The 53,292-nt window shown below is 41.5% G+C and overlaps 3 protein-coding genes across 4 annotated transcripts; all 3 read left to right on the forward strand.

Annotated features, from left to right (window-relative positions):
* Window positions 1-12,335: 12,335 nt before the first annotated feature.
* On the forward strand, window positions 12,336-27,839 carry ercc6 (excision repair cross-complementation group 6; the record flags this gene model as incomplete). Its single annotated transcript, XM_020601867.1, has 21 exons — window positions 12,336-12,405; window positions 12,521-12,749; window positions 12,962-13,082; window positions 14,715-14,829; window positions 15,740-16,454; window positions 17,902-18,033; window positions 18,318-18,476; window positions 19,369-19,504; window positions 19,757-19,927; window positions 20,260-20,436; window positions 21,705-21,821; window positions 22,234-22,329; window positions 23,127-23,345; window positions 23,946-24,056; window positions 24,537-24,656; window positions 24,859-24,953; window positions 25,470-25,615; window positions 25,728-26,336; window positions 26,433-26,601; window positions 26,698-26,776; window positions 26,867-27,839. Coding segments are annotated over 21 exons (4,236 nt in total), but the record flags the coding sequence as incomplete, so codon positions are not given.
* Window positions 27,840-29,420: 1,581 nt separating this feature from the next.
* Window positions 29,421-34,830, forward strand: drgx (dorsal root ganglia homeobox). 2 transcript variants are annotated; one of them, XM_020601811.1, is made up of 7 exons: window positions 29,421-29,492; window positions 29,662-29,750; window positions 30,559-30,659; window positions 31,243-31,344; window positions 32,935-33,107; window positions 33,355-33,467; window positions 33,556-34,830. In XM_020601811.1, exons 2-7 carry the CDS (start codon window positions 29,693-29,695, stop codon window positions 33,933-33,935), a joined length of 927 nt encoding a protein of 308 aa, XP_020457467.1. In that variant the 5' UTR covers window positions 29,421-29,492; window positions 29,662-29,692; the 3' UTR covers window positions 33,936-34,830. The 2 variants fall into 2 exon arrangements, with proteins under 2 accessions (XP_020457467.1, XP_020457468.1); XM_020601812.1 differs by lacking the exons at window positions 29,421-29,492; window positions 29,662-29,750 and adding an exon at window positions 29,759-30,359.
* A 14,033-nt stretch (window positions 34,831-48,863) lies between these two features.
* cunh10orf71 (chromosome unknown C10orf71 homolog) lies at window positions 48,864-52,832 on the forward strand. The gene has a single exon (XM_020601868.1). It carries the CDS (start codon window positions 48,864-48,866, stop codon window positions 52,101-52,103), a length of 3,240 nt encoding a protein of 1,079 aa, XP_020457524.1. The 3' UTR covers window positions 52,104-52,832.
* Window positions 52,833-53,292: the final 460 nt, after the last annotated feature.

The raw sequence follows: 53,292 nt of genomic DNA on the forward strand, positions 1-53,292 counted from the left end.
TCCCTTAGTTATGCTGCTATAGGCCTAGGCTGCTGGGGGGGCCCATGATGCTCTGAGTTTCTTTCCCCTCACCTCTGCTCTGCTCTGCTCTCCTCTCCTCTCCCTATGCTTCTATATGCCACCACTACACATCACTAACTTTGTGTCTCCTCTCTCCCGTAGTGTGTCCTCCCTCTCTCCCTGTACCTTTCTGCAGGTTGCCCTGGCCCTGGAGCTCTATGTCTCTGACGAGCAGTCACCAGATCAGTGTTTCACATTGACCTGATCAGTGTTTGATTGTTGTGTCTTGTTGCTTTTCTTCTTTTGTCTCTTCTCTATCCACTCACCCAAACTGGTCGAGACAGAAGGCCGCCCACCAAGAGCTGGGGTCTGTCGGAGGTTTCTTCTGTTAAGGGGAGTTTTTCCTCCCCACTGTCGCCAAGTGCTTGCTCAAGGGGGATTTGTTGGGTTTTCCCTATGTAATAATATTGATAACAGTAAGGTCTAGACCTTACTTTGTAAAGTGTCCTGAGATGACTTTTGTTGTGATTTGGCGCTATACAAATAAAATTTGATTTTTAAACAAACTACACTGAACATGTTAGAACTGTTGCAGGCTTTCTGTTTCTTCCTGTTTTAACAGTTTATCCCAGACCTAAGTGCAGCCCAGCCCAAGTGGCACCTATCCAGTTCATTTGTGCTGTCAATGAATCTGCGTCAGTGCTTTTTCTTCATTGTTGTGGGTGTGGTTCTTCACTGGCATCAAGCCTTCAGAGCAGCATTGAGGGAGGGAAGTAATCAGCTAAAGATTACCCAGTTGGACAACATTATAAACAGTGTGCCAGCTCACTGAAGTAAGGAGAACATGCCTGCACAAACGTCAGCTTTCTGTTATTAACTAACAAACAGGATGAGAAGGATGTATTAGGTCATACTGACCAAGCACACAAAAAAAGACACGTCTGCTTTATATTTCTCTGGGAACCAAAAAGTTGCCAATTTTACTGAAAATATTTTTGCATCCAAACAATGGGTACTCACAGTGTTGAATCAGCTGCTTTCTACTGGTCAGTCACATTTCTATGTGAAGCTAAGCATTAGAGCTGATGAGCAGGTGAGACCTCACACAGTTATGTTGATGCAGCACAAATGAGTAAAACACATCAAGTAGTAATAATAAATAGAGTTATATTTTTTTCTGCAAGTGGGCTGTTGAAGCATAGACCTTCTGGAATAGTCTGCCCTCTATTTTTGTTTTTTTGTGAGTGTTATTATCATAGCATGGTCATGTCACTGAGCAATAAAGAAAAGCATGTTTTTGAATCATTTGTCATTTTACATCATTTGAAAGCTCTGGTATACATTGTCATATGCTCTATGTCATTCGTTCCAAACATTTATGAATGATGAAGGTTTCCTGGTTGCATTATTTAGTAGCATCAACTTTAGGCCCGGAAGATAAGGAAACATAAATAGACCCATATTTTTCTACAGGGCAACACAATTTCTTTTGACAGGTTTCTCTCCACATGGTTCATTTTTGTTGGCAGCACCTCTTACTGTCTGAGCACTGACCTTTTAGATGTTTTAACAGAAGGCAAAGATATGTTGAAAGCAGAACAGAGTTTTTAGACTGGCACAATCACTATTAATATTTTATAAATAATGTACATTAAAAGATTTGTATGCATAATTGTGAATTACCCACAGTTAATGGTACTATGTCATTTAAATTAAATTGCAAACACTGTGATGTTCCCATCAAATACTGACTAATAACTAATGACTATCAGATTACGATCATTAAGACTTTAATACTGATGGTCATTCTCTCGTTAGACAAAGGACTGTTGCGTATCTGCTCCTAGTCTTAATGTGCTTTCATAATTGCTTTATAATTTTGCATAAATATTTCTGGATATAAAAAAAAAAATCTTAAAGAACTTAAGAATGATTACAGCCCAAAGCCAATAGTCTCATCTAATTTGTCGTATTTAAGCTCTAAACTATTTTGGTTCTTGGCTCCACTCTGCTCTTTCTTCTGTGGAAGTCTCTGCACTCTCATTTCCAATCACTTGATTGTGCTGCAGTGCCAGGGGGACATTTGGTTGATGTTAGATCATTTATTTATAATGAAAAATGGCCTTGGTGAATAAAAATGCCCAAAACATTTCCTCTTCCCAGTGTCACCTTTACTGTTTTTTCAATCCACATTACCATCCACTACCATCTGAAAGAAAAGGTAGTAACGAAAAAAGGTGTTGCCTTATCTAAAGATCCAAAATGCAATACAAGGCAAAACAAACTTTAGTAATTAGTTCAGAATAAGAAATAGTAATGTAAACTGAGATATACTGTACAGTAATAGTAGTTCACAAATAAATATATAGTAGACATGGGCAGCTTCTTCCAAGAACCACTTTGTTTACAGTGCATGGAGAAGTGATGCATTCTTGTTCCCATTTTTCCTGTTTTCCCTCTACACCATGTATCTGTTCTCAGCTCGGAGTTCCCCCTCATGTTCATTCTGAACAGACCCCAGGTCATCCCAAACATTCAGCAAGATAAAAAAAGACCCCCATTAACCAAGATCATGGCTCCTCTTGGGATATTGCAGAGCATAGCAAAATGTGTTCTGGACAATAAAAAAATACCCAGACACAGGAAACACAATAGCCTGAGCTGAGAAGTGACAATAAAAATGTCACGACTTTAGGCACTTACTACTAAACTTAGACAGCAGGGAGGGTGCTGGAGTCATGAGGTCTGACCTAAGAAAGTTCAGTGCTCGCAAGACTGAGATTAAAGATAACAAAGATGGTAAAAAACAGCTAAAACACCATTAATCTCAACAGCATAAATAATAATGATTTCTTGTACAACAATAAAAATGTAGGCCTGTGATTCCTCTTTTGATCATGAAGCAGTTTTCATGTTACAGTAAGGCTCTTGTCAAATGTGCAATGTTATCAATTAAAGAAACATTTTAGCAATTTGAAGAAAATACACATTTGATTTCCTGGAGTGAGCTAGATGAGAAGATCAATACCACTCATGTTTGTACATTGTTAATACACAATTATCAGTTTTACATAGATTTATTTATGTGGATTAAAGATATTGCATGTTAATAAATATGCTTTAGAGGGGCTGTTTTTGAGCTTTGGGCAGCTAGCTATTTCCCCCCGCTTCCAGTCTTTATGCTCAGCTAAGTTAATAGACTTAATGGACAGACATGCCAGAGATATCAGCTTTCTTATCTAATCACTGGCAAGAATGGAAATAATATGCATTTTTCAAATGCTGAACTATTTGTTAAACACATGAATGAGTACTTAGAAATTAAAAACCTATAGCTCTAAACAGTTTCACTGCTTTTATCAAAACCTGGCTGCTTACTAGCGGTGTTCAGTACATGTACTGTAGGAACAAATCTTTAATGCCAAATCTTCAAACAAAGCTGACTATACTAAATCACTAGCTTTTGGTGGTGGAGTCTAACCCAACAGTGTCTGCCCAACTGTAATGCACATAACATTTCTTCTTAAAAGCCTATTAAAGCCACACTAGCAGCCATGATAGACTCTATTGCAACTAGGAAGCTGCTGAGATGTAAACCTTAAACAATGCTTGTACTGGCATTGCTGTGCTGAACTGAACATAACATACCATTACCTATTACTGAAGTGAAGACAGAATCAGCAACAGCTGTAAAGGCAATATGAATGATGACGCATTCACTTGCTGATACTGGGCTGAGAGCATTTGAACAGTGATGCTATTGCTTAACTTAGAAAAAAAGTGAACACACCACAAAGTCCGAAGATTTACTTTATGGATCTGCTTCATCATTTAATAGCCCCTGATACAGGAAGCCAACAGAGCAGAGTGAGGAGAAACAGGAGGGGAGGACAGTTGAGGATTAAAAAGAGGCAGGAGACATGGTTGGCAGCAGCAGGGAACTGTATTTTCTATGGTTGAATCCCGTTTTTATTAAAGTGTGAAATGGCTGTGAGGATGTGGTGGAGGAAAGAGAAGGTACAAAAACACAACAAGCTGGAGAAGAAAGGCAGGCATTTTATAGCTTCTATATTTGCTCATTCCTATTCTCTCTTCCCTGGTATGAATACTCCCTGCTGACTTGTAATACATACAAAGCATTTATTTTACCTCACTGACATACGCAAGTCCTTTGCTGATCCTTCGGCCCAGAACTGATTATTAGATTTGGTTGCACAGCGGCTAATAGACTCTTGGCTCCCAGGCACTTTGTCTATTTATTCCAGAGCTGGCCTTTCACTTTCCCAGCAACATGTCTCATTTATCTAGATGTGTTTTTGGCATATATACATAAATCTGCTGTGCTAGAGTCCTGTGCACTCCGATGTGCAGTTACTTCAGTCTCTACAATAAAGGGTCACATGATGGCCACAACCTAAATCCTCTTCACTCTTGACAGGAGACTTTGCTCTCACCTAGTTAATTCAATGTGCTTTTTATCCATTGGTGATACACATAAAGCATTTCTAATCAGAGCCTGAAGCTCAGTAGATTTGCCAAGTATGTTGAAAGTTAAAAAACCAGAACATATAAGCACAGAAAGCGCTTTATAAGAAAGTGATGGAGAATGCTCATTATCTTCCCAAGTAAGTCACTTCTGAAGCGAGACTTGATGCTCTGTAAAAAGCATTTGGCGTAGTTCATATATTACGCTAATGCACTGGGTTGTTTTAAGGGATTGGTCATTGCCTCCCATACATGATATCTTTGTGCAGCTGGAAATACTTAATTTGTGACTAAACTTGGGTCTCAAACCCTTCCAACACATTTTATGTGGTGCACTAAAGAGATCAAATGACTTTGTTCATGTAGTTTGTTTCCCGGTGATTTATTCTCATCAGATCAGTGTAAGAGCAAAGCAGATTAAAACAGGGATTATTCACAAGCATTACATATGTTAGAGATTTGATTAAATTAGAAGTATATGAAGTGTATTATTCTAAATGCTTATCTATTTGTCTATACCAGCAGCATGTCACAACAGCTGTGGTAGCATGTCATGAGTATGAAGAGTGATACAGTTCCTTACTCCAATAGGGGCGACCAGTTAAGCCTCCCTGTTATCGTCCTAAGTGCAGCCACTGCTACATACCCCGAGGCTCTGTTTGCTCCTGGCTGCACGGTGTGGAGTGTGCTTCTAATCATCCTAAGTGAGGACAGGGGCCAAGTTGGTGGGGACAAGGGGTAAGTGTGGCAGAAGGGCAGGAGCAGAGGAGTGAGCAGCTAACAAAGCTTTTGGCTAATTTATGACTCCCAGGGTCCCAGCTTGTTGGTCATGAGGGGCACCCTGCCTGGGCTCAACACCCTGTAGTCCTACCATGGAGTAAATCAACCACTTCAAACCCTGTCTGACTGAAAGCTTCCCAAGCAGCCCGTCATCTCTGCACAATGCTACATGGGCATGGTATAAATCAACTAAATGTCAGCGAGAGGGAGTGATGGACAAAAGGCTCTCTTGAGGTCAGGGTCCTCTTAGACAAAGCCGTCTGCCTCTTATCAGTATATGGCTTTAGTCGAGATTTGTTCAGCAGACGCACTGGTACACATAGAATCATACTGCATACCCACCGATCATAGACTGTGAATAAAATGACAGTTTCATTAACGCTTTATTTTAAAGGTCCACTATTTCCTATAAATGTTCCAACTGTTTCCAGGAAAGAAACATGTAGTTTAGTACTAATTATAGAAAAACAGACCATTTTGTTATTGCTCAATTTAAACCTCCGTTAATATTTACTATTCATTTATGCTGAAATGTGTGGTAGTTTGCAGACAAATTTTGAATTTTGCATGGGTATCTCACCTTCTGTACTCTGAATAAAAGCCTCAAGTGTGTGTTAGCATGTAGAAACAACTAGATGTTTACCTAGTGATCGCTATCTAATTTTACCTATAATTAGTACCTAATTATATGGTTCATTTGAGGAAATGCCTTAGTTGGAAACAAACTGGAATATAATACAAAATATTTTTGCAATGTGTTTCTTTAAATATATTATCTATCAAATGGCACAGTCGTGTGAACCAACCAAAAACAATTTTTGTTGTTGACTTTGGTTGCTTTTTTATTTTATTTATGACTTCGGGGAACTACATTTTTTTTTTTTACCACTATCACAAACACTCTAAAGATTCAAGCTACTGAATTTAATGCAAGTTCAGAGTTGGCAAGAAATGCTGAGTTGCTCCTTGTTCCCAGAACAACTCAAAGTGCTGACAGGAAGAGAGAGTTTTGAACTTGGAGCCTGACCTAACCTTTGTCACCCTGGTCACTGATCCTCTTGTCCTTGAACTTCTTTCCCAACATTGATTTAGTGTTTCTAAAGAATAAATCATAATCTTTTTCGTCCTTTTCCCCGAAGTAAGCTTAGACACACCAGATTTTGAATAACAAGTTTATCTTCCCACGTTATTGTTTGTCCCCTTATGAACCTAAATATGTTCACTTCAGCAGTGGGCAACTTGGTTCAGCACATTATCACCAGTAATTTCTCTTGTTGTTGTGCTCTGTCACTTGACTTTACTGCAAATCTGTTATAATGCCCGTGAAGCTAATTGCCCAGTGGGCAAGGTCCCTGCTGTGCAGTGGTGCCCCAGTTAACAGTCTGTGTGATCAGCACACATTTCCGATGGTGTTGCACATGTTTCTGGTTAAACAGAGAGAACAAACACACAATAAACAACAGAACTGTTCAAATGTTCTCTATAGATGTATCCCATGTGGGCAACATGGTAGCAAGCCTAGCGCTACAGGGAAGTTAGCACAGAAAATGGGAAGACTTTGACTGCTTGAGCTGAAAGGCATGGAAAATCACAGCTCTTAGAAAAATAAGTCACTGAAAACTAAACAGTATTGCATTTGACATTTGGAAACATTTTAGTTGTGAATGTGCATAAGTGAATATTATACTGCAGGTCCAAACACAGGTAATAGAATTTCTCAGTATTAATTTACCTTTGGTCTTGATACTTGTGTAGTCTGACAAACCACATACACACTTTTCCAAACTGTTGCAAGAATAAAAATATAAAGCCGTGTAATGATAGAAAAGGCCTAGAGAGGAGCGGGATGAGAGCTGAAGCGGTGAGGACGATAATGGTAACTTCAATATGTTTGTAGGCAAATGTCAGAGGGCAGCACAACATAAGTCATAAATACATGGTCATACATCACTTTGAGCGGGATCTGGGGTCTGTTTTAAATCCTGAGTACAAAACGTTAACTACTGATTCGAGCAGTTGTGTGTTACTCCTAAAAATGATATCCATAAAAATATACTCCAAAAGCAAATACATTTTGTAGGAAATATCAGAGCTGGCTGGATTAGATTCAAAGACCGAAGGGTTCTTTTGGATAAACGATGATGCACATTACTAATGGTAGCTGATTTCCACAGAGGTGGCTGGGATGGATAGTGGTTGTGTAAACCACACAACCGAAAACCTGCTTTGAGGGAACCGAGATCTTCTTAGTATACAACATGTTTATGTACATTTAACCAAAACCACAATCTTGCCCTAACCTTAACTAAAATGCTTTGACATAACCATAAAAGGTTTAATCTCTACAAGTGGATATTGGTAAATGGACTGTATTTATATAGTGCATTTCCACAGTGTGTTACACTGGCCAAAGCGCTTTACAGAGATGATACACCATTCACACAGAACATTCACACACCGATGACGACAGCTGCCACACAACGGCGCTAATCAAGCCACCGGGAGCAATTTGGGGTTCAGTGTCTTGCTCAGGGACACTTAGGCACTTAGGGAGACGAACCATCAACTTGCTGGTCAGGAGACGACTGCCCTACCTCGTGAGCCACAGCCACCACAAGTGGATATTGCGCTGTGTTGCTTTGTAAAAAAAAAATAAAAATACACTGACTACCAACAACGTACATGCAATGTGCCAAACACGTAGCCTAAATTAACAACACATTCTCATTATGTCAATAGTAAATATAATCCTGTCACAATTACATTTTCCTCCAAGCAGGTTTTCTGTTGCAGTTTAGTGGTATCTAAATGTAATTTATTGAACTGTAATATAAAAGTTAAAGCTAGTTTCTGTCCTGTCTGTGAGGTACCAGGTGAGGGAGACTCATAACTCAGTTTAAACTGCTGGGAGATATAACATTACTTAAAGAAATGTAAAGGTTTCCTGCTGTAGGAAGTTTGCATTTATGCTGATGTTCATTCATTTTCTCTCCCATGGAACCTCCCTATCTGCTCCGTGTCTTCAAGACTTCACAGATGAACTGCTGCTTTTACACGGGGGCACATATCCAGCGTGCCTCTATTATCAGCTTGGCATTTGTGAACCGGCACTGCAAAAATTCATAACAAATGAAATAAGTTTAGAATGTAGAGTCACCACTCTAGTGGGGTCTGTTCTGTGTGAACCCCTATTCATGCATCAACAGAACCCCACCTGGAAGAGGTAGACATATATGAGAACGTGTTCAGTCCTGGTTGGAACAAGTTTACACGCAGGTGCTTTCCTGTTCATTTTAGGAATCACTTTATAACCTTTTATAGGTAAATAAAGATTAAAACTAATTTCCTTAAGCTCAACATTTTGGACAGTGCAGCTAATGTCCTTCATGCTGTTTGTATAAGCACAGTAGCAGGCAGTTGGTTATGTGCGCACACACATACATAAACACACCTGCTGCTCAGTGAAATCACAAGCAGATGCATTTGGCATCTGCTTTAACATGGCAGTGGTCTCATGCACCCGGATGAGAACTCACCCCACCCCTCTAATTACTATCAGACATACACGCAAAGACCTGTACTAAGTGGGACAAAAGAGCGCATGGGAGACATTAGCACTGCCAAGATGGCCACACACATGTAGAAAACAATATGGTTGAATATACATTAATATAGACATAATGATGTGTTACTTGTGTGCATATTGTGACATATAGAAGATATATAGTATCTCTGTCAGTTCGCTCTTCAATTTTTATATATACACACTTATATTTACTTTATTAAGATTCAGCTGAGCCAAAAATTGCATGCATGTAATAGAATAACATATTAGGCCTGCACCTAATAATTCATCTACCAAGTGTTTTCATTTTCTGGAGTTTAAGTAAGTATAGTTGGATCAAGATAAGTCATAATTTGAATAAGAGCCTAGACCTACAGTAATGAATAAGTGGTTCATCTGAGGCAAAGAACATCCCTATAGTATATTATGAATTATTTGTAAAATGATCTCATCCTCGAGAGATTCATCATGTTCCAGACAATTGATGAAGGTCATGCAAACTAAAACATTCTTCAGTGAAGGAGAACAGTTTGCAGGAGATAATAGACAGAGAAGATCAAGTATAGCATGCATCACCAGTGTATTACAGTGTCTTGTGTTACGTCACTTACCTCTTTATGCACACATAAACACTCAGCATGTTGTGGAGCCATAACTCTCTGACCAAGTTTTCTGCATGTGAACTTCAACCTATAATGTTGTCTCTCTAAATCTTGGTCCACTTGTTATTCTACTGTCAGGATGCAAAGCAACACAGAGCACCAGTGTTAACATCACACCATGGCACCCTCTGGGATTTACACTGTACCCTCCTCCAGCCTATAAATCTTTAACCTCCTTAAATTTAAATAAACAGTATCATATATGCTCATGCACACACATGAAGTTGAGAAGAACAGCTTTGCCACCCACTAAGCTTGGAAAGATTGGTGAGGAACTAATTTTCTCTAAGATATGATATGCTGAAAAACACAGCCACATTTATTCATGTTATATTTTCCTACTCTCTAATAAAATGTGTTAAGTATGTTTTACACACATAAAGATGAAGGGCTGTGAAGGCCTCAGTCCTGGCCTTCACCATGTGAGGGCCTAAACCAACACCAGCAGTAGAATTAACTAGGTAATGTTCTTTTGTTTTCTTTGTTCATGTGTGTAGACTTAAGTTGGTTAGGCATTTGATTTGACATTGGATGTACACAATTAATCAATGAAGCATCCACATTTGGTTAATTTTGTATTGTTAATGTGTGTACACTTCTTTTTGAGTTACCATGTTTCCTGGTCCATGGATGGGGGTGGTTCTGACAAAAAGATTGGACTGAGGCAACAGCAGGTTTAAATACCTCCCACTAGGCCTGGACTGCACCAAGTGCCCAATACAAGAAAGGGGGGAGTTTGGGAGAAATGTATGTATTTATTTGTAGTTTATGTTAAAACTTTGTGTGTTATTGGTTTGGCCAGCCAGTATATACTGTATGTTTCCCTGTGTGTCATTTGTGAGGTTACTTGGTTTTTGTTTGAGGTACTGTGCAGTTCATTTGGTTGTATTTTGATTTTCCTTATCTTTTGTTGACCTCTTTTAGGGCCCAGTTGATTTGATATTGATGTTTGTATTTTTTCCTTATTTTTGGGTGAATAAAAAACCAATTTTTTGAACTTTAAAAGCTGCCTTACTGTTTGGTCCCTGACAAGGGTGAACACAGAAGGTTTACATTCTTCTGCAGCTCAACCTTGCAGTCATAACATTGTGTGAATGTATCAGTTTAGTTCCCAAGGTGATTCAATAGCAAATTTATAGTTTATTTGACTTATTCTAACTCTGATGTGTTTGCCTTTATATCAGTCACCCAGAAGTAAAAGCAACAAAGAAAACATTTTGGCTGCCTGACGGTCTTTTGTTAATCAAACCTCAAGACCTATTTCTTACTGTGACAAGCCTTCCTTGTGGTTCAGTACTTTTTGAATTCATATCCACTCTAGTGTCTCTGGAGAAGTTCCACTGAAAGTGACCCACATTTACTACTTAACCAACTAAAATATACCAGTGTCTTCATCTTTCTACACTTTCTGAGCCAATTGTGAGCCAACAATATCTATCCCTATATAAATGTGTCTGTTTATTCACATAACCCTCTTCTCGGGCACTGCTGTACAGGGTGGAGGAGTAATTTTAATTAAGTCCTTCATTTATTGTTGCATGACACTAAAAATAAACTTCTCTTGAGATGCAAGTAATTGGCACTGCTCATGTTTGTCACATCTATGAAGCGCAGAGATTCCAAACCTTTGAAAAAAAATTTCAGGGACCAAATTACAAGAGACTGACGTTTTGCAGAGGAATGTAAGCTTTAAGATTTGGAGTGGCTAACTGGATGTTGCCATTATAAAAGGTCTGGATGAACTACACCCTTACTGCAACACAAAAACTTCCAACATTTATTGCTTCTTATTCAGCACATACTAGTTCCCAAGATGATTATGCAAAACACAAATACAATGGATTACATGTCAGAATGTGATCTCTGGACTGAGACTGGTTCAGTGTGTTCCTCCGCATTTAATTCATCAATAAAGTTAGTGGTTTTGTGGCGCCATCTAGAGAGTAAATGCCCTCGAAGCTACCAACCAGCAGAGGGCGCTGTCCAACAAGTAACTGACTGAACAGAGAGCACAGTGGTTTCCTTGGCATCGGAAACCAGGAAGCAATATGACAACCAACCAGGCTAGTGATGTTGTGTAACTACACGTTTTGTAAGTAATTTCTTATATTCACACTTCGGCACTCGGTTGAACGTACTTAACTTCACCCAGCACTGTTTATCGATCTTACCTGTATGAGTAATCTGTAATTGTTGGTAGTTTAATTGAAGCCGACCGGCTGCTGTCCAGTCAAGCTGAACAAGCTGATGATACCCACGGTTAACTTAGCGGTTTAGCCTAGCCACGTAAACAATGGACGTATGAGAGAGAGAGTTTGATGCTTCCAAGGGAGCTGTAAGTTATATGAAAGTTATAACTGTGTATCTAACCACTTCGAGAAGAGCATTTTATGTATGTATGTATGTATGTATGTATGTATGTATGTAGATAGATAGATAGATAGATGATACATTATGTTCCAGTCAGAAATCACAAAGATCTGGGAACGTTACCCTTGATTGCTTAATAACTTAACCTTACAAGTCACCATTCCTTATCTAATGGTAACGATTTAGCTTCACACTTAACATAACCTATTTGAATAAACTGTAAGGTCACCCACAATAACCATGTTTAGTTCACGTTATACACTTAGTTAAAGTACTGCCAAGGAGTGTGACAAAACACCTCCTGATCATGTTAAGATCACGACTGACGGACTGCCTCTGCTTGTAGCCACATCACTATGCCTGTAGAAGCTACAGAGGACCAGGTGTCCTCCTCTCTCTCCAACCCGGCTAGTGCTGCCCTCACCTCAGGGGGGACAGAGGAGGATGCAGCTACAGGGGGCTCAGTGGTCTGCTCTAACGGTCAGGGCTCTGAGGCTGCTGCAGCCTATCCTGTCAACACTGGACCAGGCGAGGGCAACAGCGGTGAGCTATGCAACATCTTGGACAGATAAGAGAGAATGAAAATGGACTTACCAAGGGATTTATCTTGAGAAACACACAGTCACTGAATGTATTTTATTGTCTATGCGGTTTTTAGCCAGCAAGAGGTCTAGAGCCTTGCTGCAGATTGACCGACAGCGCATCCAAGCAGCATCTGCCAGTTCTGGAGCTGATGAGCTCCAGGGCCTTGGTGTGGCTGTGTATGACCAGGATGTCCTTGAGCAAGGTGTCTTGCAGCAAGTGGACCAGGCAATCCAGGAGGCCAGTCTTGCAGCTTCTAGAGCTGAAGCTGAGAAGGAGTACCACTCGGTGCTCGATGATGTCAGGTAATGGACAAGAGCATCATATAAATAATTTGTGTAGGTAATAATTCATGTAAATAAGCTCAAATGTAGAATATAAAAGATCATGTTTTTAAATTGTTTTGAGTAAATGCTGATGCATAACATCCAGTAACATTATTTTGAGCAGAAGTCAAAATGACAACTTCAAGGGGCTAATAAATCATCTTCTCTTTTTTTAATGGTGTGTGTTTCAGGTCTGTCACAGCATCTCTGAAACATATCAACAAGATTATTGAGCAGCTGTCTCCCTATGCTGCCTCCAGCAAAGATATCAGTAGGAAGATTGAATCTGTCAAACGTCAAAAGGAAAATAAGGTAAAATTCTACAGTGGCTTCAGAAAGTATTCAAACTCCTATACTTTTTGTACACAGTTCATTTTAATTGGATACAATTGCCATTTACACTAATTAACCCATAATGACAAAGTGAAAATGTTTTTAGAAAATTTTACAAAAGGATTCAGAGTCTTTGCTGTTGTCAGGTGTATCCTGTTCATTTGAATTTTCTTTGAGATGTGTCTAGGGGTGCTTTCACACCTTAATTCTTTTGCTTTGGTCTGAATCAGTTGACGAGTTTGTAAACATGTAGCAATGTCTCCTTGGTTCGGTTTTGTTTCACACGCAGAAAAATCCAAGCGCAGCAAAACACGTCATGTAAAACTACGCGAGAACGTTCTCTCTGCTTATTGGTCAGATGTGTCTGCCGCGAGAACAGAAAAAGTAAATAAAGGAAGAAAGTCCACGTTTCTGTGACGAGAGAGGATGGAGGTCAACATACGCGGGTTGGGCCTCGCCCTAGTTATTTTGTATTACGTTACTTGCATTTACCACTTAAACCAAGTCGTACAGTTTGCCCACGATTCATCCTGGCGCATGTTTTGGGTGACAGGAAATAAAATCTACCCATAATCCAATGCCCTCAAATCATGTGATTCACGGCCTTTGGTCCTGTTTTGGTTTGGTACGCATTCTCACCAGGAGGACCACACCAGAGTTCGCTAGATGATGCGGATCGAGACCACCTCATTTTGGGGGTCTCGGTGCGGTTGTTTTGGTGCGCACTCGAGTGCGATTACCGTGTTCACACCAGACAAAATGAACCGCACCAAGAGGGAAAACGAACTCTAGTTCGATTCAGTCGAACTAAACGCTGTAGGTGTGAAAGGACCCTAGAACTTAATAGGAGTCCAACTGTGGCAAACTGTTTAATTGATTGGACATAGTACATATAAGGTCCCACATTTCACACTGCATGTAAGGGCAAAAAACCAAGCCATGAACTCCAAAGAATGTTCTGTAAACCTCTAAGATAAAACTGTGGCCAGGCACAGATCAGTAAAATCACTTCTACATTTTTGAGGATTCCCAGGAGCACAGTGACCTCAGTGATTGTGAAAAAGAAGTTGTCTTGAACCATCAGGACTTGTCTGGCCAAACTGAATAAATGAGTAAGAAGGGCCTTGGTCAGGGAGGAGACCATGAACCCAGTGGTCAGTTCAGAAGTTTCAGAAGTCCTCTTCTCAAGCCATCTACAGAGATGGGAAAACCTGCAGAAAGGATGACCGTCTCAGCACTACTTCATCAATCAAGCCTTCATGTAGAATGGCTAGATGGAAGCCACTTTTATTAAAAGGCAGGTGACAGGCTGCTTGGAGTTTGACTTTAAACAACATCTGAAGGACTCTTGTGTGATGAGACAAAAAGTAACCCTTTGGGGAGAATTATAAGTGCTATGTCTAGTGAACACCAGGCACTGCTCATCACCTACAGTGAAGTATTGTGGTGGCAGCATCAGTCCATGGGGGTGCTTCTCAAAAACTGAAGTGGAGTCTCAATAATTTCTTAAGCCACTGTACAATTGATCAACCATAAAATTTTATACATGATAATGCTGCATTAACATAGTATTGATAGTGACTGTTGTGATAAAAACACCTTTACATTCAGGAGAAGCAGCTGAAGAAAGTCAGAGCCAAACAGAAGCGACTTCAGGCCATTCTGGGAGGAGAGGACATTCAAAGGGTGGAAACTGAGCTTTTGGCACAGGATGATGGAGAGGAAGGTGACGTGTTGTATTTTTGACCTGTGATTTATTTTAATGCATTCAAAGAAGTTCATTACCATTGAGGGAAACCATAAGTCACAAATAAGTGCTGATGCCTCATTTTCTATTGATAATGTGAAACCAGGGTCATATTCACACAAATATAGCTCAACAAAGCAGAAATGGAAGCCGTGCAGACTGTTAATACTAGTTGTAGTGATGGTGGCCATGACATTCCTAAACACCAACCCTTTTTTTCATCTTGAACAAACTAATGTAAATATAGCTTCACATGTAGATGTACTGTACCTTGTAGAGCTTCTTGTAAAACAGTCATGTTTACATTCAGTCAGGAAAATGTTTTGTGCACAGCCTTGAGACATAGCAAATGTGTTCAGTGTATTTCCTATCTTATAGAACAAACAAAAAATTGATCCTTTGAATCATTTAAACTCTTCTTGCACCCATGCATTGTTGCCTTCATGTGCATAGAGGGGATGCAAACAATATGAGGACTTGCTAATTAAAACGCTGCTCTACAGTAGAGCATGGATCGAGTCCCACATTTCTGTCCAAACCTGACCTGTGCCTGAGCATGTGGCATCCAAACCTGACCTGGACCCCAACAAGCTTAGAGTACATAATGTGCAAACCTGACCCCAAGCCCAGTGCAGCTGAGTTTGTATGATATTTTTTCCCCCTCATTATTAGGTGAAGCAGACATTTTGAGTGCTCCAGCTGTCTAGCCTAAAGTTTGACCTATGTGCCTAGCTTGAACCCTTGGGTACCAACAGGTCCCATCAGGCTCAGCTCGGGTATCCACACTCTGCAGCACTGCTAGTGGTTTAAAAAATCTCTACAGGCTACCGTTCAACAACGGATACTAAGTAGTTCTCTATCTAACTCTGCACTTGTGTGTGTGCTGCAGCTGAAGCTGGGCCATCCACACTGGGCAGCATGCTCATGCCGGCTCAGGAGACTGAATGGGAGGAGCTTATTCGGAAAGGTCACATGACTCCTTTTGGAACCCGGATCCCTCAAGTAAAGAAGGTACCTCGAAAAGTGATGCTTGCTGAGAACTCGGCCTTCGATCAGTACTTGGCTGACCAGGCCAAGCTGGCTACTGAGAGGAAGAGAGTCCCTTTCCTAAAAAAGAAGAGGAGCTCTGGACTCAGACCTGATGAGAAGATCAGGGGAAAAGCCAGCAAAATGGTTTCCTCTTCCAAAGATAAAAAACTAAGGAAGCGCATGCGAAAGCTCCAGTTAGCTGCTCTGAAGGCCCATCCTAAGGCCCGGCCTAAGGCTGAGCCACAGCTCCCTAAATCAAGGAAGAGGCATCACACTGAGGGAGAGGAGACAGACAGTGAGGGGACAGAGTACCTGCCTAGTGATGAAGGCATAGATCCTGACCAAGAGGAAAGGGAAGCCATGGAGGAGGGCTTTGGGGAGGATGATGATGAAGAGTATGAGCTGAAGCCATACAAGAGAAGAACTGAGGGGAGAGGGAGGAGGAAAGTCAAGAAAACTGAGGATAGTGAAGAAGAATACTTCCCTGAGAGTTCAGATGAAGAGGAGGATGGGAAGGGTAAAGAGAAAAAATGCAAAGATGATGGAGATGTGGAGTACTACAGACAGCGAATAAGGTAAGATTATCATACTTGCTACTTTAAACATGTATAGATAGTTATTTTGTTCTCCAATTTAACATTAATTATGAAGTCATATTTTTTGTAATGTATTTACAGTTTGCTAAGAGAATATTTGTACAGTTGAGTTACTGCTGAATGCAAAGGTGCAAAAAGTTCTCATCGACAAGTCTTCTAAAGTGAACACAGACCTCCACGCCTGTAACTGACATGCTGGGCAAACACCATATTGAGCTTTAAACTGTGTGTCACATTTGTAATGGCAGTGGTGCAAATGTGCTATTGTTATTCCCTTTAGTTAAGGACAAAAGCAGTTGTTGTCTGCTGGCTCCATAGTGCAGAAGGGGAGTTAATCCCAGATGAGATTGGCAGCTGTTTCTTGACTAAGCAAATTCACTCCCTGCTCTTCTTCTCTCTCTGCTCTCACAGTGGCCTAATTATCCTCCTGCACATGGTTTTAAACACTCACTCACTCTAATGCTCAAATTAATGGAAGAGCAGCCCTAATGAGATTTTATATTTATAGCTGCCAAATAAATTGTGTTGGCATGTGTCCTTTTTCTACACTACAATGATTGAATGTCAATTCAACAGCATAGACACAGCGTGGATGGTGTGGCTAGCTTATATGAGGAATGATATTATTAGAGTGGATGGTATTTGTAGTTGGGTGGGGGGGGTGGAGTTGAGGGCAGAAAAGTGTAATTAACTGAACCAATGCTTAGTCTTGACTTAATTAGAGAGTGTGGTCTCTCAGGCCCAGCTAAAGGACCAGTTTCATGGCAGGGTGACAGGACCAGGCCCAAATGAAGATGGATTCTTATCCTCTGCACCTCACACCTTTCTGGGGAACTCGCACTACTAATTGTCTGTATCAATCTTCATTTGCGATGACTGTACCTCTAACTGCCCTCTCTCCTGCACTATTAAAACAGTTCTCCTTTACATTTCCTCTTTTGCTGTAGATGTTCACCGCTCAAGGGAAATACCCACAACCACAAACATTTGCTAGCCATTCACCTGTGTAGGCAACTCTTAAAATGAATCAGAGTGTAATAGGTGCAAATGGAACATCCATCTATCCGTTCTCTATACCTGCTCATCCTGTTTAGGGTTGCATGTACAGTAGTGGTCAGTCATCTGTCACAGGACTAGTATCTATAGGAAAAGGAAACCAACATGAAACATATCACTTTTTTGATCTTAGATTAGCAAATTACTTAAATTTGGGATGTAAACCATAATATCAGACACAAGTTTGAACTGACAGTGTTGTCAATTCTTTGGTGTTGCTTGACAGTATTTAACTCCTAGAGCCCTTGTTTAAACACTAAGCAGGTCTTGCATGTACTAATATTGACTGACCCATCAAGATCTTCACACTAAAACAGAGAAATCCTGCATGTGCTATAACCTCATCATTATATAATCGTTGCCTTACTAGGAGATGGAAGCGACAGCGTCTTCAAGAAAGGGAGGCGAAGAGACAAAGAGGCGAGGAGCTTACAGATGACAGTGATGCCGAGTTTGATGAAGGCTTCAAAGTGCCTGGCTTCCTCTGGAAAAAACTTTACAAGTAAGTTCATTATGAAGTGTTGAGAGTTATTTCAAATGTCTATGGTCAGAAATGTTAATCTGTTGAGTAGTTTGTGTGCCTCCTCTGGTATAGTACTGTACAACAAACCCTTTGCTCTTACAGACCCTTGTGCCGAATTGACACTGATTAACTAAAGCTTATATAATCAAGACACCATAAACCTTGTTAGTTTACTGCAGCTATACCTCACTGTTTATTCTGATACTCTTAACAAACCAGACTACCTAAACCACTTTCTGCATACGTATATATGGCATTGTCAGGTACCAGCAGACAGGTGTGCGGTGGATGTGGGAACTCCATTGTCAGCAAGCAGGCGGCATCTTGGGAGACGAGATGGGTTTGGGTAAAACCATCCAGGTCATCAGCTTTCTGGCTGGACTGAGCTACAGCAAACTGAGGACCAGAGGATCCAACTATAGGTAGAAACACACACACACAAACACAATCAAACTGTGGCCAGCGACTGTGTGTCTGTATGGTATGAATATTTGATTAGGGGGATCTCTGCTTGAGAGTGTTCATCTGAATTATTAAACATGTTTCAATTATCAGACTCTTCACTTTCTTACTGCAGACATCAGAGAAAACACTGACACTCAGTGTGTGCATTTGAGAGAGAGAGTGTTATAGTAAAGTGAGTGTCTTGAACACTTAAAATAAATTTTGGACTCATCATGTGGGAGTGGAGCAGGTGCGGGACAAGACATCAGCCATGGAACAGCTGACATGATGGTGGTGATAAGTTGGTTTTACTGCACAAACAGCACTCATACATTTAGGAGGTGGAGTCTCCCTGATGGTCAATACTCTGTCTGCTATAGACGCCCACAAATTGATTGCCTGCAAACTCAATTATGGCCCAGTATCAATAGCTTCCACCAGGCAGAGGTTCATACCAGCCCATTAGTGTCTCTTTTTGTGTACGTGTGTTTGACAAAGCTCTTGTAAATCTTCACAGAGGAGCTGAGCATGTGGTCCTGCACCTTTGATTCATTTATAAGGCACAGAAAGTGAGTGGAGCAGTGGAATTGGACTTTGTTGTTGGTTTATTCTGCTGCACTCGGCTTCCACTATTTTCTATATGCCTAAATGCATTACACATTGTTCATGCAAGCCAAGCACAATTTTCTTGTTGTAACTTGTAGGAAAAAGAATCAGTATTTTTTTTATAATTTGGTATAGAAATTATGACTGTAATTTGCTAATGAAATTTGCTGAGGTTGTCCAAAGTTAATAGACCCTGAGTTCCCTTGTTTACTCATCTTAAATACAGCTTTGAGATTAAACATCTCTGCACTGTTTTTGTTGTAGGTATGTCGGTCTGGGCCCTACAGTCATCGTGTGCCCGACTACAGTCATGCATCAATGGGTGAAGGAGTTTCACACCTGGTGGCCTCCTTTTAGAGTGGCTGTTCTACATGAAACTGGCTCCTTCACCAGCAACAAGGTGTGTGTGGATATGTGTGTTACATTTTATGTCTATAATTTAGCTAGAATGTTTTCTGCAGGGCCTGTTTTTCCTCTAGGGGGCACTAGAGATCTGTTTATGCAGCATTACCCTTTTTGCCCTCTTGTCTCACACCACACTGAGAGACATGCTCTACTTGGACACTTTAAAGTACAGGATCCCAGAGGCTGTTATTAATTGCACTGATGAAAACCTGTACTGATAGAGGTCTGGGTTTTTTTTCTGTTGCAGGAAAAGCTCATTCCAGAGATAACATCATGTCATGGTATTCTGATAACCTCATATTCAGCTGTGAGGAATATGCAAGACACCTTGCAGCGATATGACTGGCACTATATTATACTGGATGAGGGGCATAAGATCAGAAATCCAAATGCTGGAGTTACCATTGCCTGCAAACAGGTATTGTTCACACAAATTCATGAACTTACACATTTTAACCACAGCACTTGAAGAGTCAAGTCAATAATACTGACTTTATCTTAGGAATAAATGGCAGCTGTGCAGAGTTTAAAGAGCAACACATGGCTTTAAAATTGTAGCAATAATCTAGCTTCTCCATCTCCATAGTCCTACATACACACACAAAGACACAGTCATTATTAAGATTTATATTCCTCACATTGGAGGAAGTTATTTGTTGTCATTTACCTTTGTACTGCAACATAAGTGTGCTAGAGTGTCACGTCATATTTTATATAATATATGTTAAATTGTTCCTTCTCCGTCTCCAGTTTCGTACTCCCCACAGGTTCATTCTGTCGGGCTCTCCAATGCAGAACAATCTGAAGGAGCTGTGGTCTCTGTTTGACTTCGTCTTCCCCGGCAAACTGGGGACACTGCCTGTCTTCATGGAGCAGTTTTCTGTGCCGATCACCATGGGGGGATACAGCAATGCCTCGCCTGTACAGGTACTGGAACACACACAAATGCAAAATTAGGATTTGTTTAAAAAAAAAAAAATGTCCTTAATTCTTCTCTTCATTTTAGAATTATGAAGAGTAGGGCTACAAAAAGAAATATCATTTCATTTGAAACTGCAAACATATTTTCAAAAGAGAAAAGCAAAGAGGAAACCAGGTGTAAAAACTGACCATGAGAGTCAGCCTTCAATTTTAGAGAGCTACACTAGATGAAAGCAGGTCAGAAGGAGAGATAGAGGAGCATCAGAGCCATTAAGTGCAGTGCAGGATAATGTAGGTCCATGCAAAGGAACTTCAGTACATCCCTAGTGTGTGAGAGAGAGGGAAGAGGCTAAAGTGGAGAGCCAGGGAGCTAAATTGTAGCCCTTTGTCATTAGTGTTCAATCGTTAATAACCTACTGACTATATGGATTTAATTATTTAAGCCGGCTATTGATGCTTCTTCCTCTGTCGATAATAAAAACCTTTACTAATTATTAATGTTATTAAATGGTCAGAGAGGGCTAAGCTCTGCTGCTTTATCCTCTTCTCGAAATTTTCAGAGAAGCAAGCAGGCTGATGTTGTGTATGTACAGCTAGATGTATGTAAACAGGTATGCATTTGGGGTGGGGCTAGATGAGCATGTGAATATTACTGTTGCTTCCATTATTGAAGCATGTGTTTGCAGCCCCTTGTGAATCCACTTAGCAGCTTGTGCAGATATCGCTGGATCATCTGCTGCCTTCCACTTGTTTTGTCTACTCTGACCTCCATTGAGTCCTAAATCCCTCCACGTTATTGTCCCCTCCAGCCTTGCCTAGGGTGTCTTTGATCCCTCTGTGGACCCCCAGTGAGTCAGTGTTTAAAAGGCTAACTGGCCTTTAGCACAGACTCTGAATAAGGTGTATCTGGCCATTTGCAGAAGGGTTCCTAGTGTGGGGTGGAGCCTGGTGTTTTTAAGCTTCATCAGTAGTACTGGCGAAGCTGGCCGGTACTACTGATGAAAGAGGAAGGCTTGGTCCCTCAAGACCAACAGTAGTCTGATCAATGTTTAATGCCCTGTACTGTTGAGAGGGACAGCTACATGAGAGAGCTAATAAGAGAGGGTGGAAGACTGGCTAAATGATGATCATGCCTTGAGAAACGTTCACACTGATAGGTGTGTGTGTGTGTGTGTGTGTGTGTGTTGATGTGATTGTATGACACACTGAACTGAATGCTGCTTTTGTTTTAATGCAGTTAGTCTGTACTAAAAGGCTGAACTCTTGTTGATCAGGTCCAGACGGCATTTAAGTGCGCATGCGTGCTGAGGGACACCATCAATCCTTATCTGCTCAGAAGAATGAAGGCAGACGTCAAGGCCAACCTCTCCTTACCTGACAAAAATGAACAGGTATTCCTCGTACTCTGAGTCATTTGACCCTGTTTTGTCTAAATATTGAACAGCCTCTCACGCCCGGATCTCTTAACTGGGGAGGTGTTTATCTGATTGGATGTGACTACATGCACCACATCTAAGGAGTATTTGATGAATGTGCATGGCCCTTGTCAGATGAAGCCAGCTAATAAAGTCCTAGTAAAGTAAAAGGAGCAGGTATTCATTAAGGTGGCTGGTCTCTGGTCTGTCCTCTCAGCTGACGCTGGTTGACTCTTCACTTCAGCTCATTAAGTCAGTCCCCAAGGACAGCAGTGGCTCCAAAAACAGTTTCCCTCTGATTTCTCTCCTCACACCTTGCACTTCATCAAGGGGCTTTAAAACCGATGATCACTGCTCATTACACACTTTTGTACTTCTGTGTGTGTAGGTTCTGTTTTGCAGATTAACAGATGAACAGCGCCAGGTGTATCAGAGCTTCTTAGACTCCAAAGAAGTCTACCAGATACTAAATGGGGACATGCAGGTGAGCTGTGTTTTCACAGTTAAAATGGACTCACTGTTTTGTTGTGGGTATATTTGCTTCTTCCCTTTGAGCTCTTTGTGTTGACTCACACTGCATTACAAAGACAAAGAGGGCGAAATAGTTGGTTGAGAAGCAGACTTGGAGGGACATGACTTGTCTAATTCATTTATCAACCCACTAACTGATGAATTTCTCTTCAGCCCTTTCTCTCACCGGCATTTGTCTGTATTTTTATGCAACACTCTTGTACACTTAAACAACAACAATCGACATCTTTAAGTGGCATCAGTGGAGTTAATATTTTTTGCCATGTAAACTTTGTTAAACCCCTAATAGCTCGACTTTAGTATTCTTTAAGATTCTCTCTTTAAGAAGGTTGTGCAGTTTGTCTTCTCACATTAGTCAGACCCTTGAGAGAGAGAGACTCAACCATTTATCACCACTGACCAAATGGACGTGGTTGGAGAGCCAGGGGTGACAACAGCAGTTTGTGCATACATACACGCTCTTACAGACACATTCAGTGGTCACTCTCAGTCCATTAACCACCATTACTAATGCAGTGACCATTGGGCCTTCATCAAGAAACAAGGCCTTTATATTTTGTAAATAAATTATGTAACTCATTCCTGTAGACTCAAGTAAATGTGTTTATTTGTTTAAAGGTGCAGTGCTAGAAATGCAGAGAAATATACAAACATTTTATACCAGTACTGTCAACTGTCACCAGTTTTGGATTTCTGAAAGAAACCTAAAGTTAATTTCTCTCTTTTTTTCCTTTTTTAAATGCTGTTTAGGTATTTTCAGGTTTGATAACGCTACGCAAGATCTGTAACCACCCAGACCTTTTCTCGGGCGGCCCCCGGATGTTGAGGGGGGTCCCAGAGAACCAGCTAACTGAGGAGGAACACTTTGGCTTTTGGAAACGTTCAGGCAAGCTGATAGTGGTGGAGTCACTGCTGCGGGTTTGGTTTAAACAGGGCCACAGAGTCCTGCTCTTCACTCAGTCTAGACAGGTGAGGAACACATTCTTCTGATTCACCCTTTTGATGCTGCGCTTAAAAAAATATATGCACACACACACACATATATAAAACCCCCCTAATACATAGAAAATATGTACTGGGTTGTAAGAAAATACATGCATATGGTGTTTGTGTTGCTTGTTTTTCTAAAATGGGATTTAAAAACTAAATCACTATATATGGCCTTCTTTAGAGTATCCCAATATATCAAATCGTATCCCCATGATTGGTTTATGCATAGACAAGACAGGCATTTCTTCCTGTGCTTCAAATGAATGTATTAAATTAGCAGTTGTTAAGTCTATGTTTCCTGCTGGCTGCCTACAGCCCATGTGCCAATAAAATTGTGTGTGAGAGAGCAGTGTGTGTGTGTGTGTGTATGTGAGAGAAGTCCCAGCTGTTGCAGTCAATACCAATGAGATTATACCTCAGAGGGAACCTGAGACCCTCCCTGTCGGTATCTCTGTCCATGTAATATTAATCTGCTGTAATCCTTTTAGAGATAATTCAAACCTAAGCCCCTCTTTCTTGATCTCTCTCTCCCTTTCCTCACTGTCTCTCTGCTGTCTTTATCATCTTATTCCTTTCCAGATGTTGGACATCTTGGAAGTGTTCATGATGGAGAATAGCTATTCATACCTTAAAATGGATGGCACTACCACGATAGCTTCTCGACAGCCACTCATTGCTCGCTACAACGAGGTAAGATTTAGTCATCCCTAATGGCTCTGAGTGGTTCCCATGAAAATCCCGTCCTGAGGGACAGAAAGCTTCAGTGGAACCCGGCTTATGCTAAGGTAGAAACGCTAAGTGGTGACAATCTGTCGTTCAAACTGGATGTACTTGATCATCCCTGTACTGAAATTCAGATATGTGAATATTAGAACAACATCTGTGTATCTTTAGAGGGCGGATTCTAAACAGATTTAAACTTCTGATCTGATCAATATTTTTAATTTAAAGTCTTATCTATTGCACAGTCAGATCAAATGACATTAAGCTATTTATCTTTAAATAGAGTTTAATTTGGAAGAATGGGTTATTGTGGTTTTACTTTGTTATCCTCCAGATTTTGTGTAAACAGTTTGCTAATTCTTTATATGGTTATACCCATGTGATTGTTAGAAAGAGTATAAAACTGTGGACATGTTCTTCATTAGTCAGTGACATTTTTCTTTGCAGGACAAATCAATTTTTATCTTCTTGTTGACCACTAAAGTCGGAGGTCTGGGAGTCAATCTGACTGGAGCCAACAGAGTCATCATCTATGACCCAGACTGGAACCCCAGTACTGATACACAGGTAGACAGACACACACAGTAATTCATTTACCATGTCCAGTATTTCTTAGGAGATTTTATATTGTTCATTAAGGAACAGTGTTATTTGTAAGATACATTTACATATTTTTTTCCAAGCGTTTTTCCTGCTTTTCAGAGTTTTTGTCCTCATGTTTACTTTCTGCTTCTTTTTGTTTACTGCGACTCTCTGCTATCGTTCATAGGCACGTGAACGCGCATGGAGGATTGGTCAGAAACAGCAAGTGACGATTTACCGACTGCTGACTGCAGGGACCATCGAGGAGAAAATCTACCACAGGTCAGACAGCAGTGTTTTCATGTTATGCACGTAAGCACTTCCGTACACATATTTAATCACAGAACTTAATAAAAAAGTGATTTAAAAAATCCTGTGGTGGCTTTTGTGCTTTCTCTCACCCCATCTTCCATTTTCGTTGTCTTTCCATTAAGTTCACACGTTCAAGAATGTTGGTAATGACGTGACTAATTGCTCACATCACTGCTCTGTTACTACTTGCGCTCTCCCAGTTCCCAGTAATTGAAAAGCTTTCCTGCATTATTAAATGGCCAATCTAGGACTTCTAACCGTTCTAAACCGTTGCTCTGTTGGGTTTGTGCCTGTAAAGTGCTTTCTAAAAGCAAGTTGGAAGAACAGCAGGGATTCTATTTTGATACCTACAGTGGTGTGGTTAACTAATTTTCTCATCCATCAGCCAAACTACTCTGTGGTGACAGAGGATCGGCGCTGCATGCTGAGGCAAAACAGCAGACTACACACGGTGATCTAATTCTGTATTTTTCTGTTTTCATTCAGGCAAATCTTCAAACAGTTTCTGACCAATCGTGTGCTGAAGGACCCCAAACAAAGACGGTTCTTCAAGTCTAACGACATGTATGAGCTCTTCACCCTGTCTGATCCTGATGGAGCTCAGGGAACAGAGACCAGTGCCATATTTGCAGGTGTGCAGATTTTTCTCTTGCCACAGAAACATTACATTTGTCCAGTTATTAGTTTATTTGAACCCAGAAGTAAGTTTTAAATAATTGACCTGACAGGTTTTGTTTATATCAGGTACAGGCTCTGATGTTAAGGCTCCCAAGAAAACTGAGAGGCCAGGGCCATCACACATGGTAAACCATGGCAGCCGTACACATAAACACTCCTCAGCAAACCAGAATGAAACAGGTGCAAACTGTGGACACTCCCTGACAGACTTTCCTGCAATAAAACATGAGGACACCTCTCCATGCAGTGCAGTCTCTCAAGTTAAACCAGATGTCATGACAAACAGTCAAAGCACCAACCAAAATGGCAGGGATGTCGAATCAAACATTTCAGCAAACGCACAGCCTGCACAACAGAATAACAGAGACTGGGATGCAGCCATGCCAGCAGTCAAAACCTCACACTCAGCCAGCTCTCACCAGCACAGGGATAAAGCCTCGGCCCTCAGTAGCCCACAGAAACACAGGGAGAAGAGGAAGCACTGTGACTCAGCTGACTCAGACAAACGCAAACATAAGAAACACAGACACTCCCGGAATGCCCGGTTTGAAGGCCATCGCATCTCTCACTTGGTGAAGAAAAGGACCTATAAGAAGGCAGAAAGTGAAGATGATGAGACCAAGAACCAGAAGAAATTAGATGATTATGTCTTGGCAAAGCTCTTCAAGAAATCCGGTAGGCTTTGTGTGCCCTCCCCATGGGTTATTTAGTAAGTCTTACAAAACGGCACACTTTTATGTTGCCTGTACTTTATTTGTTTACCTTCTTCAGGTATCCACAGTGTGATGCAGCATGACAGCATCATGGATTCCTCCAGCTCTGACTATGTTCTCGTCGAGGCAGAAGCCAACCGAGTGGCCAAAGATGCCCTGAAAGCCCTTAAGGTTTCTCGCCAAAAATGCAGGCTGTCCTTCAACAGACCCCCTCCTCCACCTGCTAAGTGCGCATTCTCTCTCACACACACTGGGATTTTTAAGAGCTTCACTAATCTTATATAAAACAGACATATCTCAGTTTTTCCTGTCTGCTTTCTTAGGAAACGGTTTGGACAAAAGAAGAATTCTCTCCTGGTTGCACCTTCTGTTCAAGCTGTCCCTGCCTCGATCAAATGCAAAGTAAGAGCAGTGTTATATGAAAAGATGTACACTGGATACAGCAGTGTTTGTTAAGCCATGTTGTGTAAATTCATCTGATTTTCTATTTAGGATGCTGCTATTGTAAAGAAGTCCGTGTCAAAGAAACCTGGCACAGCAGCTCATTTCAGTGGGGAGGGGGCAGAAAGTGACGCAAACCCCGCCCCACTCTCCTCATTGTCTCTGCTGGCCAAGATGAGAGCCCGTAATCACCTCAGTGTGCCCTCCAGCCAAAGAGAAGAAGCAGAGGAAGAGGAGGATGGCTCTGAAGCTCTAAGAAGGAACTCCCTCCCAGCACCGCCCACCGAGCATGACGAGCTGTTGGTAGATCTGCGCAACTTTGTAGCCTTCCAGGCAAATGTGGACGGACAGGCCACTACCCAGGAAGTGTTGGAGTATTTCAAACCGAGGCTGACCCACAAACAGGCACCCGTCTTCAGAGAACTGCTGAGGAGCATCTGTGACTTCCACAGGACATCTGGTCAGGAGGGAATCTGGAGGCTGAAGGAGCACTTCCGCTGAGTGAAGCACAAATGAAAGCGGAAGAGAGACTGAACTGTGATGCATATCTGAGTTCTTGCCAAACATAAGCCTGTAGAGTTCAAGCTTAAAATATCTGTTTGTCAACTTGTGTCAAACGGAGAAGTCAGTGGCAAAAATAAATGGCGCACACCAGATGGAAATGGATTTCACATTATTGCAGTTTGTTATGAAGGCCCCTATTGTAGGCAATGGACTGTGGGGTTAGTTAAACGTATCAGCTATTTATCACTTAACTAAGTGTTTAAGGGGAGTTGGGAAATTTATTTCAGCTGCAATATCAGAATGTTAGTTTGTGCTGGTTCAGGAAATATTGCAATTGTTTTTGTTCACTGTTGTCTGTACAGGATTATACTTGAATTCACTTGTTTACTTGAAAGAATGTTACCTCCCATTTTGTAATGTTCTACTATAAAATTATTTTGTAAATATGACCTGTTATCATAGTTATTAGAAGATTTGTAATGACTGACTTGAATTAAAATATGGTGCTGCTGATATTGTGTGAGTTGTGTGCGTGTGAGATTTAACAGTAATATTCAAATTGGGTACCTCCAGTTATTTGTTAAAAAAGACTGAATCAGTGTAAAATACATTTGTAAGTTAATTATAAGTGCATAAAAACAAGTTATCCAGCTAAAATTGACAGATTTGAACTTTTTTTTTCTCAGTTTAGGATAAATTTAATTGGCACAGTCTGCTAACAGTGGTAGATATGGAAACTGGGATATAATCGACATATCCAAATATGACATGTTAAGCTCACTCAGGACATTGGTGGGGGGGGGGGTTACTTGAGTGTGGTGCAGCTCAAGCTCCTCAAATGTAACTGGTAGAAAACTGAACATGAGAACCAACATATTGTTTATTGGTAGGATTGTTTAAACGTTGTGTAACTAACGGAGATGAGAGTGTAATTCCATTTAGTCATTTGAGCAATCATCAGAGGAAGAGGAGGAAAGGCGCTGACAGGAAGCAGATACACACACACACACTTAGGCCTGCACTCTTGTCAGAGTTGTCTAGACCAAATATTGGGATAAAGTTATCAACCGTTATTTGATTTCAATTTTCTCCACGCACCTCGCCGAGGTCATAATAACAACTTTATTTTCAGTGGTGCATAAATTAATTACGCGCATTTAATAACTAAAATATCATTATATTCCCCCTTTAATAACATAAACGCTGCACGCCAGGGAAACCCTTAATAGCGCGGGGCCCTGTAACTGGCCATTATCCGCCTGTAATGATATTACAGAACCAATTACGCGCCATTAGAAGGGATTTTCTGCACTTTATGTGGTTTAGTCCAATCCCGCACTCCTCTTCTAAATTTCAGCTGCTTCTCGAAGCCTCATTTTGCCGCCACCTCAGAGACGCATGGCGTCTGCGCTCTGCCGTCCCAGATGCGCTTTAAAACTAATTGAAAGGGTCCCGCAGCAGATCATTTATCTGAGGAAGCGAAATAAATCGCAGGACCCCTTGCTGTGAACAAAATCAAAAATTTGGCCTTGTGAGTGTTCTACATGCGCAACCCCTTGTAAAGTGGACCCCCTAACACACCCTGACGAGCAATTAACCCGCCCGACAGTCAATCTAAAACCCAAAAGCAGTCATCCTCCTTTTTTTAATATATGAAAGAACCAAATAAAAAGTGCAGCGGGTATGTGTGCATGTTTATGGTTAGGGAATATGCTTGAGTCTGGAATAACAATCACTTGTGATGAATATTTTGGCACCAGAGCTGCCGTTTGCCACCCTGAGTTTATCTCCCTTCTCCTCCTTTCTTTCTGTCTCTGACACACCCACACACACGCGCGCACACACCCACACACACACATCAGGGGTTGGGGGTGAGAGAGACAAAGCCGTGATAATCCGATTAGGACCAATTAGGCGTGAGATTCTGCGACACTAGCTGAAAGCCTTAACACCCTGTAGACAGCTATACAGTTATAGAGACATCTGGACACTCCCAGAGAGAGAGACACACAGAGATGGAGAGAGAGAGAGAGAGATGAGTGTGGTGTGTTCTTAGAGAGAGAGAGAGAGAGAGAGAGAGAGTTCTGGACACTCCCAGACAGAGAATCCGTGGAAGTGCGCAGCCACTTCTCTCCAGAGCGGAAACTCACTCACATCAGCATCATCACTGCAGGTAGGATGCTCTTTCACATCAACTTTGAATCTTGCGAACTCCTTTACGGTGCCACCTTTTCTTAGGGCGTTTTACTGTGTTAAATCTTTCACCACAGATCTGCATCGCACGCCTGCTGCTGTAGCAGCTGATCTGACGCTTTGTGCTAAAACTTTTGTCTCTGTTCCAGTTTCAGGTTCGCAGCTCAGAGACGCGCCAGGATGTTCTACTTTCACTGTCCGCCTCAGTTGGACGGAGAGTGCTGCCGCTCCAATACATGTAAGTTCTCTTCTTCTGCGTTTTTAGAACCTCGTTTTCTGTTGATTTCATGTAACAGGGTTATTTCTAACGTATCTCTGAAAGATGGCGTCTCCAAAGTTATGTGATGTTTAGGCAGCGTACTTGCACGCACAGTGTGTGTGTGTGTGTGTGTGTGTGTGTGTGTGTGTGTGCTGTTGGAGGACGAGAATAGGCCTGAGCAGATGTTTTCGTTATTCCATTTCTTATGATTATACATAATTCACAGTGGAAATGACACAGGCCTGTGAATGCAAAAGCCTTTTTGCAGTGATTATTTAAAATATTTCCGCAGTCTGTGATCGTCATAACAAAAACCGATATTTTTCATCTTAAAAATTCAAACTGAAATGGGTTGGATGCCGAATCTATATGTATATATATATATTCTTTCTCTCAAATTCAGAGGTGGATGTAAAGGGTTAAGTTTTTTCCTCCTGCCATATCAATCTGCTGGCTGTTTTGGTGGAAGCGCTGGTGGTTTGGCCCCAGGGCAGAGGGGGCGTTTTGTCCCGGGCACAGATGTTGGGTGTCACGGCTCTTAGTCCGTCATGGGTCCTCTCAGTTACCCAACATCAATGTTTCATGCAAGTAATGGAAACACAAAATGTGCCAGAGAATAAATTCCCCAACCTTGCTGGTTTTGGCCAGTATTTAGACAATATTATTATTACTATTGTTATTTTCTAACAATCCAAGTTGTATTTTTATTCATTTAAACCTAAAACTGACATAGTAAATCTCTTTTCTCAGGTGACTGAACTCTCTATAATAAACTTTTGTTTTCCAGTGAATTCAAGCGGTTTTGCCAACCACGCCCCGACTGACTTTGATGACGGGTTTCTACGTAGAAAACAGCGCAGAAACAGAACGACGTTTACTTTGCAACAGGTAAAAAACAAACAAACAAACAAAAAACATAAATATGACAACAAGAAATATGTGAAACGTCACTAAAGGCGAAACAGGCATGGGGCTCTGTATTAAAACCAGGACAAGAATAAAACGTTTGGCAAAGTTTTCAAAATTAAGGGCTTGAGCAGACTGTTGTGTTTTCCAGATAACTAAAACGAAGGCCTTCAAACTGGCTTGATGCGACAACAACCTAAAGCAAAATAACATATTTGTTTCACACGTATGAAAATAAAAATAGGGACACCTCTAGAAATTAATATTCGCCCTTTTGAAGATCTTGCGTGGGCACAACTGCACATTGGCCTCCCTATGCGTGCAGGCCAATTTGATTTTAGGCCAATATTTAAGCCTATTTTTGGCTTCTTTACTTTTTCATGTAATAGTCCCTGTCAAATGTATAAGCGAGTTTAAGGGCTTTATATTTTTAAAACAGCTTTGACCTGATGAGGATAACATTAAGGAAAAGTTAAGCTTAAATTTAAAAAAAGCACAAACAAATCTATCAATCAGTAGGAAATAAAGTTATTTAAAGTATGACTGGAGTTTTGTTTCCATGCAGTTGGAGGCTTTGGAGGCTGTCTTCGCCCAGACTCACTACCCGGACGTGTTCACCCGGGAGGAGCTGGCCATGAAGATCAACCTGACCGAGGCCAGGGTGCAGGTAGGCAGCGTAATGTGTCCTGGGCACGTTTGACCATGCGGGAGAGGGCGAATGAAGCCACTCTGTCATTCCTGCGATGTACTTTAATAACATCAACATAATGGTGAATATTAGATTAGCTTGATTAATCGGTCATTCATAATTAACCAGCGATAATGTTCCTCACTAATTTGTCCGCGTCTCAAAGGTAGGAATATATCATTCCTGCAAAACCCATTCCCGTAACTCAGACAGAAAACGATATGCGCTTTAAAGAGGGCAAAACCTGCAACCTCCAAAACTCCCTCTCCCTATCTCTCTGACTGTTACACACACGTACAAACTCACCCAAAACACACACACACACACACACCTTCAATTTGGCAATTTATATTCTGCTCCTGCCCTACACATATGCGCGGTTATAAACTTGGCCAGATGTAATTAAGTTATGTGTCCTGTATATAATTTCCTGCATTCCAGATTTGCTTTTGGGTTTTGTTGTGCGCGCAGATCTAATTGTGGGAAATATAATAGTTTGCCTTTTGTTCCCCAGGGTCATCTTACTATCGCTTAAACCCAATGGCGGGGTTGATAATGGAATCCAGCGCTGTAAATTAGGGATTGTAAACAAATTATTCCCCTCCTAATCCGATTACCACATTCCTATTATTAAATCTGAACATGAATCCACCGCAGTATGCAGGGATATTAAACTTACATTATTATTAGAAAATAAATTTCCTTTCTGTTCCTGGTGTTGTTGCCCCCCTTTTTTGTAAAGTGTCAATGGGCCTCCCCCGCATTAAGAGCACGCAGCAAATTGAGATTAATGGAGCAATTATAGCCCATTCACAGACGGGTGTGTGTAGGGGGGCGCGACTTCTAGCTGGAAGGTGCAGGGGTGAGATAAGTCCATTGGTTGTATTGTCGTCCTGCCACCAAAATGTTGTCCTTTCTTTATGCCGAATGAATGTGTGCGTTTTGTTTGGCTGTTGACATCATTTATAGCCCCTATACAATAGAGCTGATGCAGAGCACATGCACACTGAGTCTAACCTCTATTCACACATCATGATTAATGCCTGCTAGAACCCAGTCCTAATCGAATCTGATGTTGTCAAACAATCACTAAATAGGGAAATAAACGACTTCATCATAGCTGCCTCTCTCTCAGGCAGCACAACTGTCAGTGGGAAGTCATTAAAATATGATAATGAAAAATTGCTCAATTAAATGTTGTTATAGGCAGTGACCTTCATTCGATTAAGATAGCAGAACTTACTGTATATGTTCTCAGCTGTGTGAATGGTGAAGTTTTTTTGAATAAGTCTGGAACTGTAGGAAAGTAGAGAGGTGGTGTGACACATTCAAATGTTTCTTCAAATAAAAGAGAAAAAACTTTGCTAAATAAGACAAAAAAGTATAGTTATAAGGGAATATGTGTGCATTAGTTTGTCTATGCAATAGAGAAATTAGAATTTGGTAAGAAAAACGTTGGTTTCTGTTAATAAAATGTCAGTAAATGCAGGCATATCCCAATTTTAATTGGTAATTTACTTGAATTGCATTGCTTTTTGTTTTCCCGTTTATATTTTCTTTTTAATGCAGGTTTGGTTTCAGAATCGCAGAGCAAAGTGGAGGAAGACAGAGCGAGGGAGCACAGACCCTGAAGGAGGGAAGGAGCAGATGAGTGAGGGCACTCCTCCATCTCGCAGCATGAACTCTCAGTCTCCAGTGGACCAGAGCAGAAAGCAAAAAGAACCACTGGAGATGCAGCAGAGGTGGGGAAAGACAGACAGATGACTGTTTTAGTTGTCATTCTTGTGAAACAGTGCCCTATTTGGAAGAAAATTTTGTGACAGGTTGCTCATCTAGATTTGAAAACTGGTAGATCTGAGTGATGGAAACAAATAATATATAACTGCCATAAGAAAATACTCCTTCATAAACTCTTTCAATTTTTAAACTGATTATGAACTAGTAGTGTTAAACTTTGCACTATTCATACAGTACGTCTGTTCACTCCAGTATCAACAGGACAGTGGGTCCTGCTGGTCCGTTCTTCCCATCTTGTTTACCAGGCACACTCCTCAACTCCGCCACATACGCCCAGGCCCTCTCACAAGTCGCCACACTGAAAGGTGAATATGACTCTCATTAACTGGTGAATAGTAATGATAAAAATCTAGTTTGGTAGTCTCACCACAAGTCCCACTTTTGTTTTTTCAGGTAACGGTTTGTGCTCCTGCTGTGTTTCTGATCCCATGGGCTTGTCCTTCCTGCCGCCCTACAGTTGTCAGGGTAACCGCACAGCCAGCGTGGCTGCCCTTCGCATGAAGGCCCGTGAGCACTCGGAAGCTGTGCTGCAGTCTGCCAACCTGCTTGGTGCGGCAGCTGGGCCCGGTGCTGGCGTGGGAGTCTTGTCTGGAGTTGGAGTGAGCGCAGTCGGGGTGGCGCGGCCCACACTGGGTCCTGCCATCGAGGTTCCTGGCACTGTGGGGAGAGGGGGAGACAGCTCCAGTCCCAGCCCGGCCACCAAGGTCCCAGTCCTGGGCAGCAGTTCTGACAAGCACCCTCACTGCTCCAAGGAGTCGCTGGAGAAAAAATGAGATGCTGGATGTCATTGTGGATGTACTGATACCCGAAGTCTGTGTGATCGTGCCTGTTATTACTACTCTACTCTGGTCCTATGAGTAACTAAGCACAACTACTGACTGACTCAAGAAACAGCCTGGGAAAGACTTTGTGTGGATACAAACATTAAAATATTTATTTGACAGTAAATTATTATTGTTTGTGAGAAATGCTGAATATGTGGGGCCTTGTTATTCCCATAAAAGCACAAGTGTGGTTTTGGATCGATATCAGTTTCATGCACTCTTGGACTCTATTTGATGGACTAACATAGATACAACATGTGTGCAACAAGACAAGACCTATTTGATAATGTGAATTTAAGTAATCTAATACAGATCCTCTCATTTCATAAAGAGGACAGATGCTTACATTGTGAATGTTAATGCATGTAAATTGTAAGTGTGGAAGTGATGGCAGGACTGTGAGGATTTGGGCAATATACAGTCATGTTTATGCCATCAGGTCAGCAGTGGGCTTAAACAATCCTCCCTCGCTCTTTTGATTTTAAAGTGAAAATGCACTTTAATATTAATTGGCCATTTTTAGTGTAAATGTGTACATGTGCCAGAATACAGTGTGTTCATGTGTGACCCCGGGAAGGCTAAAGCAGACTCGTTGATGAGTGTCGGTTGTCCCCTCTACTCTGTTAGCACATCTGTAGCGCCAGCAGACAGGGAACACACCACTCCTGTTGTGACATGTTCTTTAAAACAATTAAAGATGTAGTCGCTCATGTTCCACTCCTGTTGCCTCCCGCTCCAGCCATCTGTTCTGATACATTATTTATCAGCTTCCCTTAAAGCCGGGAGAGAAAAGCAATTGTGACTCTTATTATTTATTTACTTTTAGGAACGCCTGCCCTCTCTCTTTCTTGCTTCTCCTCTTCCTCTCTCTGAGCATCTTTTAATAAACTCCATTAAACATGATATATGCTTTTTATTAATGTTGAGTTTACATTTTAAAAAATGTCATCACCTCATGGCTTTCTACACAATAGCTTATCACAGGCAATACATTTATTGATTCATTATTCCTAAATCTCTTTCCTCACTAGAGTGACTCTTGAATAAAGGATCAGCTGATCAGACTGAGAATACTTAACCGCAGTGCACACAACCAGTAGTTGGGCTGATTCAATTTGCGTCCTTGAGGATTTTCAGGAAATTACTTTTGATAGTCAATAACACAATTAAGTAAACTACACACACATTACCATGAATAATTGATAAGAAATTATGTATTACCATGAAGTACTGGTTCAATAATTGATGAGGCGACACCCTGGTGACACAGAAGAGGGAGATAATGTCAGAAGTCGTGCCAGGTAGTACACAGAGCGCCGAGCACTCACATCCTCTTTTTCACACCATTGTGTGCATGTTGTAAATACCCCAATATTCAATAAAATGACATTTCACACACTGAGACACCCTCCTGTGACATTATCATTTGTGTTTTATTGGAACGCCATATTTTCCCACAAAACCAAACATCATACAGCAGAGATAAATTGGCAGAAATGTCCAAATTCTGACAAGATGACATTTTAAAAACACAATATATTATTACCCATTTTTATAAATTTGGCAATATAATAGCGCAGGCTTATTATATAGCAGGTACTCCGCTGTATCTATTCATGCTCCAAATAAAAACATCATGTCCTAATATATTGATTTTGCTTTAAGTGCATAAGAGAGTTCTAAAGCAAAGATGTTAAACCAAGTGACATGGCAGCTAATGATAACACAATAGCCTTATACAAGTCAGCTCCTTTTCCAAAAATGTACCAATATGAACAACCAAATCCAGCCAGCTCATACAAAAGAAGTGAATAGCACATTCAGTTTCCACAAAATTGAATACAGTAGTTTTGGAATTTAATCATTAGCCAAAACAAAGGAGGCTGAAGTTATAATGACTCCGATCATCATTAAGTTCTGCATGGTGCCCATAATTCACTGCTTTAATATTTCATAAACAAGTCAAGTTGGTGTTGACATTCAGCTGTGCATGTGGCATCATTGATAATTTTCTGTCACCTAAAAAAAGTCCTGAGGCGGTTTTGTGGAGCATTGTTATATCAAATTAACTGGAGAGCGGCCAGAAAAGCAGACAAACATGGTGAATATGAGGGACGGCAGTTGAACTCTGTTCTTACAGTACAGTTAATGGGCTTCTTTTGTTACAATAATGAAATATTTTGTAGGGATGTGGGAAAATATGTCCTGAAACAGGGAGACTTTGTGCACATGTACCCATCCACAGACACACACAGACAATATAAGGCACATACAAAGAGAAAGTGTGGTCAAGAGTGACTGGCACATACCTATAATTTTAGGACCCATTTTCTAAATTCAGACACAAAGTGATTCAGGCCCAGTGCACTGAAGGACCAAAACACCCTACTATCGTATCATCTCTGCTTTTAATTCCTGTAACAGAGCTGATCAATAACCCAATCAATTAGAATCAATTAAGCTCATCTCTGAATGGAGATAATACAAACAAAGCATATCTTAATGCAGCAAGTAATGTGCCTGTCTGCTGTCTGCCGCATAACCACAGCTCTGCTCCTCCTTACTCAGCACAGGGAAGAGCATCCTCAGCAGTTGTGATCAATGCTTACAGTTCTCAGTAGCTTCACGGTACCACTATGTTGAAGCAAAGCTGTCGAGGCGTGCTTTGCAAAATAAAAACAAAGAAACAAACAAAAAACTTAAGTGATATGTATCAAAAAAGTTAAATATTTCAGAACAGATCATATGGAAGTGGGTGTTCATTCTTGGTTTGTCCACTAGAGGGGCGTAGTGAGCAGGAAACATGTCCAGACTCACCACAGGCTTCATTTCAAACCTCAGTGGGAGAAGAGAGCAGCTCGGATAAACACACAGTAATTTTTGCTGAGGGAAGTTTTTGTAAATTAAATTTTATTAATCAAACCCATTTTTAACAAGTGCTGAGCACTGAGGGCCCCAAAGTAAGCAGCAAGTTGCAAATAGTGAATGATGATGTTTGAGATCTGAGAATCTAATGGAAAAAAACTAGAGATGGATGTTACCGACTGACAAGAGTCCAGTGTAGAGAGAAAAACTGTGGAAGAGAAGGGCCATGTGGGTGGAGCGAGAAAAGAGAAATGTAGTTAAAAAGGGATTACCTCAGCCTTTCCCAAAGTTTAGTGAGCTCTATGTAAAACCATCTCTGAATGTGTGTGTGTGTGTTGTGTGGGCATATGTGCAAGATTACGTCTCCACTGAAGCCCATGTGTGTGTGTCCATCATTCAGCTAGGCCTGCCCTGCACCTGCCAACAATCCCAGGAAACTATCTGCTGCAGCAATCTCCTATTATAGCACTGGGCTGTAGGAGGGGGAGGAGGGGAGGGAGAGGAGAGTTGTGGTGGTGGGGCCTTATGGGCGGCTGTGGCTCAGGAGGTAGAGCGGGTCATTTCCTAACCGGAGGATTAGCAGTTCGATTCCCGGCTTGTCCAGTCAACATGTCGAGGTGTCCTTGAGCAAGACACTAAACCCCCAGTTGCTCCCGGTGATGTCACCGGTGTGTGAATGCGTGAGTGCTTGGGAGTGCGAATGGGTGAATGGCCAAATAATGTGTGAAAGCGCTTTGAGTGTGCTGTAAAAGCATAGACAGGCGCTATACAAGTATAAGACCATTTACCATTTATGGCCTTTTCTGCTGGGGGTTGAATGAGGCTGTAGCCGGGGAGATTAGACTGCCATAGTTCAAGTGCTGTAATAAGTGTGAGGGTAAAATTCATGCTGAGAAGAGCCTCTCAGATGTATGACAATTATCTGTCAAAAGAAAACGAATGATCAAATGTGACAAATCAAATATTTCTGTCAAGAGTTCTAATAGTCCGTAGAAAGCTGCTTTCATGTCACTGGAGATAGTAGCAGGTGGGTTCTGACCAAGAGCCACTCCATATAATGCTTGTCAGCTCTGTTCAACAAAGAGGATGGCACTCCCAGTGCAGGCAACTGAGTTATTTATGTCCCCCCGAAGGGCACCCCAGCTGCAGTCCCCTCTCCACCCCCACCAGCTCACCCACCCATGTCCCACAGTATTGACACATCTTCACAAAATTTGGTTTCTCTCCCGGTTTAGACTCCACAGCTTCCTCAGCTTGTTATAACATTTTTCAACTTTAGCTCTAGCTACTAATGGCCAACGGTTAGCTCTCCAGATTTAAAAATAGTTGTGAGGCTGTTTGTTTCATCCACCTGACACTCGACACCAAAGGATCTCGCAGAGATGCATGTTAGTTGAAGCCCTCATTTTGTCCCCCCGTGGCGGACACTCTCTCTAGAACAACTTCTCTATTTCTTTCTGGTCTCCAGTCCTGAGTCCCACTGTCCATCTGTGGTCAAAGACCTCACTGTGAAGTATACAGAGGCTTTTGCTTTGGATTGTTGTCAGTAGAAAGCGTCGGGGGTGCCAGAGAGGGCTTGTGTGAAGTGACAGGGTATGATCAGATCAACAAGGCCTTTCTGGGGAGACGGAGCCTATTGAGGAGCTGTCAGTAAGATTCAGTCTATGGATTATAAAACAGGAAGGTAAGACATGAGTTCACATTACATTCTTCTTCAAGTTCAAAAGGGACACTTTTGCATTCTTATAGAGTTGAGGTTTAAAAGCGCACTTTTCATGCAAATAAATAAATGAAAGGATTAGCCAAAATATCCTGCTTCAGTCTTCAAAATGAAAATATACATTTTCTTAGTGACTGTCAGAATTTTATTCCATTCACAGTTGCAACATTTTTAGTCTCAGAGGTTCAGATTCGCTGCCGTTAAGTCTTCGTTTGGACGCTTTGAAAATGAGGCCTCTTTGGTGTCAGATTTTTAGAATTGAAGGCCCATCACTGGACAAAAATAAACCTGTCACCTGACAGTTTGATACGAGAATATTACAATATCCTCACATTGCAAAAAGGGCTCAAATTCACAACAGTTGGCACTGTGCATGATTTAATACCCCCTTTTAAAGTATGTAGATTCTTCTTTTTCCACTGAACAAAAAATGCATAAAGTGAGTAAAGTTTAATAATAAAATACATACCCTTGCTTAAGTGGCTGTTGTTTTTTGCTTACATTTTAAATTTTCTTTCATTTGTGCACCATGTTAATATTATCCAATTTTAGAAACACAGTACACCACTGTGTGTAGCTGTTCTGTAGATGCGTATGAGATGGATGGTTTCCAGGACAGAAGATATTATTGTACCACTGGATATTCTGAGGTGATCGGTGCCTGGCAGCTGCGGGAAATTTAACCAAAACCTACCCATGACGTTACCGTGCTGCCTCTACTGTAAATGTAAAATCCACATTATAACAGATGGATCATGTGAAAAAACTTATTTTGCTACCAAGATGTTGTTTTATTTTTAACGGGCATATTGTTGTTTTGCAGTATATTATTTTTATGCTTTAATCCAGTTTATTACAAGTTTTGGAGACCCTCTGCAAGCGACACACAACACACAGCTTACTGGTGATGAATAACTGTAACAAGAATAAGAAAAGCCTTCATGTCAACAGACGCATGTCACTATGGCGCTGGCTGGTTCAGCTTTACAGATCAGAAAGCATAGATTTTATTTCAGCAAAGCATCACAATTAATTCCCTTTTAATTGCTGTGTGTGTACATTTTTATTTCATAAACTGGTCATTTTGGAAATGTTAATGTTTTTAAGTGGTCTAATTTAAATAAAGTTGGTTTTTATTTAACTTAAATGTCACATTAAAACATTTCAGATGACAGATCATGTGCTTAAACGAGCAATAAACATTTTAATTTTACCTCTGAAATCTCAGTTCGGCACTTCTTTGTAAGGATATTCAAACAGCTTTTCATCTACTCTCTGTACTATTGTAAAACTCCTCTGGTTTTACTGCAAGATTAGTTTTCAATGGATTATTACAGTTGACCCTAACTTTTTGATTCTTTCATTCAACGAGAAACAGCTTGATGGAAATTTTACCTACTCATCTAACTTATCTACTCTCTTCTCAACATTATCATAATGATAAGGGGGGGGGGCCCTCATCTAAGTTTGTATGGATGCATTCTGCTTTCCCAAAATAACTCACGTGAGGCTTTCTTGACTGTGCCTAGCAACAGTTTAGTCTTATTTACAACATATCACTGAAGGTCACGGTGCTTGAATGGAGGGATTTACAGGGCTGTTTTCAGAAGCACATACCGTACATTTTTGAATAATCAAAGTGTAAAAAAAGCTTCCTATTAATACTAGCTATCACAACTTAAGCACCAGAAGAAAGGAGTTACAATTTTTAAAATTCTGTCACATTAGGCAATACACTGTATATGTTAGGTTCTGATCAAGGTATGAAATACTTTACATGCATCACTATAAACACTATTATTAAACAGTGTCATTTAAGATGAATATTTATGTGAGTGAATGCTCAGGCTCTGGCTAACTGTTCTTTCTTTTCTTCTGTAGGAGAACATTATATTCCAGGATTTTATGGACAAAGGCCAACTAAAAGGCATAATGCCTTAGGAGCTACTGGCTGTACAAAATCCTGACTGAAGCCACAAATTCAAGCTCTAGCAGCAGGCAGAGTGTGTAATTTCAAGGTTTGTGTTTGCATGAATGACCGAACAGCTGAGAACAGAGCTCTTTTGTAGTGAGTCTGCATCATGACCTCAGCGGAGAAGCGCCGCTCAGGTCGAAAAAATGGTGGCCATCGAAAGCACAGCGATGGAGGTTACAGCGACACTTCGAGTGGTGGGTCCTTTCTGGATGAGACTGACCGTGAGGTCAGCAATCTGACAGATCGAGCATTCAGGAGTCTGTGCATTGGAGATGAGGCTGTTTATAATGACTCAGACGTCTGTTCATCTTCACCCTACACCCTGAGAGACAGACAGCTGGCCTTTAGCCAGAGTGGACAAAGCAGAGACAGAGAGGACACAGAGGAGGAGGAACTTAAGAGAGCTGCTCATGAGAGCTTCAGCCTCAGGGTGCAGCAGTATGAACAGGACTGGATCCACGGAGGAATGTATGGAGCTCACATCTACAGAGACCCAGGGTGGGAGGTTTATGGGGAAAAGATGCAGGGGGAGATTTCTGCCACATTCCAGCACTCCTTTGTGGAAACCTCTCAACAGGAGCAATCTCTGAGAGAAGATCCCTTGTTCTGCCTCAGCAACGGAGCCACTGAGTTGAGTCCGCAGTATCGCAGAAGCCGCTCGAGAGTTTCCTCCCTCATCAGAGCTTTTAACTCTGAGGGACACAGGGATGGAGCAGTGATGGATGGTAAACTCAGAGAGGGGAATGATGAGACAAACTGGGATAAAGCAGCTCTAATTAGTATCCAGAAGGAACTTTCTGAATTCTCTACATCATATCAGAAAAACTTTCACAGTGGTCATTTCCCCTCAGCTAGTCTGTTCTCATCTCGAGACACCAACGTCTACTCCTCTGAAGTAGCAGCAGCTGCTCACATGAATCCTGCATCCTCTTTTATGAGATCTTCTCACAGTAAACACAGCATGTATGCACAAGTCAACTCTAACGTCTTTATGCATAGTGAATTTAGTCCCTTCAAGGTATGGAGGGACCACAACAGGTTTCCCTTCCAACAAGGACAAGTCTCAGGGTTTATGCACTGCTCAGAATTCCCCAAATGGTATGAAACACCAATGTACAGGGAGATTTCACTGGATACTCAACCACAGGGTCTTTATAGGTTTGAGGAGAGAGGTATCAGACACTCAAGGAATAAACTGGCACCTATGCTTCCTCCCACTCCTCCACGCTCCACATCAACATCCACAATGCTGCAGAAAGCTTCAGGAGTAGAGAAACGCTGTGATTCAGAGCTGGCAGGCCATTCCCCCCATAGGAAGCAGATACAAAGCCTGGGAACTAACAGGCTTCTGTCCCAGCACCTATCAACTGCTTCAGCTACCACTGAAATGTCTCACTGTGTCCAGGACACTACCAGGTCCACAGAGGCCCTCAGGCAAAACATCACAATGATGACAGGGCAAAATATGGCAAAAGGGATGATAGCAAATCAACAAGGAGTACTTTGGAGCAATAATAATGTAATTCCCTTTGTTAACACTGGAGTAACATTGACACCAAATGTTGTCAGCAGTACCACAAGCACAACTGCCTCTAACATCAGCCAGCTGCTCATACCATCAGCCAGCGCACATCATGAAGCAGAGCCAACAGAGGTCTGGCAATACACAGTTTCTCCTCCACCTGTGGAACATCCTCCAGTGCAAGCTGAAAGCAGGGGTGCCACTCCTGATGTCAGGATGTCCAGCTACAAAGCCAGAACCACAAACCTACTCTTCAATCTCAAAGACAATAGGAAAAGAGTAAAAAGCACCTACAGTCCTACCAAATTTAAGGGCTTTGAGACCTTGGAGAAAAACAAACAACCCTCTATCCAGGAGCCTAGAGACACTGTGATAGATATCCCTGATTTTCCAGATCCAGACATTCAGTTTGCACATGTAGAGGATTCCAGCAGGACAATCACTGCCTCACATCAGTATGTAAAACAGCATCATAGCCCTGGAGTGTTACTTCCAACACAAAACTCTCAGCCTTCAACAGCACATACCAGCCAAAATTCTGAATACTCTTTAAGTGATTACCAAACTGCTCAGATGCAGGGTGAGATGGTTCAGCACTCTGGGCTGATTGGCTTGGTACCTGAAAACTACACTAGCAGTCAGTTGGCTAATGGACAGAATCTCCATGAAGAATTATCGTCATTTACTCCCTATAAGCAAGTCATGATAGATAATGTAGAAACTCTGGGAGAGGATGTAAACAGGTTTAAACTATCTTATACAGTTACAGAAACACCAATGCTAAATGTTGAGAAGAATCAGACTAGAGAATATTTAATAAGCAAGGCAAATACTGAGCAAAATTTTAATGAAACACTGGAAAGGGAATTCACGAGGGTGGATAGACACCAGCAACAAGACAACAAATATAATTATAGCAATGTGTCCTCACAGGATAAGTGGGGACAGACAAACAGTCAAGACACCAAAAAGCTCAGTGTGAAAACAGCGTTCTCTCCATGGAAACAAGACATAAGAGCTTTAATAGAAAAAGACCAACATGCAAAGGAACCCCACAGAGTAGCTGTGATAAAGGAAGAACTAAATATATCAAGAGACAAATACAAAGGGGAAAATGAGCAAAATATAAATAAAGAACCTGAAAAAAGGGAGTTGAGGGAGAATTTTGGTGTTGAAATGTCTTCTCATAAAAAGGCAGGGTTGGCCAACCCTGCCATTTCAAACCAACTGCCACAATATGCTCCATTTAGTAATGACATTGTAGAAAATCAAGGATATTATGAACAGCCGCAACCTGGAGCATTCAGAGACAAATGCATACTTCAGAAGTATTACAAACACAAAGAGGAAAATGAAATGGATGAAAATTATTTGACACAAAGTTATAAAAAACACACTGATCAAGAATACAGAAAGCAACACAATCTTTATTCTAATACAGACAAAACTATACACCAAAAAGAAACAGGTCCGAGAGGACAATATACACCAATTTCTAAGGTGCATGAAGTACATAGCGTTCATTCAACAGAACCTAAACTACAATCTGAAAATAATGGGGAGAAAAATGTGTTATCTAACCCTGACAATACAGCTGCTTCCACAATGGCAAACCAGGTGAAGGACAGACAGTTAAATGAGGTCAAGGCTGAACAGGCCACAGTAGAATATGTAAAAGCAGAGCACGCCCAAGCAGAGCTGGCAAGAGCTCAGCCCTGTGCTCAAACGGAGCAGCCTAAAGCAGAGTCTAGGTTAATTTTAGAAAGGCAGACTGTCTCAGAAAAAGCAGAACAGGCCAATGCTGAACTAAAAGTGCATGAGAGAGCAAAACAGGCAATAGCAGAGCACGTTAAAGAGGAGGAGAGAAAAGGGGTACAGACAGAACAGTCCAGAGAAAAACAACCAGAGCAAGTCAAAATGCAGAAAGCAACAGAAGATTCAAAAAATATTACAGAAGAAGCAGGGGCCCTGCATATGAAAGAAAAGCAGGGTGACCAGGTAAGAGCAGAGCAAGCTGAAGCAGAGTGGCTAAAAGAACACATCAAAACTGAACTGACAAAGCCAGAGCAGCCTGGGCAGGCAAGAATTCAGCAGGCTGAACAGACCGGAAGAGAAAGCGTCAAAGCAGAGCAAGGTGAGGGAGAGCAAATCAGAACACAAAAGGTTAAAGCAGAACTTGCTGAAGCAGGGTGTCAAAAATCAGAACTAATAAAACTACAGCAGATAAATGAGCAGCAAGAAAAAATGAAGGTAGCTGAAGTGGGAATGGTTACAGGAGACCACATTAAAGCTGAGGATGGCAGAAAAGAGAAAGTGGATGAAGATTCAAGTCAAGTTGGTCAAGTAAATTCAGAGCAACCTATAACACAGAGGAGTAAAACCAAAAATGCCAAAGTTGAAGAGACAACAGTGGAGCAGGCAAAGTTGGAACAAACCAAAGTGGAGTTAGTTAAAGCAGAGCTAACAAAAACAGAGATCATTCGGGAAAGGTTATCAAAACCCACAGCAAATCTAACAATGACACAACACGTCAAAAGTGAGCCTGATAAAGTGGAGCAAGTTAAGACAGAGTTAGCTAGAGCTAAAGCCGAACTGGCCAAGATAACAGAGAAAATGAGAGGAGAGCAAAAAGAGAAGGTCAGAAATGTTATCATCATAGAAGAGGATAGCATTACAAAGAATAATGCTCCTGTAGGGGTTAATATCAATAAAAATGAAGTTTACAAAAAGAAAGATAAAATGTCAATGCACCAAAAGGAGGAGGAGGAGGAGCTTAGCAGAAATGGTAGAGATCAAGCTGATAAAGTGGCTGATGATTCTGACTGTCTGAGAGAGAAACATGGTTTTACTAATGCAATATCATCAAACAGAAACAAAGAATCAACTGCAGAAAACAAGTCTTCAGACAATGACAGTCAATCATCAGCTTTATCTCTTCATAATGCTGAAACCATGAATAATGAAAAATCAAAAGACGAATGCTGTCCTACAAGTGACTTTGAAACAGCTAACACAGAAAATAAGGAGGAAGTGAGCAACTTTAAAGTTAGTGAGGTGACAGAAGGTCACTATGTTTACAGTGAGTCATCCAAAGAATTCAAGTTAACCAGTGCCAAATATTTACCCATCAATTTAAATAATAGAGAAAACAATGGCACTTTCACTGATAAAGTCAAGGATGAAAGTGTTGAAAAGCTGGAAAAATACAACCTTGTGAAACAAACAGATGTTTCACAGCAAAGAGATTCTGATTTGGCTAAACCACTCCTACTGGAAACAAAACTTAAGTCAGCTGAGCACAGTGTAGGTCCAGTTAAGGATCCACATCATATCCTTCCAAAAGCATTGTCCCATAAAGAAAGAGCACAGACCAAGCAGGAGATTCTAACTTCCAAGATAAAAGCTCATGCTGAGAAAGAGATTTCAGCAATTAAAGAAAAAGGCTTTGCTTTACGAGATGGGTTTATATCCAAAAATTCTACCAAGCATTTAGCAGGTAGTCAGAGTATTAATATACGACACAGGCCACCATCACAGGAAGTGTGTAAAAAGCATGAAAGCACAACGTCCAGTACACTTACACCAAAGCAGCAAATGGAGCCTTTAGCAATACGGCTGGAACCAGTCAAGTCTGTTTCACCTCCCAGTTCTGCTATAATACCAGTTAAGTCAGCAACAACCACCAGTCAGGTAGTAGACGATTCACAGAATCAAGTTCCTACAAAACCAGTGAAGAGCAATGACAATATGCAAAAACTATGCAAAGAAGCACGGCAGACAGGGAGTTATCAAATGGGCACAGATGAAGGCCTGGCAGGAAATCAAAAGAAAGAGAAGCAATTAGATATTAATTTACCAATGCAAAGTACAGAGCAGGCACTTGAGAACAACCAAGAAGCAAATCTTGGCAAAAACTATGGAAAACAGGAGGAACATAACGACAATCCTTCTGTAAAAATGGATCACCTCTGCAAGAAGAACGAGGATCCACCTCAAGCTGCAGCTCTAGCTGAAGCTGAAAGCGCCAGGCCTATGACACCAGAAAAGGATGAGAGTAAACATGAAGCAGTTCCTGAGGATTCACTTTCATTAAGGGTCATCTTTAGTGAGAACAAGAACCCTGTCCCTGATGATAGCTTGCAGATTGTGGGCTTAATGGTATCTGTACTAGATAAAAGACCATCTCTGACCACTGGTCAGGGGGATGACTGCACTCTAGAACAAATGAATGCAAAAGAAAAAGAGTGCAGTGATTCTGAGCTGGATACATGTCATATCATGTCAGGTTTAGAAGTAAGAAAAGGAAAAACACTGTCAAGTGAAGTTAGCATAGAAAATGTAAAAGACGGAGCTTCACAAGAAAATCACCCTACGGTGAAAGAAGATCAAACTGAAGTTGGTATGAACATTCATCCTGGAAACATGAATGAAACTTCAACCCTAGAAACAAGAAAAAACAATGTGTTTGAAAATGTCACAGAGAAACTGACTAACCTCCAACAGGAGAGTTCATCTATAAATGCAAGACCCCAAAGGGAAACACAACTCCAAGAACCACTGGCTGGAAAAGGTGTCCTCTCCGCTGTCACTGTCCCAGCTAAAAATAAGGTGTTAAATGAAACTCAAGCTCTTCTCTACAACCAGGACGTAATAGCAAGAGAAAATAGAGACTTCACAAATAAAACACTGAAAGAGAACTCACCAAAGAGCACAAGGAAAGATGAAGTAAAAGTGTATACAGAAGAGAAGAATCTACAAAAAAGCAAAACAGCACATACTACTGAGCACTTCATGTCCCAAGTGGTGAACACAGCAATCAACTACAAAAATGATTTCAACACAGCCAATGCTGAATCCCTGATAAAACATGATGTCCAACCATCAGCTGAAGAAGCTCTGACAATGGTCATGAAGACATCCAAAAGCAGGAACATAGATGGGGAGATTGCACCCCTACTGGAGGAAAAGAGACATGAATCAATACCACCAAGACCTTTTAATAAAACCAGAACTTCTGACCATTTAACAGAGAATGAAAACAAACATATATCTTCACAACTACAGTATGAAGAGACAAACACTGGAGAAAACAACAAAGCTGGAGATAATGTGCATATGCACAGCACTGCCATCAGAGTTGTGCCAGCAGTAACAGAGAAGGACAGCCTACAAATTGTAGGAAAACATGATATCGCAACTGTCACTTCTGATGTAGTTGCAACTAACAAGAATAAACAAGTTGCATCATCTAGTTATGATGAAAAAGTGAACGCTCTAAATGGTGAAGACATAACCAAGGACCTCACTCCAGCAAGCAGTGAGATGCAGATGAAAGACAGCTTGGAAGACAAATTAGGAGTACATTACAGTGTGAGAAAGCTGTCCAATAGCATAGGTGGAACCCATGACAATACTCAAGCTGACAATGCAAAGCCTGAAAAACCAAAGAAAAGTGGGAAATCACTAGAGGAATCAAAGATACAAACAATGGAGGGAGACTACTTTCAAGTGCAAGGGGTAAAGGAAACAAATGATGAGGCACACAATAGTGCAGATGTTGGAGACATGTCAGATGGTGTCTCAAAGGCAAGGGGATTTCCAGGGTTTCTGCCAAACAAGGCACTGATCAGCAAGGAACCATACAAGGGAGGGAAAAATGAAGAGTTTGAGTTGGATCAAAGTCAAACTGTGGACTCAAGTTCAATAAGCGTTCAAAATGAGAACATGAAAAAGAAAAACTCTCAAACAGAAGATAAGCAGGCTTCAAAACAGAGTGATGCTCCCATAGAGAAACAGAGCAATAATGAAAAGATGGAAGCAGGTCAAGCTCATTACATTAGAAAACATCACATGGGGAGCCAATCCAGTTTATCAGCAAGGGAAAGACAGCGCTCGAGAAATGTGCATTTAACAGCGGAAAATGCGGTTAAGGAGAAACCTGAACTTAGAGCCAAACCAAAAGAAAGGGCATCCACAATACCAGAGATATCAGCACTTGCAGATTATGCCAGATTAAAAGTAATTGTTTCAGAAGAACAAGAAAACACAACTCAGGAATTTGGACCAAACAAAAAAGAAGGATTCTTTCCACTAATACAGACTCGTCATAGCAGACGTCCAATGTCCACTGCTGACCCAAAAGATCTCTTTGTGAAAGAAAAAAGTTTGCCAAATAAGACAGAGACGAGTGCCAAAGTGAACAAAGAGCCCAAAGCATTAGTATTTCCCATTACAGAAAAGGAGCACCAAAGGACAGGGATGTATAAACTGGGAGACAAAGAAAAACACGACAAAATGCTTTTAGAAGCCAAATTTAATAAAAAGTATGCACACGATCTTAATGAAAAAAATAAGCCACCAACAGGGCAGACAGAACTAATGTCTGGAGCTGGCACTCACAGAGTGAGCCAAGCACATCGAAGAATTCATCATCCAGACAATCATCTGCACACAACTCCTGCAGTTGACAAACCAAGAAACACATCTGAAGAACTGATATATTTGGATAAAAATTCTCATATACAGCCAACTCTGGGGCAAAAGCCCAACATGGAAGAAAGTATGGCAACTCTAAGAAAAGTTGAGAAGATTCAAAAACAAAAAGATAATAACACAGGGTCAAAGACTGTGAATAGGAGGACAGATAAACCAAAACAAGAGGTGTCGACAACTCATCAAGAAGAAACCAAGGCAAAACAGACAAAGGATGAAAGAGCTGCTCAGAAAGAAGAGGAGATGAGGACAAAGCAAAGAGAAGAAAAAAGGAAAATGAAAGAAACTGAAGAGAAAAGGAGAATGAAGATTGATGAGGTGAGGAGAGCAAAATTGATAAGAGAGGAAGAGCAAAGGAGAGCTGCACAAAAAGGCCTACAAAAGAGAGCTACATTAGAGGAGCTGCAAAGGAGAGTTGCACTAGAAGAGCAGCAAAGGAGAGCTGCACCAGAGGAGCAGCAAAGGAGAGCTGCACCCGAGGAGGAGCAAAGGAGAGCTGCACTAGAGGAGCAGCAAAGGAGAGCTGCACTAGAAGAGCAGCAAAGGAGAGCTGCACCAGAGGAGCAGCAAAGGAGAGCTGCACCCGAGGAGGAGCAAAGGAAAGCTGCACTAGAAGAGCAGCAAAGGAGAGCTGTACCCGAGGAGGAGCAAAGGAGAGCTGCACTAGAGGAGCAGCAAAGGAGAGCTGCACTAGAAGAGCAGCAAAGGAGAGCTGCACCAGAGGAGCAGCAAAGGAGAGCTGCACCCGAGGAGGAGCAAAGGAAAGCTGCACTAGAAGAGCAGCAAAGGAGAGCTGTACCCGAGGAGGAGCAAAGGAGAGCTGCACTAGAGGAGCAGCAAAGGAGAGCTGCACTAGAAGAGCAGCAAAGGAGAGCTGCACCAGAGGAGCAGCAAAGGAGAGCTGCACAAAAGGAGCAGCAAAGGAGAGCTGCACTAGAGGAGCAGCAAGGGAGAGCTGCACAAGAGGAGCAGGAAAGAAGAGCTGCACAGGAGGAGCAGCAAAGGAGAGCTGCACTAAAGGAGCAGCAAATGAGAACTGCACTAGAGGAGGAGCAAAGGAGAGCTGCACTAGAGGAGGAGCAAAGGAGAGCTGCACCAGAGGAGCAGCAAAGGAGCAGCAAAGGAGAGCTGCAGCAAAGGAGAGCTGCACTAGAGGAGGAGCAAAGGAGAGCTGCACAAGAGGAGCAGCAAGGAGAGCTGCAATTGATTGAGGAGCAAAAGCTAGCAGACCAGGTCGAAGAGAAGACACTCACTGATTTTGAGAAGGAAAAGAAAAGAAAACAGAGAGAGGAGGAGGCTGCTGAAATTTCAGGAGAGGAAATCATCAAACAGATTCAGGAGGAGAAGAAAGCAGAGCAGCAGACTGAACAGCAGAGAAGAGAAAGGCAGAAAATACAAGAATGGATGAGAACTCTAAGAGAAGAGGAGGAGGAGAGGAAAGCAATTGAAATAGAAAAAACAATTATAAAACAAAAAGAAGAAAATCAAGCCAAGGGGCAGAAGACCAGATTCCCTGAGGTGAGCTACACAGCAGTGAAAGAGGAGGAGAAGAGAGTAGCAGGAAAACAAATGCTAACTCAAAGAGAAGATGAGATCAGCGCCAAAGAGAGAGAAGAAGGAAAGTCAGCAGCTCACAGAGATAAGGAGAGAGCCCCTCAGAGGGATGAGCAGAAAAAAGTAGCACAGAGGATGGCTGCTCTCCAATATTATGCCATCACATCAACAGAATCAGAGAGCAAACCTGAAGAAAGACAACTATGCTCCCCTTTACTCCCCCAACAAAGAAACAATCCATCAGAGCTTGAGTCAGCCGAGGACACAGGACCCCACCCTCGACCTTATAGGCCACATGCCCCTGCATCTCCGGTTCCATCTCTGCCCCGCTCCAACACCGCCTCTCCTGCTCTGGGACCCAAGCCCTCAATGTTCAGGGTGAAGGATAACACCACCAGAGGTTATTCTTTCACCAAGTCAGTCAAGCCACGCTTCCATAAGAACCTTGGAGAGGATTTCCATGCAGGGTTGACCATGGACAGGCAGTTAGAGCGAGGAGATGAGGAGCAGGAGATAATGAGACCAAGTACTGTTACTTCTGCTCATCCTGACATAGAGATAAATAGACTTGATACTGTCAAAGAATCATTGACTTTTCAGCCAGTATCTTCATCACAGGGTTACCCAGCCCCTCTCCCACAGCACAGGCCTTACTTCAGGAGGAGCATTGCTCTGGATGATGATGACTCCCGCTCTGTCATCAGCACCATGTCAGAGGATGTGGAGAGTTTTGCCTCCAGTGCAGCACACCTGTCAGATGTACGATGCATGTATGACTACAAGAGGCCAGAATCCGCCTGTAGCTTCAGCAGTGATATGTCCCGTTCTTTGGGCAAGCCTCCAACTGTTCCCCCAAAGAGTGACAAAGCCTTGCGCAGGGCAAAAAGGTTGAGCTCTCGAAGGATAAACAGAGAGTTATCCAAAGCTGTAGCAGACAACACTGCTGGAGTTAAGAAATCTCCTCAAGAAGTCTCCAATATCCCTTCCACCTCCTCTACTGAGGTACGCTTTTTCACCCGTCATGCTGTGGCCTCCCCTCATATTTCTGCACTTGTCTCCCTTGCTCATGCTCCAGCATTAGGGTCTAGCTTGCCTTCCCACACAGAGCACCAATCTTCTAACCACTCTATCCATGCTCCCTCTTATGCCACTTGTCCTATCTCCCTCCCAGCTTCCTTGCCTCATGCTAATGCCCCTGCTTCCCACATTGCTGCTCCTAAAACAGTGGCTCATGTTGCTTCTTCTCCCACTCTCCAACATGCAAACCACCCAGCTCCAGTAACACAGTACCACGTAGAGTCAAGCTATCCCCAGCCCTACCCACTGACCCAACGCAAAGTGCTGCAAGACCCTGGCTCTGGTCAGTATTTCGTAGTGGACATGCCTGTTCAAGTGAAAAAGAAGACTTTTTTTGACCCAGAGACAGGAAATTATGTTCAGCTCAATGTCCGTGAATCTAGCCAGAGCACGTCCTGCCCTCAGCTTCAGCAAACATACTCACAGCCTCAGCTCCAACCACAAATTCAGGCCATGCTGCACCAGCATCCCCTTTCCCGAGCCTCTCCAGCTGGCAAGCCCTTTGTGCTTTATCAAGGCTACGATGGTTGTCCCCAAGGTCACCAACCTATCAACTCCGTTGCACCCCACAGGTCATCAGGCCCTGTGGCTCTCCACCAGGACCAACAGCCTGTCAGGGAGAACCACAGCTATGGATACTCAGCCCCTCAAATGGGACAAAACTCTGAAGGGAGTTGCTATAGCCCAGAGAAGACACCGTACATGGACACGGTTAATGAAACAGACAAAACATATAGCACAGTTTACAACACACATGGCTCGTATGAGTCGTTCCCAGAGTGTGACACAAACAGCCAGCTTGCAGGAAGCTCAGTTTGTGAAAATGATAACTCAGCCCACTCACGATATCAGCCCCGTGATATAATAGCTATGAGTGAGCTGGAGGACTTTATGGAGGTGTCTGACTGGTGAGAAAAAAGACTAGAAGCTTTGACTCAAAAACTGGGTTGTAATAATGTAAAACAGACAAGTAGCTAAATAAAGTATTTAATTAGATAGAAAACCCAAAACTGCAGTATGAATGAATTAGCATTTACAGTATTTTAAGTTTGTAAATGACTTTTTCAGGTGAAAATAGGCACAGAATGTTTTTGGTTTGTAGTTTTAAAGTCTCTGTGACATGCTGTTAAATTGCTGCTGTTGGCTTTGGAAATTCACTATTGAGCTATTTATTGTGTTACAGAGAAGTTGACCATTCCATTTGATTTCTGAATGTGAGAAGCTAAGATCTATTTCTTGTGTATATATTATGATCAGTATCAAGCTGCCATCTAACCCTAGAAGTGTGCAATTATACATAATATTAAACAATGTTGGTTTCTGCTATGAACATTTGCAGACCGGCTTAAATGTTCATTCTTTTTTTTCCTCCTTGGAGTTTTGGCATTTTGTGATGCATGAAATATTGTATTGTTAAACCAACATCCTCAGAGATCTCCAGATGGTGTAAAGCGTAGTTTGTGTCTTCAACCACTGTCAAAGTGAAAACAGTGATGTGATTGTTGTTGTTTTTAAAGTATAATTTCATACAGTAGTCCTTTTTTTTCAGGTTTTTGAAAATGTTTCTGTGTTGCTGTGAAACAGAGTCGTGTTACAGGGACTTATTCAGGCAATAAAAACACACTTCATTCAACTGAAATATTTTTCACCACGACTGTCTTTCAAAATCACCTTGTAAAATTTTTAAATAAACAAAAATGAAACATAAGAGATTGATGCAATAGGGTGATTTCATTTTACTGCTCAAAATACTGTAATAACAATAAAATATTAGTGTCACTGGCATGCTGTTATGATTGAAAATGAAGAGTCTTTTCAATGAGTACATGAGACAATTACAAAGTCTTATTGAGAAAGCACAATAATATGTCCTGAGAAAGTTCTTAAACACAAAGAGAAAAAAAATAACATTTTGTTGATGATATTTGTGTGTTAATGTGTCCTCCTTTGCTGTGTGAGTCAATCCAAATGCTTAAATCTTGGAGTACTATACTTATGGGATCCAATTATACTGTGTGAAAATGTCTTTCCCTTGATTTCCCTTGATTCACAAACTCAGATTAAATGTACAGAACACTGCTCTGGTGAGAATGCTTGGATA

The sequence above is a fragment of the Monopterus albus genome, unplaced genomic scaffold, assembly GCF_001952655.1.
Source record: "Monopterus albus unplaced genomic scaffold, M_albus_1.0 scaffold52.1, whole genome shotgun sequence".
Lineage (NCBI taxonomy): Eukaryota > Metazoa > Chordata > Actinopteri > Synbranchiformes > Synbranchidae > Monopterus > Monopterus albus.

Bases quoted from the DNA above. Each gene is read 5' to 3' on its own strand.
- drgx (XM_020601811.1), top strand. From the start codon at position 29,693: ATGTTCTACTTTCACTGTCCGCCTCAGTTGGACGGAGAGTGCTGCCGC. The intron at 31,345-32,934 runs GTAGGCAGCGTA...TTTTTAATGCAG, and splicing joins TGACCGAGGCCAGGGTGCAG to GTTTGGTTTCAGAATCGCAG. The intron at 33,468-33,555 runs GTGAATATGACT...TTGTTTTTTCAG, and splicing joins ACAAGTCGCCACACTGAAAG to GTAACGGTTTGTGCTCCTGC.
- cunh10orf71 (XM_020601868.1), top strand. From the start codon at position 48,864: ATGAAGATTGATGAGGTGAGGAGAGCAAAATTGATAAGAGAGGAAGAG.